At 38.1% G+C, this 72,089-nt stretch overlaps 2 protein-coding genes across 2 annotated transcripts in view; one reads left to right on the top strand and one right to left on the bottom strand.

The window, feature by feature from the left end:
• Positions 1-1,182, bottom strand: part of pcolce2a (procollagen C-endopeptidase enhancer 2a) — a 10,729-nt gene extending 9,547 nt beyond the window's left edge. Inside the window, exons 1-2 of the mRNA XM_042770722.1 lie at positions 359-1,182; positions 1-40 (exon numbers count right to left, since the gene is read on the bottom strand). The exon at positions 1-40 is cut by the window's left edge and continues 69 nt beyond it. Of these exons, the coding sequence (XP_042626656.1) occupies positions 1-40; positions 359-429 (111 nt within the window). The 5' untranslated portion in view covers positions 430-1,182. The remainder of the gene's footprint in view (positions 41-358) is intronic.
• A 17,980-nt stretch (positions 1,183-19,162) lies between these two features.
• On the top strand, positions 19,163-53,784 carry LOC109070644 (ephrin type-B receptor 3). Its single transcript, XM_042770718.1, has 17 exons — positions 19,163-19,705; positions 23,574-23,638; positions 25,154-25,383; positions 25,474-25,513; positions 28,477-28,864; positions 31,997-32,152; positions 32,991-33,326; positions 34,635-34,759; positions 35,146-35,302; positions 35,745-35,853; positions 38,954-39,006; positions 39,883-40,005; positions 41,131-41,378; positions 46,559-46,774; positions 48,172-48,321; positions 49,659-49,852; positions 52,469-53,784. Exons 1-17 carry the CDS (start codon positions 19,642-19,644, stop codon positions 52,575-52,577), a joined length of 2,763 nt encoding a protein of 920 aa, XP_042626652.1. The 5' UTR covers positions 19,163-19,641; the 3' UTR covers positions 52,578-53,784.
• Positions 53,785-72,089: the final 18,305 nt, after the last annotated feature.

Below are 72,089 nucleotides of genomic sequence, written 5' to 3'. Positions count from 1 at the left end.
CGTGTCTCCAGTGAAGTTCCCACCACATGTAAAAACTGGTCTACACCGGGGACAAATGGGAAAGCACATAGTTTAGTTTGGAACTCATCAGGACTTCACAATTCAGTGCTCTTATTAGTCTAATTATGCGAACTATCAGTACTAGTTAATATTAATTAACAACATCACACATGTTTCGGTTTGCTATTGTATTAAATTAGCAAAAAGTATAACAGGAACAATGTAGGTCTATAATTTTACAACAAACCGGATTCAACATATTCATTCGTAAAAAAAACTATGACGTCAGAAATGTAAATGCTTTATGTAGCATAATACAAGCTTCTAAATATGTATTCAGGCATTTATTTCCACCTACCTTTGATGTCGTTGCGTGAAGATGACGCTGAACAGGAAAGCGCTCGCGATGATCCAGATTATAATCCTCATTGTATGAGGTGCGGTTGAACAAATGTGACATTCAGAGAGAAAGAGAAGTAAATTCTCCAGAGATATTTTACTGCTGACTGACTGACTGCTGCCAGTGAATGTGCTGTTTGTTCCGCGGGAGCTGCAGGGAGCAGTTTCCCTAAAACCCTGTAAGTGAAGGCAACTCGTGTCACTCACGTTAAAAGTATTGTGGAGGTACCTTTCTTGTATAAAGAGCCTAAATGCGATTAAACTCCAGAATCCGTTTAGATAATGCAAATATTGCCTATTCCGGGATTTAAGTATGTTTTGCGTAAAATTGTTACTTCATGTAGGCTACTGTATATAATGCGACCTTTTCTCCGTATGCAATACTTAGTTTTAAAATAAACTTTTAGATACTTTAAAGTGTGCTATCCTCTGGTTTTCTTCATTTTACTTCACGTTGAAGACCACTAGATGTCTACCTTGCACAAGATTTTATCAAACGTGATGCATATTTCCTAGTGTTTTAATATGGCCATGGAATAGTTATGGTCATGTGATAATTGTAGGCTACTTTGTATACAGCACCTCGGCTTAGACCAATAAAGTATCCTAAATAATATAGTGGAGACTAGTCAGAAATTTGTTCAAATTTATTTGGACAATAAATGGCCCTGTTGGATACCCCTGGCCTATATTTACATTGTGTGGTGCATTTGCTCTCACTTGTTATGTGGGCAGTTTTTGATTGGTTTCTGACTGGTTATCATAAATGTATTGATTGTTGACGTTTGCATCTTGATTATCATATATCATATGAAGCAAACCTATTGGGTTGGAAATCTGATTACCACTAAAACTCTAAATGCAGTCAAAGGGGTCGGTTTGGATTTCTCTGATAAAAGAAATCTAATGGTGTTACCAGTAGCCAGATGCAATACAACTAAATGCTATTATGTTTTTAGGTTTTATGAGCCAAAGTATTCCCAGAAGAAAACTTTATTGTTCCAAGTTTGCTTTTTCATATCTCAGGAGATGAGTTCTCATTTTTGATTCATTTAGATATTAACTTTAAAATGATTTTATAAGTAATGAAAATATAAGTTAAATGAGACCATCGCTAACACACAGTAGGAATATAAATGTATATCTAATGTAGATCTTGTATCATAGTTTGCAATGTTGGGATCTCTTCTGAAAGCCTATTGGAGTCGCGTGATGTTACTGGGGTCTTTTTCTTAGAAGAAAGAAGTTTCCATTTGCTTTCCAATTAATCTCTTTGTCATCTAGGAAAACCTATTAAGATATTTAAAAAAATGATCTTTATTTTTCTCTCCCATGTGCTCTTTTGATTCTGAACAGATTGAATCACAAGGCACAGCGTGTATCCTTCTCAGAAAGACAACAACCCTTATCAGAGAGCAACATGTGGGAGGAATTCTTGCTTTACTCTGAATATTACATACAGATTTGAGCAATTTCCTGCTGACCAAATGTTTGTTGATTGCCCTCTAGCATTACTTGGCATACCGCAAAATGAGGATAAGTGATTTTTGCGATGCACTTACAAGGCTTTATTTATAGTACTTGTCTCTGAGCCCTGGCACCGCCTTTGAATCGGCCACTGGCACCACAGACAAGGGCTTCCATTTGGGCTGTAGCCATTCTGCGGATTAATATCAGGCTTAATGGAATGAGATGTGGCCATACAGCCAAGTGGGTGACATATAATTCATTAATGCAAACTGTTGGCCCAAGGGAACGCACTGACCTAGTAATATTTACTCAAGTGTAAATTAGCATCTAATGACTCCACTACAGGTATTACGTGCAAAGGGGAATCATCGTCGAAACTGACAGGAATCAGAGCAGGCAGCAGGAACCTTTCGCCATTGCTCTCTACCTTTGAAAGAAGATCAGATTTCAATGTTTTCTGAAGTTTTAGCCAGATGTGGGTTCATTGGCAAGCTCAAAATGGATGTCAGTCTGTCTTTATGGGAAACAACTCTGTAAACAATTTACACGTAAACAATTACAGGCAAATTGAAGGAGCCCACCCCTTTGTCAAGGGGACTAGAGTTTCAAATATGCACATGGAAGTCATGAAGACCATTACATGGTTTGTTTTTGTATGCGATGGTCGAAATATCATATGTCGGCTTGTGCTTCTGCTGGAGTCTGTGTTATGGGGATGCCAGTTTTTATTTCCCTGGATAGTTTGTGAGTGTGTGGCAGTCATATAGAACAGCCTCAGTAAATATTCCCGTGCCCAACCCCCCGGTAAACTGGTTTTCATTCACACTGTTATCTGAGCCCACTCCCAAAAGACACACAGTCAAGCAATGCCAGACCATGCTTAGTGTTTGATCTACAGCTTTAATTGATTGGAAACTTAGATGGTGCCTTTGAGGGAGGCTCGCAAATAAGGCAACGTTAGAATAGGTTCAAGGAAGGAGACACGGATTTGGGTCATTTAGTATTTATAGCAGCTGTTGCCAATTCGGTGAAAAGGTCTCAAAACAATGCAGTCTCACACTGAATAAATAACAAATGGGAACACAGAAAACAAGAAAGCTGATCAAAAACACTAAATCACATCTTAAGTTTAGCACCAACCGTGGTGTCAGTTTTTGAGTTGAACCTGTTCAGTCAGTACTAGGATTTAGTTTAATAAACTGACTGAATGTTTAAATGTTTAAAAAAAAAAAAAAATGAAAAATTGAAAAAGAGAAGGCCTTGTGCAATATAACAGTACTATTTGATTATAATAAAAAAAAAAAATATTATATTAAAATAAAAAAAAAAAACTCAGAAGAAAAAAAAAAAAAAATCAAACATCACAGAACTACAAAAAAAAAAACAACTAAAATGAAAAGGCTGTCTCAGTACTTACTGTTTATAGAAAAACAACAGAAAAAAAACAAACAAAACAAAAACACTAACCAGTCTGAGGGACAGTTATTAGTTCAGAAAGATATTGGTTGGTTAATTTATAATGTTGTCATTGGACAATACAGCGAAACTTTTTACTCAGCTGGAACAACAAATCAAATCTATCAAAAATGAAGCAATTGGTTTTGTGCCACATGAAATTTATCATCTCAATAAGCATGAAACTGCTTTTAAATGTCGGTAGAGATTCAATTGCTTCCATTTTAGTAATTGGTCTAGTACATTCACTATGATTTATTTTGCAGTGTCTCTACCATTCAAAAGTTTGGGGTCTGTAAATTTTTTTTTTTTAAGAAATTAATATTGTTATTCAGCGAGGATGCATTAAACTTATCAAAAGTGACCATAAAGACTATTACAATGATTCACTTGCATTGGATAAAATTTGTGTTTATGTCCAATAAACGTTATCCAAGAAATGTTATAATATGCTTTTTCAGTTTGATGAATAGATAGAAAAATATGGGTTTCCTGTATCAGAGTTTTGCTGACTTTTTATTGTTTTTCTGGTGCCTGGGAGGCTCAAAGTGTAGGTGATATAAGAGCATTTACAGCTATTCTTAATAAACGATTGAGAGAAAAAAGCACATGATGCATGGTATACATCATTTTTAGAAAATAATTTTTATATATATTCACAATACAAATATTTTATTAGTACAAGAGCTACATTATGTCTGTATATAACATGCAACTGGTATGATCATTAATCTTTTATAGATGTTCAAGTCATCATACACTCTCAGAAATAAAGGTACAACAGCTGCCACTGGGGTACTAAGGTACATTTTGGTACCTTAAAGGTACATATTAGTACTTAAAGAGATACTCCATCCCAAAATGAAAATTTTGTCATTATTCACTAACAACTTTATTCAACAATTCCTCTCCTCTGTGTCTTTTCAAATCAGCGTAGCGCCATTTTGGCAATTCTGAGCTGTACGCAGATGGCATACGCTCTTCTGTGTCAGCCGCGCTGCGCCGTTGTTTTCTTTCAAACCAAATCGTAAATTTGATACAGAAGAGCGTATGCCATCTGCGTACAGCTCAGAATTGCCAAAATGGCGCTACGCTGATTTGAAAAGACACAGAGGAGAGGAATTGTTGAATAAAGTTGTTATTTTTGTTTTCTTCGCGTACAAAAAGTATTCTCGTCGCTTCATAACATTACAGTTAAATCACTGATGGCAGATGGAGTATTCTGACGATGCTTTTCATACTTTCCTGGACCTTGACACTTTATTTGGCAGTCTATGGGACAGTCACAAGCCTCCTTGTTTTCATCCAGAATATCTTAAATTGTGTTCCGAAGATGAACAAAGCTTTTACGGGTTTGGAACGACATGGGGGTAAGTGATTAATGCCAAAATTTTGGAAAAGGTACCACCCCAGTTACAGCTTTTGTATCTTTATTTCTGAGAGTGTAGAAACAGGCAGAAGGAGTAATAAACAGTGTCAGAGAGAGACTGTAATTATTGTTAAGTTAACGTAGTATATTTCTGTGAAAGAAGATGAGAAGCATTTCTTGTATGATTGCTCTTTTGCTCTATTTTGGTGATCTTGTTCTTGTTGGTGATGTCTGTATCAATGTGTCAAGTGTTTGTGATCTGAAGTATGCGTGGGGATATGCATTGTATATATACCATGGAATAAAGAAAAGAATATCTGCCATGTTACTGTGATCTGTGATCTTGTGAAACTATGGGCAGAGAGGCCATATATTCCTGAAAATAAAATTGAACATACAATGATACAAAAAATATATTTCAAATAAATGCTGTCCGTTTGAACTTTCTGTTCATCAAAGAATCATATATATATATATATATATATATATATATATAGTTTCCCACAGAAATAATGCAAAAACACCAAATTAACATGAATGATTTCTGAAAGATGTGACACTGAAGACTGGAGTAATGATATATATTATAGGGGTCGTATGATGCGATTTAAATTTTTCCTTTCTCTTTGGAGTGTTACAAGCTCTTGGTGCATAAAGAAGATATGTAAAGTTGCAAAGACTAAAGTCTCAAATCCAAAGAGATATTTTTTTATAAAAGTTAAGACTCGTCTACACCCCCCTAAAACAGTTCGTTCTAACACGCCCCCAAATCTCTATGTCACTATGTGGGAAGATTTGCATAACACTGCCCAGATGTTCACGCAAAGAAAGAAGGCATACCTTTCATTCTCATTGTAGTATCTCATTGTGTTCTCAACATCTATGTCATATAGATGCTGTGAGTTTCACTGTGAAAGTGAAACTACTTTGTTTGGCCTTCCAAAAGAGGACGATATCCGCTTCATCATGCCTGGAGCTGATCCGTGCTGGTCGCAGAGGAAATACATCAACTTTGCCCTGTGGATCACCAAATTGGCTTTCACCTTGGACGAAGAGGGGTCCAGCCCGGGGTCATCACATGTGGTTGCTGCAAGCCCAAGGTACGCTCCTTCGTAGAATCTGCCTGCCACACCGTTCTCAAGCCATCTGCCTCTGCTCACTCAAGCCGGCCTGTCACATGCTTGAGGCATTCGGCCAATCACAACACACTGTACAGCTGGCCAATCAGAGCACACCTCGCTTTTCAGAGCTATAAGCCTTGTAAAAATCTATGCGTTTCAGAAGGCGGGGCATAGAGGAGAAAAACAATAATGTACAGTATGTGGAAAATAATGTGTTTTTTTTTTTTACCTTAAAACCGCATTAAACACATTACATTACAACAAATACACAAAATAATGTTCTTTTTAGCAGCATCATATGACCCCTTTAAAATAATTTACAGATATATAGAGTACTGAGGAGGAGCCAGGGGGATGAAGGAGCCAAAGGGATGAAGGGACGAGGCAAAGCCAGAGGAGTGGAGTCCCGAGGAGCAGGATGGTCGACGCCAGAGAACAAAGTGGAGCCGAATGGAGCGAGGGAGCTTGGTGGAGCTAGTGGACTGCTGGGGGCCACGATGGAGAGGAGGGAGCTAGGAGCCATGGTGGAGCCGACGGGTCCACGGGCCGCTGGAGGATGGCAGTCCCTGCAGAGCTCACACCGCAAAGATATTGGGCTGACGGCGAGCAGAGGGGCTGCAAGACAACAGCAGTGGAGGGGGCAGGAGCGGCTGGGAGGGCGGGCAGTCGTGAGCCTCCAGGCATTCAGGGTTAAACTCTGGATCGGGAGCCCCCTCTAGGCTGAACATGGGAACAGGATGGCGCTCTGGAGGAGCGGACACTTGAGGGCACTTTCGAGGAGTGGGCACTGGAGGGCGCTCTGGACTGGATTCAGGGACTGGAGCCCCTTCCTCTTTGTGTTGGCACTTTTGTGGTGCCATACCCAGCTCACCCCTCAGCCGCGTTGCAGGGGGCAGAGATCCTCTCCACGCTCACATCGTCTGCGGCTTTCTCCCTCATGGCGGTCTCTGTAGCTGGCTCTCGTGCCTGGACTAACATCACGGCCTCAGGCTATGCAGTGATCCTCAGCTCTGTCGCTCTCTCTGACAATGGCTCGTCGATCGCGGCGGGCTCTGGCTTTCGGCAGCGGTGGGCTCGGGCTGATGCTCCGCACTCCGGGGAGATGGTGGGCAGGGCACTGGGTTTGGAGTGGATCTGACGAGATCATCGACGGGGCAGGATGGCGATCCGTTTCTCAAGAGAGTCCACTCCACGAAGGCAGCGAATTCCACTCGAGGACCATCTCGGATGACGGTGCTCTGCATGTAGACCCGGCTAGCATCATAGAACGTGCAGAGTGCGCCGTCCAGGTAACTTGTAAGTTCGGTGAGGGCCAGAAACAGTTTGGCATGGTGCTCAAGAGAGCGCTCCCCCTGCTCCAGCAGGAGGAGGAGGAGGAATTTGGGGTGAAGTAGGGGATCCATAAAACAACTGGATACTATGGAAAGAAAAAACACCAAGTTAAAAATGGAATCAAAAACAAGAGGGAACACATGGAGGTAACTGTATTTTGATGGGTCTTCTGTCACGTTACGCTACCGGAAGGAACATAATCGATAATCGAAAGAGACTTTTAATTGTATCTAACACAGAGGATAAATCCAACACAGGGAACAGGAGGTTTGACACACATACATCACTTGTAGACCCGACAGAGACAAACTGAACAGACTAGGGGTGTATTCACACCTGTCTTGTTTGGTTTGATTGAAACCTGTGGATCACCAAATTGGCTTTCACCTTGGACGAAGAGGGGTCCAGCCCCGTAGTCGTCACATGTGGTTGCTGCAAGCCCAAGGTACGCACCTTCGTAGAATCTGCCTGCCACACCCGTTCTCAAGCCATCTGCCTCTGCTCACTCAAGCCGGCCTGTCACATGCTTGAGGCATTCGGCCAATCACAACACACTGTACAGCTGGCCAATCAGAGCACACCTCGCTTTTCAGAGCTATAAGCCTTGTAAAAATCTATGCGTTTCAGAAGGCGGGGCATAGAGGAGAAACAATAATGTACAGTATGTGGAAAATAATGTGTTTTTTTTTTACCTTAAACCGCATAAACACATTACATTACAACAAATACACAAAATAATGTTCTTTTTAGCAGCATCATATGACCCCTTTAAAATAATTTACAGATATATAGAGTACTGAGGAGGAGCCAGGGGGATGAAGGAGCCAAAGGGATGAAGGGACGAGGCAAAGCCAGAGGAGTGGAGTCCCGAGGAGCAGGATGGTCGACGCCAGAACAAAGTGGAGCCGAATGGACGAGGGAGCTTGGTGGAGCTAGTGGACTGCTGGGGCACGATGGAGAGGAGGGAGCTAGGAGCCATGGTGGAGCCGACGGGTCCACGGGCCGCTGGAGGATGGCAGTCCCGCAGAGCTCACACCGCAAAGATATTGGGCTGACGGCGAGCAGAGGGGCTGCAAGACAACAGCAGTGGAGGAGGCTGGAGCGGGTGGGAGGGCGGGCATTTCTGAGCCTCCAGGCATTCAGGGTTAAACTCTGGATCGGGAACCCCCTCTAGCCTGAACACGTGAACAGGATGGCACTCTGGAGGAGCAGACACTTGAGAGCTCTTTCTAGGAGCGGGCACTGGAGGGCGCTCTGGACTGGATTCAGGGACTGGAGCCCCTTCCTCTTTGTGTTGGCACTTTTGTGGTGCCATACCCAGCTCACCCTCAGCCGCGTTGCAGGGGGCAGAGATCCTCTCCACGCTCACATCGTCTGCGGCTTTCTCCCTCATGGCGGGCTCTGTAGCTGGCTCTCGTGCCTGGACTAACATCACGGCCTCAGGCTATGCAGTGATCCTCAGCTCTGTCGCTCTCTCTGACAATGGCTCGTCGATCGCGGCGGGCTCTGGCTTTCGGTCAGCGGTGGGCTCGGGCTGATGCTCCGCACTCCGGGGAGATGGTGGGCAGGGCACTGGGTTTGGAGTGGATCTGACGAGATCATCGACGGGGCAGGATGGCGATCCGTTTCTCAAGAGAGTCCACTCCACGAAGGCAGCGAATTCCACTCGAGGACCATCTTCGGATGATGGTGCTCTGCATGTAGACCCGGCTAGCATCATAGAACGTGCAGAGTGCGCCGTCCAGGTAACTTGTAAGTTCGGTGAGGGCCAGAAACAGTTTGGCATGGTGCTCAAGAGAGCGCTCCCCCTGCTCCAGCAGGAGGAGGAGGAGGAATTTGGGGTGAAGTAGGGGATCCATAAAACAACTGGATACTATGGAAAGAAAAAACACCAAGTTAAAAATGGAATCAAAAAAAGAGGGAACACATGGAGGTAACTGTATTTTGATGGGTCTTCTGTCACGTTACGCTACCGGAAGGAACATAATCGATAATCGAAAGAGACTTTAATTGTATCTAACACAGAGGATAAATCCAACACAGGGAACAGGAGGTTGACACACATACATCACTTGTAGACCCGACAGAGACAAACTGAACAGACTAGGGGTGTATTCACACCTGTCTTGTTTGGTTTGATTGAAACGAACTCTGGTTCGTTTCCCCCTTTGGTGCGGATCTTTTTGGCAGCTGTGAATACAGCAATCGCACTCTTGTGTGCACCAAACAACCGAACCGAGACCCAGCTGAAGAGGTAGTCTCGGTTCGGTTCCAAATGAACTCTGGTACGGTTCGTTTAAGGCGTGAATATGATCAGACCTCGAGCTGACCCAACTGCAGAAAGCACTGCGCCTTTTGAGGCTCCCGTAGCTCCAGGTTTACGGTTGAGGTCTGCAAGCCAGACGAGTCTATTCGGGAGGGGCTCAGGCTATTTTAAAAAAATTTTTAAAGATCGCACTCGGGCTCATTTAGCTTCTCTCCTTTTATTGTGCCCATATATGCGCAGAGCACACATAGGTTACTGTATGAAATACTGTTATAATGATTATAGGCTATTATAAATATTATAGGCTACATCGCCCATCGCTCCCATCTTCTCATTAGAAGCGCCTTTAAGAAAGGCATCTATACGGATTATGATTATAATAAAACAGTTATTGTTTTCGATATTTTTTATTTCGTTAAGTACTAAGTTAAAGCTTTCTATAGATATATTTATCATGTCTATGAGGCATGTATTCGCTTAGTTTAGTTCATTTTTGTGAAGCGCTCCTATTCAAGACCAGACAGAAGAAAGTGCATCATGTTTGTTTTCTTTATTTAAAGCACAAAGTTTTGTTGATATTGTGAGCGAACAAAAATAAAAGTAGACAATTTACAGTTACGAATGATGAATTACTATTACCTTACAAGCAAAAATGATGGTGTATCCATGGAAAACATGCAAGTGATTACGCTGGCTCCTCTATGTCCTGCAAAGCGCGCATAGCTTCCACTCTCTGCACAAACTATTGGATATAGCACACATTTATCTAGGTTTAACGTTTAAACATTGTTATATGGTTGAACTGTTTAAGTATATCTATAGATTTTAATTCTAGGCAAGTCGTGATGATTTGAGAAGGCAAAAACTTATAAAAAACAAACAAAAAACTCACCAAACACCGCTGGTCGCTTGGTCATTACTTTAAAAAACAAAAACTTACATTTAATGAACAAATAAATGCTCCAGACATTTTTCTAAATTAACTTAATGAAAAAAAAAATGAAACGAAATATAATCACTTTAACATTACATACAAAACGGAACAATTGTTAATAGCTGAAACAGTAGTATAAGCTGTTTTGGGAGAAGGGGAGGGCGCGGATTGGGCTCAAGTCTGATAAGCCGTCGGACACGGGCCAGGCTCAGGCCTAAATTTGAGGCCCGTGCAGGGCTCTAGTTTACGGACGATCGTGCAGTTAGCTGACACTTGCAAAAGCCTGCAATCGCTTTCCTATGCGTGCTGTTATTTAAAGTTTCACTTTCTTTATACCTATTCTGCCAGTGCCATGTCATGATGCCATGGTAGGCGCACATAAGAGCATGCTCCGCCAGAACCGTCTTGCAGCACTTCTTCGTCTTCGCAAAATCCTTGTTACAACATCGATGACATTGTCTCATATAAGTGTCTTCATATTGCGTTTGTAGCTGATAAAAGAAAATCAGTAAATATATTATATTTGCATAAATATAATATAAAATAACAATTGTACTACGAAAACTCTCCATGATTAGCCTGCTTTTCCCTGCTTGAGAATTTCTGTCCAATGAATGGATGAAACGTGTGGTTTTGTGTACAATTTCTGGTTCACTTGCAAAAAGGGCAGTGTGAAAGTGAACCAAATAAAAAAAAAAAAATCAACATTGTATTTGGTCCGGACCAAAGCAAGTGAACTAGCGGACTTTTCTGGTGTGAATATACCCTAGGACTTTTAAACACAAGGCAATAAGGGGAACACAGGTGACATCAATGGAACATAATCAAACTAATTAACAAAACGAGGACAGGAACATGACCAGACAAGGGAACAGAAACAGTGGCAAAACATGAAACAGACAGTCCATGATGACATCAGCTGCAATAATATTTCACAAAATTACTGTTTTTATAAACCAATAAATGCAGCCTTTCTGACTTTCTTTCAACAACATTAAAAAATCTTACACTGTCCCCAAACATTTGAATGGTAATGTCTCTCTAGATGTTTTATTTTCAGTCACTGTATAGTGGAGTTTTAGACAAACCCTGATTATTCACCAAAAAATCCTGCAAATTAAATTTAAATGTGAAGACTGCTCTTAGAAGCCACAGGGATCACAAAACTCAAACCGTAATCTCACCTGAATTAAGCGAAACTTCATTCACATTCCCACACAGGGTAGATTAGTGGAAATACAGTGTAAAAAAAAAGTGTTAAAACCCAAACATAATTTCCTCTCCACAAGGACCTACTTAATCAATGCTACGGACAAGTGCAGACAGGGGGAACACTCTCCAAATGGAAAATGAATTCTGAGTCAGCCCACTAGAGATTAAAAACGGGTAGCAAATGAATAATGGAGGAAGACCATAAAGCAAAAACAGCATGGAAAAAATGTGCTAAATCATCAATATTCCTTATTGTAATTGTCTCCCAATGAAAAAGTACAGCTGAAAAAAAAAATCCTAATGGAAATGTTTTCGCTTCATTTTTGTTGTCTAGTTAAGGAATCCGTTCCTAAGGTAGAAAACTGGGTGATGAAGAGATTCACATAATCTTCCTTGAACTCATTTGTATAAAGTGTCTCAAAGTAAAAGTGCTAAAATAAGATATCCGCCAAATCTCATTCCACAGGAGAGGACCAAAACTAATCCAAAATCACCACCTCTGCCTTGAAACCTGACAACTGTGTACTGGTGTGCAGCTCTCATGACAGTCGACTAAGCCCAGATGACAGAGGCTCCTTGAAACCGAAAAAAAAAAAAAAAAAAAAGAAAAAATCCTTTTGACCGAATATTTGTTTTATGATTGTAAAAGACTTGAAATCTACTAGATGACTTCCTTCCCAGTGAGTAATATAACTCACACAGTCATACAAATTTGCATATTCTAATGAATTTAGTAATGATGCTTTGCAAAAATGTCACATGAGTTGTGAATGGCAGTGAAGTAACACAACTGACGCTGTAAGTCACATGACCATGACAATAAGCCTTTTCAACCCCATCTCATGATTATACAAACTATATTAAGAGATTTGTATAAAAACATATATGTATTTTTTTTTTAATCAATCATTAAGCTCTGACCCTAAGCTCAACCCAAAAATCTAACCATCATTGGGACATATGCAGATCTTACAATAATGTACAAATAGGATTGTACGAAGACATACACATGAAAAGGTATGAATGGATCATACAAATTAACTACAAATTAGCCAAAATATTTACATATTGCCAAGAGATTGTATTGGAAATTTTAACAATCGCGAAGTTCGTTCCTCATCAATCGTAGTACCGACAGTAATCTGTACAACTCCATTTAATGGATTGTGAGAATGATAATGGAAGTGAAATGATAGATGTGTGTATGAAAAAAAAAATTTTGTCCATTTAATGTTGAAATGACTGTCTTGGATTTATACCGACATCTAGTGGTTTGGATACTGATCATGTGATTTCAACATGGTGGACCAAAGGAGGCAATAAAGCAGATTTTATTGGTCTACTGATATGACTGGAATTATCTAAAGTGAGTGGACATTATTTTAAACACTTTAATTAATTGTAATTATTTTTAATGTTTTTTAGGAATCCAAAAAATTATGAGTGCACATTTAAAAAATATGAAAAAAAAGAAAAACATTGAGTGACCGGCCTTCTCTCACTTTCGCAACTGACGTGAGGATTGATTCGATCCGAGCAGGAGACAATCATGCCTACATCGTGTTCAAATCCCACACCAAGCTGAGATAAGTAGTTGTATGTACTGGAGAATGCACAATTTTCTTGGTGTTTAGTCTTAACCCCAGTCCTACCAGAAAGACTCAGGAGGTGATGATAAGACTTGAAAATATTTATTTGACAAAACCAAGACATAAAAATAGAATTTTTAGGCATAGACCCCATCTGTAGCTTGAATCTGTAAGTCTTAGATTCCAGGTATTACTACTGAAGATGAAGGCAGGGGTGGAGCCTACCCCCCTGTGTGGACAGGGCCAACCTGGTGGTGGTGGTGGGAAGGATGGAGGGGAAGAACACATCAGTATCTGCAAATACAAGGAAGGGTGAGTAGAAAGCTTATGTATTCCTCATGTCAAATGACAATTGGCTAGATCTAATTGTAATGTGTGATGTAGCATTAAAGGGGTCATATGATATGATTTTAAATTTTCCTTTCTCTTTGGAGTGTTACAAGCTCTTGATGAATAAAGAAGATCTGTAAAGTTGCAAAGACTAAAGTCTCAAATCCAAAGACTTATTCTTTATAAAAGTTGAGACTCGTCCACGCCCCCCTAAAACGGCTTGTTCTAACACGCCCCCACATCTCTACGTCAGTATGTGGGAAGATTTGCATAATACCACCCAGATTTCTCGTTGTTGTAGTATTATTGTTGCCGCCGCCATGCCGTATAGATGCTGTGTGTTTCACTGTGAAAGTGAAACTACTTTGTTTGGCCTTCCAAAAGAGGATGATATCTGCTTCGTCATGCCTGGGGCTGATCCGTGCTGGTCACTGAGGAAATGCATCAACTTTGCACTGTGGATCGCAGAATGGGCTTTCACTATGGACGAAGCGGGGTCATCACATGTGGTTGCCGCAAGCACAAGGTACGCTCCTTACGTGGAAGTATGCATCCTTTAGATCTATCATGACAAACCAGTGCTCGGACCTGATCTGAGACACGACCTGTTTGAGTGTGTCTTGAACTTCAGTCCCATGACTGAGCGGTTCAGCTGATGCTGATCTAAAATACAGTAGTATGCAACCCCCATCCTTCTTTGGAACTATGAAGGACCGGCTGTAGAACCCAGAATCTCTGTTGTGAGGAGGGACCACCTCGACGGTCTCCTTCCTCAAGAAAGTGTCTACTTCCTGTTCCATTACCAGAGCCTGCTCGGGGCCCACCAGAGTGGGAAGTACCCTGTTGAAGCGAGGCGGAGGAGAACCGAACTGGATTCTGTAGCTTCTTTCTACAGTGTGTAGGACCAATTGAGACTCATTTGGCAGAGGTTTCCATGCTGCCAGATGGTTTACTGAGGGAATCAGTCTCTCAAGACTGACTTCTGGTGTACTTTGGGTGGCTATCTCAGTGCCCTGAAGCGGATGACCAGCACGGATTGACCGAGCTAACTGCACTGATAACCTCCTCAGAGGATGCCAGCCTCCCGGAGCCGCTACATCTCTGGGTGGATACTGAGAGAAGCGCTCGCTGGAGACTGCTGTGCCCTGAACCACCGTAGGTGGCAGGGTTGACAGACCGATCTCCTGAGGGCACTGAGGAGAGACGGGCACTGTGTAATGAGGTGTACACCACTCTTCCCCAGAGGGGCCTGCCCTCAGAAGTCCTGGGACACAAACATCAGGGCTTCTTGTTTGAGGTCTTCTTTGCCAGAAGTACGGTCCTCAGATCCGCCCTTGACTTAGAAGACCCCGACTTAGAGGACCCAGAAGACATCTCTGAGGCTCTCAGTCTAGCTGCGGGGTAGCATGAGAGGCGACACTCTGTTTCTGTTGTTCCCAGTATGAGGAGCTGATACACGAGTGGGGCTGCTCCCGCCCAGAATCCCTTGGCTTGGTATGCTTGTAACCCTCCCATGGTGTGCAAGCATGCACCAGCCTGACCTGCTGCTGTGTACCCTTTGCCTACCAAAACCGAGGCGGTACGCAGCTGCTTAGAGAGCAATGCCACGGCCTTCAGGGATGATGCCGTTGTGGGAGAAAGATATCTCGCAAGCGTCTGCTCAACCCGGGGGATCGCCCTATAACCGTGATCGTTCAGTCCCACCATGTTAGCATAGTGGCTGGAAGAGGGACTGAAGATCCGGGCAGAGAATGTCTTAGCCCACGATCCCGACTCCTCGGTGTGGAGATCAGGGAAGAACGGGAGGCCCCGGCGTGGAGGTAGTGGCCTACTGCACAAAAAGCATTCACCTAATTTGCTTTAGGCTGTTTGGCCTGTTTTTCGGCAGGCCACTCAATGTTTAGCTTGGCCACAGCACGAGTCACTACCTCCAAAAGCTCCTCATACTGGGGAGACTGGGGTGGCAAGGAAGATAGGCAGAGCACGACCACATCAACCTAGGGGGCAGCGCCGAGCCCTCTTCCCGGGGGGGAAGAAACCGCAGTGCGGGCTTCCAATCCCTGAGAGAGAGCACTGGATCTGGTGGGTGAGGAAGAAGAAAGGGACTCGCCCATCTCCATTCACTCCCTCAAATCCAATTGCGATCCAAATGAGCGAAAGATCTGCTCTGCCTCAGCAGAGGAAGGGCCAGCACCATGAGGAATGCTAGCGAAGTCTTCCTCCGCAAAGAGAGCCTTCCGGGAGCAAAGCGTTTGCAGCGAGAGCCGGTCACAATGTGGGCAGTCCCTCAAGAGCTGACTCAGCGTGCATCGCTCCAAAGCAAACAACACATAAACTGTGTGTATCCCCGCCAGTAATGTAGCACGGGCAGGGAGAAACACATAGTCTATAGTGCTGCTTGCTCTCGCACTTATGCTTTGACTTTTCTCGCACTGTAGGCATGATAACGAGGAAAGAGCACCAGTAAATAGGACTGACACAAATAGAGAACTTACTGAATGACAGAAGCTGCTGCTGTATCCACTGAAGGTGCTTTTATACTTCCTGGTGTCTACGTCAACCCGTTTGTGACGTCTCGCCCATCCATTGGACTGATTACACACGTGACTCAGAGCATGGTCACACTGAAGGCATTCCCAAAGCGTTTCGATGAAGCTTGAGTTCCTGAAGGGGAACTATAATTTGCTGCACACAGTGTTGGGAAGGTTATTTTGGAAAAGTAATAGGTCACAGATTACAAGTTAACCTTTTTAAAATGGATTAAGTAGTATAATTGTTAATTTATTAAAGTAATGTAGCTGATTACATTTTATTACTTTGATTACTTTTCTAAATTTCTAATGAATGTATTCAACTCTTAATCATTTTCAAACACTTAACCTTAAGTAACCTTACAGTACTCAACACTGATTTCTGTCTGACTTTCAAAATCCTTCATCACTTGAATTAAGATTATAATAATGTAATTTTAAAGCACAGCCACCACGAAAAACTTCAGCACCTTTTTTGTTTTACCTTTAGATAGTTCTGTGGTTAAATACTGATTTTAATTAGGATTTTAATGATACTGTTTTTGAAGTCAGATCTTTGCATAGCTATGACAGCAAACACTGGTATCTAACAATGACTTGGAAAAAAGTTCATCTTAAAATATAAAGCATAAACATAAACCCAAATAGCAAATTCAAAAGTTATTGAATAAGCATGTGTACTATTCTGTGTCCTAAACTCCTGAAACATTGGTGTGTCATATTTTAGAGCAGTCAATGCAATTTTAATTCTCTCTCTCTCTCTCTCTCTCTCTCTCTCTCTCTCTCTCTCTCTCTCTCTCTCTGTGTGTGTGTGTGTGTGTGTGTGTGAATGTATCTCAGTAGCTTTAAAAGATTAATCTCAATTTCTATTAAAAATAAATAATTATTTTTTTATAAGTAACTGTAATTTAGTTACACATTTATCTCAGTAGCTTTAAAAGATTATGTTTAATTTGTAATTAAATTACATAATTCTGTTACATGTGACTAGTTACTCCCCAACACTGGCTGCACCCATGATGTGTTGCGTGTCAACGTTTGGTTCTTGTCATTGCCTTGCCCATAAATCATAATTTAGATCAGTGAGGCCTTGATGATCTTCACAAAGAAAGAAAAAACCAAGTGTGTTATTGGGTGTTTTAAATGGAGAGGAAGAAGGTCACAGCTATGGTCTGTTGCTTCTGTAATAGCCTAAATAGTCATTATCTGGTCATAGTTTGCCAAGTCCAGAGCTGAAGAGAAGAAAGCAGTGACCTTTCTGATTGCATTTACCAGCTCTACTCCTGGTTTCTGAGAAAGCTCGATATTCCTGTGATTCGCAGGGTCAGCAGTGACAAACTGAAAGCTGTTTTCATCGCCACACCAGTCTATTGCACCCGTGTGGCCAGAGTGGTTCTATATTTCAGCAGTGTCTTGAAAGCGAGCCACACAGGGAGAATGCTTTATCCACCTCTGTCAGCTTACTGTATTGACTCGGCGCCTGGCCCTCTGGCATCCTCCCTCTGTTCTCCTTCATCTTTCTCTCTTCTTCCTGTCTTCTGTTTCCCAGCCAACCTCTGCCAGTGGCTAACTGTCCAAACTATAAAACAAGCTCCTGTTGACATCTGCTGCTTGAAACAGATGTGAGGATGGCCAAGGATTTGAAGTCTTGTGTGTATTACAAGGGTTGAATTTATGTTGCACACTGTTTGATACTTTGATCAATGTCTTTCAGCATTTGCTGGTGAAATCACAACTATATCAGGTGATCAAACATTACCAAATCCCTGAGATTTCTGAGATCTCTGAACCAGGTAATATTTGCATCATCAAAGATTGCCTTACCCGAAGATCGAAGCTGTTTCCCACAAGAGTCTGAGTTGCATTCTGTTTACTGCAAATCTTTGAATGATCTCCCCTAAATTCCCAGGTTCCATGATGCAATGATTAAGATAAAATGCTGTAGTTCTTCTGCTGAGTTTTATTTCAGTGTATGAATCATATATTTTCCCAGAGATTACATCATGTTCTTTGTGGTTGTGATTACTTCAAACTGGAGTGGAATGCATTCGGAACGTGTCTCTTAAAGTTCTTTTATCATCAGCAGCAAGGAAATGAAAACATATTTCAATAAAAAGTGTGAAAACTCATTTAACACTTTTATAGATAATTCCACAATTAAATGTTCAAATTAATCAACACAATTATTTAATCATTAAATAAAAAGACAGCAACTGGAAGAATAAGGCACATAATAGAACGCTGTTCATTAAGCAATAATTTCTCCAAGACACAATAAACTAAAGACAAAATATAAAACAAAAACTATACTACATCTAAAAAGCTTTTTGTAATAGCTTTCTCCACATCTCCAAGTGATTGTGATTACTTGAAATATAATTCATGATAAATTATACATTGTTGTATGGTAAATTATACATAGAAGATTTGGTGAAATTTCATATGCACTTGTTTATTGTTGCAATCCTTGTCTAAAACAGGCTTATTGCCATCACAAAATATTATTTTAACTAGTCCTACTGTTGTTTAATCAAATTTAATTATTTGATGAGTGTTTATTGGTATTTATTACACACTTCAAAATTTGTGATTAGACTTTAACAAAAACATGTAAGTAATGAAAGACATTGTGTTTTGATAGTGTAGTTTAAGAAATATGTTCCTCTATCTATATTTCTCTTTTCAAATCGGTACAAGATTGTGCATGTGAAGCCAAATAAATAAGTTAGACCAAAATTAAATCAATGGTAACCAGACTGAATTTGAATTATATATAATAATAAAAAAAAAAAACTGTTGTGTAATAAGTACCAGAATACATTTCTGAAGTAATATTCAGCACTGTGCATGATATCATTAATGTAAAGCTTTGAAGATTGTTTACAGTATCCCATAACCTTTATGTCAACATGTAGCCCATTATTTAATCAGCAGAAAGCTGGATGATGATTTTTTTATTGGTGTTGGGTGACTGTTACACAAATATCCTATAGTGGTGGCCATTTGCCAAGTCACTCCCTTCATAACTACAGTACACCAATTCCTGCAGTAAACAAACAGTGAGTGGCGCTGTGCATCAAAGAATATCCATACATTAGCAATTCACCACAACTCAGCTTCTTGGGATTCTTATGCTGTTTTGCCTTATAGTGGCATAAAAGAGTAACACGTCGACTTAACACTTGTCTAAAACAAATAATGAAATGCATAAATAAGAGAAAACAGGGGGGAACTTGGTCTATAAGTTATCAGCGATATCCCGCAGGGTTTTGCCTTGAGACCAATAGAGCTTTCGCCCCCAATCCTTTCTCGCAACTGACACTCCTCCGTGCAGTCGCAGGGAATCAACAGCTTCTTTCACACTGAGGATGAGGATGATGCCACACATGTAGAAGAGGATGCTAGACCGTGCTCACGAAAGAGACCGTCCGTGAATTCAGTGCTGCGAACAGTTGTAAATGAAAGAAGTGAAGACAACCATAGGAAGAGGAGCTGTGCATTTTTATTTCCCCAGCCTGAAATTTCTCAAGGCGTGAATTCGTTCCTCCAGTCAATGAATGCTGCGATTTAACGAGACTTTCTGTCCCGGTGACATATAGACAAAAAGCTATTCATGTTGCAACCTCAAGCTTCATGACAATGGATTATTCGCTGTTATTATACAGCCTTTGGGTACCCGTTATTCTCGCTGTTGAGGGTAAGTGTAAAGCTCTTTGTTACGGGGCTACTCTGTATCCAAGCTGCTGTTATATGGTCATCAGTTGGCTATTTCTTTTATGAATTCCACAGAATGTGTAATAACAAAAATAAATAAATAAATAAATCTGTATTTAACTAAAGCTTGTGACTTACAGACAGCGCGAAATGTTCTGGATCGAAAACTTCCCATTTGGCAAAAACTTAAATAGTCAGTGCGATTTTGCCTTTTATTCGTCGGGCAGCAATATAGATGATATGCAAACGGCTGCAAATGTACAATATTTTATGGCGTTTAAAGTGAATAAAGGAAAAGAGAAAAGAGTTTGCGTCCGTTTAGGTGTAGCCTTTACTGGATGACTGTCTGATTTTCATATCATTATCAGGGCTAAATGTGTCCGTTTCTAAATCATCATTGCATTTCTTTGCCCTTATTCTGACTAATTCTAGTTTCCGAAGGTCTGTTTTTTGAGAAATGTCTTATTCTGTGTGGAATCCTGTTCGTGGAAGCTTTACACAGACCGGTGAGGTGTTTGTGTTATGGCATGTCCATGTATTGATACAGACGATGCAGTCTGTCCACATGCTCCGTGCCTTTGTTATTATAACAAACTGTAAAGCCGTTGACTAAACCAAATCTAATAGTAACTGTTGTGTTGAATGAAGATGTTGTTATACATCCAATCCATCAATCTCTTTAATTTGATTGGAAGTGTATCTTGTGAGGTTATAATGACAGCAGTGTTCTGCTTTGATCGTTGCTGTATTAAAAATCACATGTGGTTGTTAGATTTTCAGATGTGCTTTGTGCTGCTTGTGACACATGGTTTAACTGCTGAAAGCCCCCTGTTGCTCTGGTGTGACACATTTCACCCAGATAGTGATAACAGCAGCATCACTTCAGTGTAATTGTCACACATGTCAATTGGCTTGCATGATCACAGTTGTTCAAAGGTGTACTTGGTGAGTCGCTTCAGAGTAACAATGCATTTTGAAATTAAATCCAAGTCAGTTTTTGAAAACAGTGGTGAGGTGAAACGTGCCAATATTGAGCCTAGGTGTGGTTTTCGGAAAAGCTATTGATACCTTTGAGGTTTGTTGACTTCACACTACATTCTTGTTGAGAACCCTAATGAATAGGTTAGTGTCCGCATCATATTTTCTAGCCATTACAAATGTAATTTACAAATGAAAATATATATATTTGTGCATCTGTAAAATCTGTTGTTTGCATATTTAGCAAACAAAAAAATGGATACTATTAGTATATTAGCAATCAGTCTCTTATTCTTCTTGTAATTTAATGCTTGAGAATTATAAATTTCATATTTAAAACAAATTGCTGCTCAGCAAAAACAAGATTGTTCTTTGTTACAAAATTGCAGTCTCAAGGAATGATTTTGTTTGGTATTTTTAGTACAGATCCATGCAGAGCTGACTTCATTATGTACCTCGGTCATGTCCCTAAACTAATAATTATCCATAATCCTTAAATACAGTGAAGCCAGATGCTCTTTCACCTTGGCCATTATTCGATTCTTCATCAGTTTCAGTGTGAGGATCTTAATCGATAGTGTGTGTGTGTGTGTGTGTGTGTGTGTGTGAGTGTGTGTGTGTGTGTGTGTGTGTGTGTGTGTGTGTGTGTGAGATAGAGAGAGAGAGAGAGAGAGACAGTAGGTGTTTGACTCATAGGCCTATTTCCGAGCAGGTTTCTGAACAGACTACATTAGTTACATTCCAATGGAGGTCAAGTGGGCAGAGCACCTCATGACAAGAGGGAAAGTGTAAAGCTGCATCCAGAGTCCCCTGTGTCAAGTCAGTCCATCTGTCAGAAGCCTTCCAGCAGCTATGGTGTCTAAATATAAAACAAACCTTACGTTATTTGGCCCTGTTAGTGGTTATCATTACTGTGGTTTAAAAAAGGTTTTTTATTATTACAGTTTTATTACAAGATAATAACATTTTCTTATGTTTACATGCACAGCCATTGAGCTCCAGTTTTATTTATTTATTTTTATTCGCTTTTCCATTGTTTTTCACAGCAATGGAAGCATGCAGTAGACAGACATGTTTTACTGCTGTGTATTGCATCATGTGCTGAGTTTCGCACGGTACGAATAATCGATACAGACTAGTCACATACCATGCCTGTGTTGTATCCATTGCACATCACTACTGTAAACATACAAAGCGAGTCCAGTTGCAGTCAGATTAATGCGCACACATAATGGATAAAGCCAAGCTACAATCGCATAAATAGGACTATCCCCTAAAGAATTTGCATGTGGAAATCTTTTGTCCTCATGTGAAATTCCAAATCACGTGAAATGACTGGATTTTCAAATGATGTGGGAAAAAATGCTGAACAATGATGAATTTGACCACACCTTTAGTCCAATTTTGCAAAAACTGGATTTGTATGATTTCATTTGGACTAAAGGCCCATTCATATCAAGAACGATAACTATAAAGATTACTGTAACATTAGTTATATATTCACCAATATCAACGCACAGTAATGTTCTGTTTATTCTAATAGCACACATTAGTTATGTCGTCTGCCGATTGAAATGCCCAAGCTCTTTAAAGTCGGGTGAATTCTGTTCAGCTGTTAATGTTTTATTATTCATCAGAAAACCATGTTTCCAACAATATTGTGTCATTACCATTGTGGTGTGAACTTCCTATTCTCATAGACTTTAGATTAATTATTCAAACTTTATAATGTTAGTTATCGTTATAGCCATCATCATCGGTGAGAACGTTCCTTAAAGCATTTCCATGACTGACGCTTTAGTCTGACTGAAATCAATTTTTGCATGTTTACATACTTATTGTAATTAAACAAATAAGCTCTATTCTTATTTTACTTCTTATAACTGGCTCTAAAGGTTATATGTTTTTCTTAGAAACATATATTATATTTTATATTATATTTTGATAATCTTATATTTATATTATATCTTATATTTTGATAATCTAGTGGAGTAACAAAAGATTTCAAAGAATAAGGAGGCGTTTGGTACATCTGCTGACTGTACAAAACAAAGTTAGAAAAAGAACATCCTGTACACTCATTTGTGTGAAATATACAGCGATGAGCTGCTATGTGTAAAAATAAGTGTCATAACGTTTTTCACAATGCAGCCAAATGCACAGATGCAAAGGGCTTTAAGGAAAGACTGAATGCGGTCATGAGGAATTGATCAAAGCATCCCTCCAATTTTATGAATATTTCACACGGCGAGATGCCCTTACGGCTATTTCATCACACAATTTACTCTCTCTGTGATTTACAGCGCTGTAAAAGCGAGGTGTACAATCCACATAAACGGCATGTGTACGTTTGCCATATGTGCATTTGCCGGGGCCTTAATCAGCTAAGTTGATGTTCTGCTCTAAATATTCCACGGATTTACTTGCAGATGTGTGCGTGTCACATTAATTTGAAGCGAGCACTCGGCTTCATCGAACGCTGACTTACAAAGTGAATAAAACATTCACATGTGTGGTTAATTTGCGGAAGTTGGCTCAAGCAGTTTTGCTCCACTGATCGGAGTGTATTTAGAGAACAGCGAGCGTCTGGGATGCAGAACGTCACTGTGCTGCGAGCATCCCTGCAGTACGCAACAGGATCTGTTCTCAGATCAGCCACAGGCCAGAGCTGGAGTGGGTAGATAAATGCAGATCACATTATTAGTGTCCGGAGTGAAAACAGTGATTAGGCCTTCAACTATGCGGGGAATTCAAATGAGTGAAGTGCTTTGATATGTACCCATTTAAATTACAGTTTTTAGCGTGCTGATGCTCTGTTGTGTTTGGAATGGAGGCTGCTGTTGTCAGAGCCTCATTGATTGCCTGTTTTGCAGAGACTCTTATGGACAGCAGGTGGGCTACTACAGAGCTGGCGTGGACCACCTATCCAGAAAGTGGGGTGAGTTACAGCTTTTTCCTGTTTGTAATTGTCCAAAAGTGCAGCTATTAATTTACACACGCATTGACGAGACAAATGAAAGGGGGCCATTAACAAGAACAATTATTCACAACCTCTCTGTTTGCAAGCAGCAGTTTATTTTACACATGTGACTGGTGGAGAAATTAACCACAGTGAGTCTGACCTTAAGCCTGACACCCCCCACCCAAATCCACTCGCTCCCGTAGTATGATTTGTCTTTGGAATGTGTATGCGAAGTCAGTCAATGGAAATGATGGGTTGCCATGGAAACAATCTTAAGCAGCTCAGCCCTTTCCGCAGGCTGGCGCTCGATGTCTGGCATCTCAAAAGCCATGCATCATCATAAGTAATGTGTTCCTTCACACCTGGAGATAAACACATGCTACCCCTCGCTGCGGTGCCTCTTAATTGTGTTGTGAGAAGTTCAGGCAACCCAAATGTCACCTTTGAGAAAGCATTTCTATTTACCCTAACCACCGACATGAATTTAATTGAGCATTTGAGTCGTTCATTATTCCTACTTCCATTTAGTGCTGCTTTGAGGCACAATTTACAGGTATCATTTTAATAATGATCCATAGATCTGGATCATTTTAGGATTTTTAGGTTTTATGTGACACTGTGTCCTAACCAGTAATTTGTCAGTCCATAGTAAACAAGTAAATGTGGCACGATTTCAAAGCCAATCTGAAAATATGTTATTTTTAATAAACAGTCCAATGATGAAGAATGTCTTTTATACCATTTTCAAGAGAAGTTTAAGTGTTATGACTGTAAAATTGGCATGTGCCAAGTAAAAACTAATATTTTCTTTCTTATGTTTATTTGAAAAATCATGATATCATGAAATTAATAATTTATACATACATTCTTTGGTAACAAAAACTCATGACATTCCACAATAAAAAACAATCCCCTATATAAATGAAATTATTCCCCATTTGAGGAGACATACTGACATTGACACACATTCATGAGGGTCCTCTATATGATATAATTTCCTGTTTTATGGGGTTTTTTCCCCTGTATGTTTTGCATGTTGGTTGCATTACATGACTAATGTTTTTTATATTAAAAAGCAGTGAAGCGGTACTTTTTCTTAAGGAATTATAATACAAGATTATGTAAAACAACTTAAGAAGGTTCTCTTTTCAATAATGCATTTATTTATTTAATTGTTATGTCACTGACCCATACAGTTATGTGGAGAAAGATTACAAGATCAAGGACCAATGTGTTACATTCAATAGAAACTATATATAAAGAAATATTCACTAAATAAAGAGAGAGGAAGGTCATAAGTTATAGCATCACTGGGTTCCATGTTTTTCTAGTTTCATTGGAAGTAAGCAACACAATAAGACCTTAAATGATAAATTACATGTAGTCTTTACACAATTCCAAAGGTCTTATCTACCGTCATTATTCAGTTGAACATTGAATTTCAAGAAAGTTCATTGTGCATTCAGTGACAGTATTTTATTTCCTTCTCAGTGGGAAGAAGTGAGTGGATATGACGACCACTTGAGCCCCATCAGGACATACCAGGTCTGTAACGTACTGGAGCCCAATCAGAACAACTGGCTCCGGACAGACTTCATCCCACGCCGGGGAGTTCTTCGAGTTTACGTGGAGCTTAAGTTCTCTGTGCGAGACTGTGGCAGTATTCCCAATATTCCCGGCTCCTGTAAGGAGACCTTTGGAGACGTGGCCACAGCAAGCAGCCGGATGAAGCAGCCCCGCCATGGAGGGAGAACCGTGGTCAGCCACAATCAGGGTTTTCAGCCTGTTACAAAATTGGGCTCGGTGCCCGCCCCGACATGGAGGGAGTACCCTAGTAACCCCTACGTAAATGTTAAATTTCAAAATAATACAAAGAAACAGAATCATGACTTTTTTTATCCTATTTATTCATGAAAAAAACGATCACTGTCAGGCTAGATAGTAAAAGATAAACATCATCGATACATTTATTTGAATTGTCAAAGGTATCACAATTTTGGTGAAAATGATGCAATTGTCAGACACAGATATTACCTGTCAACTATGTCATCTTATTGCAAAAAAAGCTGTGATTTTTTCCACGACTGGCTTTCATAGTTTTGAAAGATAAGGACCTGATAATTATTTTAGTATAATCATTCACTTAAAAAGTTAAAAACCGTAGCGTTAAAAGGTCATGTCTAAAACTGTAGCACACAGCTTGCTTTGTGCTTTGATCTTTTTTTCACTGTGAAACACAAAAATGATTTTATAGTAATTACTACACATGTCATAGGCCTATACATACTGTGGATATTTTTTTTACTAAACACTCTTGCTAAATGGGGGTAAGCCACTTACTTTCTCATTTCAGAGGTGTAAAGAAGTGTCAGTTCAGGGGCAGACCAACTGCTTTAACCATCATATAATTTTTTAGGTCGCGAAATCGATGCGGGACGTTAAGTTTTCAAAGATTTGTCAAACACGCACACACAAAAAACACTTCATAAACTTTTTTTTTTTTTGCGTTTATTTAAAGTTATAATGCTTGTCAAAGTTGTAAAGAAGATAAGGCAACTTTTTTTTTTTTGACATAGACTTAGATATTCTCCGAATACGTGAAACATGGATCGGTCTTCCGATCTTTAGGATCAGTTTTTTTTGGGCGAGGGAGAGAGCAAAGACAGAACTGAAGACGGAGAGTGCGCGCGTCGCGGGGGAGGGGCTTCTCGTTCTCTCCGTCACTCCGTCTGTAGACGCTTTCACAAAACACAATTACAGGGGCTTTGGGGGCAAAAAAATTGTGGCGGCCGCCAAAAAATTTTCAATGTAGCCACTTTGCACCAATCTTTGGTGAATGATGGTGTCAATATTAGGTCAACATACTTAAAGTAAATTTAATCATTTAGAAATTCAATTATAAACAATAAAGACTTTTTTAAGATCCATTAAACACAACATGGGCAAACTCCAGTAATTTTAATAGGAAATAACCATAGACTTAGATCCATAGATCCATGGGCATGGTTAAGTTTTTCATGGGCAAACTGGAAATACTGACTTAGATTGCCATAGATCCCACCTAGGCTTCGAAGAGCGTTTTTGAGGGTGTGGGCAGAGGTGGCCGCCAATCTTGCAGCGGTAACTCACACCGAAAAAAAGGCAGGAGTCCACCCATCTTTCAAATCCACCTGTCACTCAAGTGGCCACGCCCTTAAAGGTGTCATATGATGCAATTTCAATTTTTCCTTTCTCTTTGGAGTGTTACAAGCTCTTGGTGCATAAAAGAAGATCTGTTAAGTTGCAAAGACTAAATTGTCAAATCCAAAGAGATATTCTTTATAAAAGTTAAGACTCCTCCACACCCTCCTAAAACGGCTCGTTCTAACACGGCCCCACATCTCTACGTCACTATGTGGGAAGATTTGCATAATGACACCCAGATGTTCATGCAAAGAAAGAAGGTGTATCTTTTATTCTCGTTGTAGTATTGTTGTTGCCGCCGCCATGTCGTATAGACGCTGTGTGTTTCACTGTGAAAGTGAAACTAATTTGTTTGGCCTTCCAAAAGAGGATGATAACCGCTTTGTCATGCCTGGGGCTGATCCGTGCTGGTCGCTGAGGAAATGCATCAACTTTGCACTGTAGATCGGCAGATCAGCTTTCACCGTGGACGAAGCAGAGTCCAGCCCGGGGTCGTCACATGTGGTTGCTGCAAGCCCGACGGACGCTCCTTCGTAGAATCCGCCGGCTGCGCCGTTCTCAAGCCGTCCGCCTCTGCTCACTCTAGATCGCGGCTCACTCTAGGCCTCCAGCCTCTGCTCACTCAAGGCCTTTGCACTGTGTGTGACGCAGTTTCGTTGAGAAAGCGAAATTACTTTGTTTGGTCTTCCAAAAGAGGACACGTTTATAATGGGTTTTATGTTTATATCTCGTCGCTCCGGCCGGACGGCATCACAATATGTTAAGGGGCGTAACATTTCCATCACACGCTTGAGGTACTCTGCCAATCAAAACGCACTGGATAGCTAGCCAATCAGAGCACACCTCGCTTTTCAGACCTATGAGCTTTGTAAAAATCGACGTGTTTCAGAAGGCGGGGCATAGAGGAGAAATAATAAAGTACATTATGTGGAAAACAATGTGTTTTTTGAATCTTAAACTGCATAAACACATTTCATTACACCAAATACACAAAATAATGTTCTTTTTAGCAGCATCATATGACCCCTTTAAATATGCAGAACTTTAAGGCTTAATATAATTTAAATGGATGAGTTATAAAAAAAAATCACCCCCCTCACAGTTGTCATGAAGGGCGAAATTTGCTATATAGACCAAAATCTTTTCTTGAACCAAGCTGTAAACATGTTTTTTTTGCTGTAAATTTGGACATTTTAACATGGGGAGTCTATGGGATTGACAGTCAGCCTCTAGCCGCCAGTGGACGAATTACAGTTTAAGTCACTTCCGTGTTCTCCCCACCACACAAACATTCAAATTTCCGCATGGAAATAACACAAATAGATATTTCGCAAGAGTGCAAAAGATTTTGTACAGGTTTCACAATAGGTTCAAGTTGATCATATGGTTTTGTTGCTTTGATCAACAAAAAGCTGCTTAGTATAAAAGTGACTTCTGTGGTTCATACATTGCTACACTATTGACAAAAGACAATGGACCCACAACATTTTACCAAAAGTTCGCTAATGTGACCTTTAGAATGATTTGGGCGAGTAAATGATGACAGAATTACAGAGATAAAGGTTTACAGTCCACAAAGTCCACAATGTCCAATTGAATGTCCTTACCTTCTCTATTGTCTTTTGTCCCAGGTGGACACCATAGCCCCCGATGAAAGCTTCTCATTGCTGGAGTCAGGAATCGTCAACACCAAAGTACGGAGCTTCGGTCCTCTTTCCAAAGCTGGTTTCTACCTGGCCTTCCAGGACCTGGGCGCCTGCATGTCCCTCATCTCGGCGAGGGTCTTCTTTAAAAAGTGCTCCACCACCATTGCTAACTTCGCTGTCTTCCCCGAGACGGCCACTGGTGCTGAGGCCACCTCTCTGGTCATCGCCGCCGGAGCCTGTGTGCCAAACGCCATAGAGGAATCTGTCCCTCTGAAGCTGTACTGTAACGGAGATGGAGAATGGATGGTTCCTGTTGGAGCATGCACCTGCATAGCGGGCTTTGAGCCGGCCAAGAAAGATACTCAGTGCCAGGGTAAGTGTTTGGCTTTTTGAATCAGAGGAAAGTGGATTCTGTTTGAAGCTTTTGAGTGTTTGCTGGCAGATGCTACAATACGGATTATAAAATCTGTCTGAAGCAATGCAAAGGTTACTTGCAGGTCAGAGCAGTTTTATATCCTTTTTTTATGCAGTCACTGGTAATGCTAATTTTTACACACACATAACTCACACTGAATAGCATAACTACATTTTTTTCTTGACATTCAAAGCTTTTCTGTTTTTTTTTATTTTTTATAATGTTAACTAAAATCACATCTTTTATGTTAAAAGTGCAATTACATGAAATGAATAGTTCACCCAAAAATGAAAATTAGTTTTCTGTCTTCCATTTCATAAAAGTAAATCAGAATCTTTTTGTGAGTAGTCATATTGACTGCTTTATTAAACTTTTATAGTGCTTTTTTTTTGTTCTCTTTTATTATCCTGTTAGTGTTCCACTGTGTGTTTTAGACGTTTTAGGCAAATTTTACAGGAATGCTAAGAAATTTAATGAATAGTCAACACATTCTGCAGCATTTCTCTATTCGTATTTCACAGAAGAAAAAACGTCATATGGCTTTGACGCAAGTAGTGTTATAAGACTATTATATAATTGGATTTCTCTTTGCATTCTGGGGTTAAAGGCCAAAAGTGTTAATAGGATTTTTAGGTGAATATGAAAAGGCCAGAATTTAGGAGCTCAACAAGGCAAGTATTGCCTGCCATTCCAGAATCTGGAGTTTCGAACAATTAGAACAATGTGTGTACAGATCCACAGTCTCCCTGCAGACCTTATCTGGGCTCAGCACAGAAGAGAGAGAGTCTTAGTAATGGGTGGAGGACTGCAGTGGTGTCATAGAACAGAGCTGCCAACAGCAGCAGAACACAGCTTCCACTGACACATCTGATAGGGTCCTAACAGAGCGATATCCCAGAGCCGGATACATCTGCAGAAGGCAAGACCAATTCTCGAACGCTAGTCTGAGAGAGTAATGGGGAAAATTAAAAGATAGACTACAGAGAGAGTGGCAGAGGAGAGAGAGAGAGTGCGAATGAATGATGAGGTGGGCTCAGAGTAATAAAATGTGAATTGGACAGGCCTCCTGAACTGTTCTCTAGGAAGGAACTGGTGGACAGAGGGGAACTTCCTTTGAGATTGCCCGTATGTGGCGGCTCATTTGTTTCCATCTGGTTGTTCAAGGTTAAGAGCTTGCCTTAAAGGACTGATAAACGACTCTCCCGGGCTATGCTATACAGCCGTGAGATGCACCATGGCCAATGGAGAGTGCGTCTAATTTCCTTTATCACCTTCCAGCTTTAATCCGCAGGCCCACTGACACGCACACACACACGCAGAGAAGGGAAACAGCCAAGCCCAGTTAACATTTATATGGGCATGTTCTCACTCTCTCTCTGTCTCTCAAAGCTCTTCCCATCTCATGCTCGCGCTCGGTCTGAATGTGTAACGCCATGCATGTTAAGACTGAGAGCAGGGGCCACTCGCTCAGATTTTCCACTGTCTTATTACACTAGCCGTGAAGCGATATGTGTCATGGGAGGAATACTGAAGATGATTTTTTTTTTTCTGTATTTGCTATAATTCACCTGCGGTGTCACATGCAGGACACATCTCTCGGCATGGTCCCCATTAACTGCAGTGTTTTGTGAGGAGACACGGGTGTGGTGGATTGTTTACAGGAAAAACAGAAAGCAGCCGATTCCTCAGCCAAAATGTTACATCAGCCATTTTCTTCCAAAAGAAACAGACTGACTTTAGTGCTGTTGGCTTAGGAGGTGCAGTTAGCAAACTAATTTCATCAGAGTTTGGGTGGTTCATTCTTGTTATAAATGTTTTGAATCTTATTCTGAAGTGTGTTCGTGTGTTGTACTTTTAAAGTTTTAGTAGCTACATGTATATACAGCAAAACTACAATGCTTCCAGTAGGCTATTTTACGGAGCTGTCAACACTGGAAACTCTGACGGCATGCAATCAGTTGACGAACACCCTTTTCATATATAAAACTAGGCTATATGTTATTACATTTTATATATTTCATTTTTTTTTTTTATTACAAGTTTCATTTGTGTTTTTCCTGTTTCATTTGTTGCGTCTGTTGCATCTGAAAATGATCTACACTATAGTCTAGAATAGATAATTTAGATCAATCAATATTCAGAAACAGGTGCCAAAAGACACGGCCACCCAAAAAATTGTACATGCCCCCTTACTTTATGTGCTATAGTGCTGACCCTGAGATCAGCTGAATGGATTCGAAAACAGTAAAACTGTTTAACTCTAGGGGAGTTGGAAAAGGAGCCTATTTTCCTAACTGAGGAACTGATTATGTTGATTACTACAAGAAATCATTTTGATTCATCCCTCCATTACTTAAAACAAAAAGCAAAAAGTTATGTGCAACATGCAAAATGGAAGGGAATGGTGGATTTAAAAGCAAGGCAAGTCACCTTAATCTTTTTATACAACACAGATAGTTTCAAAGCAGCTTTACAGTATAATAAAAAGAAAAATAATAGAATCACTGATTCAATCTTCATCAAATACAAGACAAATCCAAATTCTGCTGTAAACAGCTCTAAAAAGACAATAGTGTCATTATTCAGCTCCAATCTGTTCAGTGTTGATTTAAGCAGAAATGTGAAGCTTATAATATAAAAACACATTAATTCTTCTGTTAAAATGGGAGTATTATTATGAGATATAAAGTTGTTCTTGTTATTTTAGGGTTGTTTTAGGGCTTTAGCCGTTATATTTTCATGGCAATGAAGTGTCAGTAAGGCACTTACAGTGGATGTGAACAGGGCCATGGTTGTTTTAGGGTTTTGGATTTAGGATTAGGATTTTTTTTTTTTTTACCTCATAGTACAGTTCTTAAAACAGCATATGATCTGTTTATGTAGCCAAACGTATTTAAGTTGATTCAGTGATGTTAAGTAATATTTTTGACAAAAAAAAAAAAATCAATTTAATTTAATATTTTATATAAGCATGTTTTTAGGTTAACATTTTTTAAGTGTACTCATTTTTTTTAAACATTTAATTAACTGTATATGGTTCATTTTTGAAAATTACATACTGTAACACAACTTTTCCTTTGTCACCTTTAGCATGCACCCCAGGGACCTTCAAATCCAGACAGGGTGAGGGTTCTTGTATGGCGTGCCCTTCCAACAGCCGGGCCAGCTCTAGGGCGTCTAGCATTTGCCCTTGTCAAAGTGGCTACTACCGTGCTGACAGCGACCCCCCTGATGCGGCCTGCACTAGTAAGTGATGATCATCAGTAGCACTTGTCAAATTAACATAGCTCCCACATTGTGCTAATTATATGTTGAAAAGGTCTGTCCTGTGCATTTGGCCCGTTTGATGTGGCGACTAATGACACAGAAAAGCGTATTGATAAAAAGGCCATGATCGCTAATGTAAGCCTGTCGGTTTGCAGCATCTAGCACATAAAGTGTGCGATTATAACTGGTTAGCTTCAGCGCTGCTGAATCTTGACACATGGATTTAATTGGAAATATCACATAAATTCACACATTGATGCAATGTGTTGCAAAATCCCCTGGTTGGAGAGCTTTACTTTTTTTCAGTCTTTTGAAACATTATCAGGAAGCCAGAATGTTGTTTGTAGTTTATGAATTTTAAAAACTGAATTGTGCTGGAGGTATGCACATAAAAAAAGGAAAAAATATGTATTCTTTTTCAGCAATTGTAACCAAAGCTTCCAGTTCCTTAGGCAATTGTGCTTTTGAAAATCCAGCCTTTGGATTTAATTAGTTTACATCATGATTCATTGAGCAAGATTTGTTGGCTAGAGATTTGACCCTGACAAGTTAACTATGGAGTGCATTGTAAATTAGACATTTTTGAAACAAATATGCAAGAATAATTAGATAATTTAGCCAATGACAGCCTGACTTTAAGGCTCCAGATTTTTTTAATTAGTCTTGGATTACTGTGTAATGATTTACAAAATGGTATTTTTTTATTCCTGACTAAACAATATACCATAGGATATGTGCAGAAAATGTTTTGCTTCATATTTGGCCTGTTAAATTATACATGTTCCATGAGTATAACTCTTTACCGTTGTCTTCCTAGCTGTTCCCTCGGCTCCATTAAACGTGATCTCCAGTGTGAACGAGACTTCAGTGTCACTAGAGTGGTCCGAGCCGCGGGATTTGGGCGGGAGAGGTGACGTGGTGTATAACGTGGTGTGTAAGAAGTGCCTGCACAATGGCGGGTCCTGTGCGCGGTGTGACGATAACGTGGAGGTGTCGCCACGCCGACTGGGTCTGGCCGAGAGGCAGGCGGCAGTGAGGAATCTACAGGCACACACCCATTACAGCTTTGAGATCCAGGCTGTCAACGGGGTGTCCCCCAAGAGCCCATCCCCCCCGCAATATGCCACTGTCAATATCACCACCAATCAAGCAGGTGAGAAATTCATTTTCAATTGTCTAATAAACCAGTAAACCACAGGAGACTGTTTAAACCGCACCAAACAGGTAAAATCACAGTAAAGCACAGCCTCCAGTGGCTTATTGTTATTATAAAACACTGGCACAAGTGTCAATGACAAATAAGAGTGTCCTCAGAAAGAAAATTAGAAATCTTTTCAAAATCTAGTTCATCTTTTAAAGTTCTAAGAATTGTACTCTTTGAAATCATGTTGGGTTCATATGGTTTTGAAAAACCTTTTTAAATTTAATGATGTAAAATGATGTACAATGTAAAATGAAATGTGGTAAAAAGTGAAATTTTCACACAAAAAAATCCATATACACTGAATATGTTTTCAGTATTTTCAAGAAGTTGTACAATATATTTTTTGATTGTAAAACATATACATACATATATATATATAAAAAATGAATTATTTATCTACATATCAAGTTTTTGGGGAGTCACACTACATCTGAACTTAGCTTGCCTTGCCATAAAAATGTAATGCCATAAAGATATCATATCATATCATATCATATCATATCATATCATAATATAATATAATATTCATTCATTCATTCATTTTGTATGTATCATCACATGGCTATTTTTTGGTGGCCAAAAATTATTAAAAAAAATAATATAATATTCATTCATTCATTCATTTTGTATGTATCATCACATGGCTATTTTTTGGTGGCCAAAAATTGTTAAATAAATAAATTATTAAAGATCATGTTAGACTACTTTATATTTCGATATTTGAAAAAAAAAAAATCTAATTATCATTTATCAGAGGTGTTCAGTTTGTTGTATATATGAATGTTGTATGTTGTAATCTAAATTTAAATTGTCATTACCATTGACCCACAAGCAATATGATAAAAATATTGATGAATAAATATTTTATTTTTAATTATTCAGTTCATGTGGATACAGTATGTGTGTATTCATAATTCCAGATTTTTCTATGGTTATCGAAGAAACATAGAAAATTGCCACAACAATTTATTACACACAGAAATCAGAATACACTATTCTTATATTGCATAATTTTAGTCATTTACCTAAACCAAGATTGATATGTACATTTTTCTCTTCAGTTTTAAATTCAGATTTTTGTTTTATTTTAGTATTTACATTTCGAATTTTATTTCCCAGCTGTCCGTGGTATCAAAGCAGACTAGAGACCCTTTATGGGTCCCGACCCACCAGTAAAGAGTCACAGCTTTAAATAATCTGATGATATTCTAATAAAGTTATTCTGCTTTTTCTCTCTCCATCTCTGAACACCTCCAGCTCCATCGGCAGTCCCAACCGTCCACTTAATGCGGGCTACAGCTGGCACTCTCAGCCTCTCCTGGCTGCCCCCAGAGCGGCCCAATGGCGTGATCCTGGATTATGAGATCAAGTACCAGGAGAGGGTGAGGAACTGCTGTGCATCTAAATCACCCCTGACTGAAGAACTCTTGAACCCGAGCCAGATGACTTTACACCAGGCACCCAGCATGGGTTTAACTGGCGTGAGCTCAAAGTAACCCTGGCTTGTCTTAGAGTGGAGTACAATAGGACAACAGATGGCCACTGGTCAAAACCCTATGGCTAATTCTAAAAAGAGTGGAGCTTAATTCGTCTATAGGATTAACTTGCGGCCGCATGTTTGGATGACAGTTTTAGCCAGGGATTGTCTTTTCAAATACTTTTGAACCGCTAATTGCAGTGAAAACTGTTAACTAAACATTCACTCTAAGCATTCAATGGCTCAAGAGTCTAGTTTCGGTCCTTCAGTGTGTATGTTTCTGTTTCTCAGGGAGAGTCGTTCTCACACACTGTCACTGCACAGCACACTTCTGCCAAAGTGGAGGGTTTAAAGGCTGGCACGGTGTACGTTGTGCAAGTGCGTGCTCGTACCGTAGCTGGTTACGGACGCTATAGCAGCCCGTTGGACTTCAGTACAAGTCTTTATGGTAAGAACACAGACGTTTCTTTCTTATGCATCTGTTACAAAGATACTGAGTGGCCAAGAGCATTTTTATATGCCAAACCATGTATACCTACCCATAGGAAAAAATTATCACAAATGAGATCTCTGCTGAATTGTTTATCCTAGACAGCGCTAAGGTTAAATCTCTCGCTCCTTAGATATTTCTCCTGAGAAAAAGCCTCCAGAAATGTTGCATGTGTCTAAGTCAGTAATTTTAGTGTGAACTGAAACATTATGTATTAGATTCTTTCCAGCCTATATGATCTGATGCCACCCACTTTTTTTTTTTTTGACTCTTGACCGTGTCAACAGCATTGTCTATTTTTATTGCCCTTGGTTGATTTTAAAAGAAACATCTCATTAAGTGTAGTTTTGTATATTTCAGCATTATTGGTAATCTAAATGCATTTCAATTCATCTGACAGATGACCCAGAGCGGTCAGTACAGGACCTGTTGCCACTCATTGTGGGCTCTGCCTCAGCAGGATTTGTGGTCATCCTTGCCATGGTGGTCATCGCTGTTGTCTGTCTTAGGTAAGTATTATCAATCGCGTGTACATGGGATAAGTCTGTCATCATTTGCCCACACTCATGTTGTTGAAATCTGTATGAATTACTTCCTTTTGGGGATCACAAAACAAGATATTTTGGAATAGTTTGTTGTCAACATAAATCCATTTTACTTTCAAAATGTGGCTTATTTCTGAAACAGAGTATTTAATCAGGAAACATGTAAGGAAAGGTGCATAGTGAAGCAAAAATTCGATAAATGTTTAAAACCTTTTTTTATTAAATTTTTTTTTTTTTTTGGAGTTGCATACACTGATGAATTATGCATAATTTAGGTACAGTTATATATACAGTTTTTTTTATTATGACATTTATAACACTATACTTCAGTGTTAATTTTTTCACTGATGATTTGGAAAGAGATCCAGTCAGAACTAATTTCCTGCGTGGTTAGGAGGTTAGGTGCAAACATTTGAACTGTAACAGCCTACTGATATATCCAGTGGGACATAACATAAGCTAGCATACACTTGCTGCACATCTCAAAAAACGTTCGAATTTCTAAAATGTCAATATCTGAGAGTAAGAGAAAAGCAGACATGTGGATGAATTTGAAAAGCATGATGTATTCAGTTCACAAGTAGCTACTGAATTCAGCCTAATTTAGTTGCTGTTTGTATGTGTCATTAATGTTAATCAAGCAACAAAAGAAAGAGAGAGAAAATCACTCACTGCTCTTGACTGAATTACTTTAGTAACCTTAATAAGGATTAATCTAAATTTATTTTGCATATTGCATGATAAATCCTTAATATTAAACCTATATAATGAGTTTTTTAGAGAAATGCTTAATAAGTGCATTACACTAACTAAACCCATTAGATTTTAGCTGACTAAATGTACTGTAGATTTAGACAACTAACATTTTATGATATTTAGTCAACTAAAACAAGTCGGATGACTAAAATATGACTAAAACTAAATGGCATTTTAGTCAAAAGACTATGACTAAGACTAAATTAAAATGTGCTGCCAAAATTAACACTGCTATCATTTGTATTCCCTTGCCATTAAATTACAGAAAACTAGTTAACGCTAATGCGTAAGTGTTTCTAATAAAGGAGCTAAGGGAGTGATGGCAAATTTGAAATTGCTCTATTCTGACCAATGTAATCACTTTCCCAGTATTTTTTTTTCTCTCTCTCTCTCTTGTAAAGCCATAGAAATGCTATAGACTGCATTAGTGCCTGCTACTTTTTCAGCAGTGCTGGCTCCAGAAGTTTTTAGGGTTTTTTTTTTCCATACATTTTTTTCCCAAAAGATTTTTTGAAAACTTTTCTTTAAAGCACTGTAAGTCATGAACCAAGCCAACCAGCTATGAGGTGAATAACAACATTGCAAATGTTTAGTTGATGTTAATGTAGTTTTTCACCAAGAATTCTGCTATTAAATAAGATTATTTTAAGTTATAATTATTTAAATTGAATTCATGCAAACAGATGGCTTCAACAAAAGCATATATAATTGAAGAACAGCCTCAGAGCTCACAACAGGTTTGTCTTTATAGTTTTATCTGTTATTGTTAAAATAATGGGGGTTTTACATCCAGAACCTGCCTGTGCTCTATTGTGGAATTTTTTATTTTTTTTTTTAGAACAAATGGGAATGCAAAAATTATATTTCCATTTACCACTATGAAAGTTTCCCCACCTATGACAATTTATGCTTCTGAGAACCTTCTGTGAAAAGGGTTCACTCCAGCAGGAATCCTTGCGATCAGTAATCTGCATGAGAGTGAAAGATTTCCCCATGCAGATTTCGCAACATATTCAAGTCGGTCACTAGACTTACCAGCCAAAGGCTGCTTGATTTGAAAGTCAGCATACATTGCTACAATGCTGACAATAGACAACGGACCTTTTTTTGCCTGCAAAATTTCCTAATGTGACTGTGCCTTTAGACCTGGAACTTGTAGTACGAAAGTAAACAGAATCCATTTAGATTTCATGTTGATTTAGCAAAGAGCTAGTTGTATTGTTTATCATTTGAATGCCCTGTGTCCAGAAAACTTAACAGCACAACAGCAAAATGAGATCAGATAGGGACTGCAAAACAGACTTCAAAGTGCGTCTGACTTCGGATATTTATGAGACTCACAAGATGCTCATTTGAGGCCACTTCGCCCAGATCTGTGCGCAGACTGGGACATTGCCAATCACTCCAGAGACGACAGACTGCCACTGTGTCTATTTGACACATTCTTCTTGACTGTGACCGCCTTGTTGTGCCAAAGCGTCTCCTCCTCTCCGCTTCAAGCTCTTTCTTCTCTCTCATTCATGCCCTCTGCGCTACTATCCTAATGTGTTCTTTGTGTGTGCGCTGAAGCATCATTCTTTTCCTTCTGACATTTAAATTGGAGATGAGATGCTAATTAGCAGCAGGCGTCATTGTTAGCACAGGTTAAGAGACAAAAGGAATCCCACAGATGGTGAATTCCAATAGGCCCTTTTGCTCCCGTTCTCTTTCAAAAACGCTACTTATGCAGAGTTAGTGAAACAAAGAGATCTTAATGAGAAGGCCTAGATTTAAATACACTGTTCACTGTCTTCAGATACTTGATACAGGCATGAACCAAGCTCAGATTAGCATGTATGTTCTGGGCCTGGTTATTTGTTCCCCGGTTAAGATTCAACCTATGATTTGGTGTTAATTGACTTACTGTTTTTGGAGTATAACCTACATTTTGGCTCATCTGAACCGTGTAATGGAGCAGTTCTGGTTTGAAGAGATGACAAGACAGTCTTGATGGTTGATCTTTCGTGTTGCATGTTGTGGTGACCCAGCCTTTAAATCCTGCATGTACCGTATTGCAATTAGGCGGAATGGCGAGAAATCGCTCAGATGGCCTTGATCGTAGTCATTTAGAAAGTGAATCATCAAATCAAGTTTAGATTTATAAAACTAGCTTTTCGTGCAATTTGAGGGACATAACCGATGATTGAAGCATATGAAATACCTAAATGTTCTCTTTCACAAAGTGCCCCAGTTAAATTTTTTTGTGTGCCTGTACTGTAGAAATCCAGTCTTAAGCCAGACTCTCAGTGTGTATATAATCTGGTTACAGACGGCAGCGTACTGGCTCTGAGCTGGAGTATACTGAAAAACTGCAGCAGTACGGTGAGTATAACTGCACCAAAAACATATTACTTGCTGTTCATATTTATGTATAGCTTGTGAAAATGATGCAATATTAAAACTAATAATAAATAAAATGATACAGTCATGTTATAAAATGAATAAGTTATGTTGATAATTTTAATAGGATACGAGAAAATGTTATAGTAAAAAAATGTTAATTTGTAAAATGTAAGTATATACAGTAGGGAAAAATAGAGTTAAAGGTGCTGTATGTAGGATTGACACAGAGTGGTTGAACTTAAATTGCAGTCCAAATTCAAAATATTGGAGAGGGTTTTTTTCACATGGCCCCTCCTCCTCAGACTTGACGCACACGCAGGTTGCCAGATTGACAACACCATCAAGAACACTTGACGATAAATGAAATTAAATATGCTGTGTTTTCCGCCAAATGGCAATCCGGGGTGCTGAAATATAATTGGGGTAAACTGGCAGTGGGCGGGTTTAACAAACCAAAACAGAGACTGACATTCCGACCCGGAAAGCACATTTTCAAAGGAGAATAACTGACTGTAGCATTGTTTTTCTGATAAACAATTATGTTAACTTAGCATGTTTCTAAAATATCTGCAAACATATTATGGTATTTTTATGCTTTAGTTGAGTCAAAAACTTACATACAGCACCTTTAATTGGACATAATTTTACTGTAAAATTTATGGCTTTGGATGTAAAAAAAAAAAGTATGTATTACCATATAAATGTCATATACATCTGTGCTCAACAAGAATACAGCAGAAAAGTACAATGTAAAGTTTTTTTACACAGTACTTAACCTATTTAAAGTAATACATAATAATAAAAATTATTAAAAAAATAAAAAACTGAAAAACATTCTTCTTCTTTTGGTTTTAGTATCCCCCGGTGTAAAAGTTTACATTGACCCTTTTACATATGAGGACCCGAACGAGGCTGTTCATGAGTTCGCCCGAGAGATTGACATCTCGTGTGTGAAGATAGAGGAAGTCATTGGAGCAGGTAAACCACATCTCTCAGTATTAAACAAACCAGGCCTTTCTGATTAATGGTCATTATGAAGAATATACTAACACCTGATATCTAAATTGACATAAACCTATAACATATAAAAAGTTTTTGTGGAATTCTCTAACTGTGCTTTCCAGCTGGCATTTAAGCAGTGAGTTTAAACTGATTTTTCTTGAGGACTCATATTAAACCAAACATTGCATTCATTACATTTATGAATATTACCATGAACTGCATAGGTCTAACATTATGAAAAATCATACACCACCATTCATTAGTTTGGGATAGGTAAGAATCATCAAGGCTACATTTATTTGATCAAAAATAAAGTAAAAATAGGCCTACTAATATTGTGAAATATTGTTACAATTTAAAAGGACAATTTTCTGTTTTAATATATTTAAAAATGTAATTTATTCCTGTGATGCATAGCTGACATTTCAGCAGCCTTCACTGTCAGATGTTTTCTGTTGGACCATTCTAATATGCTGATTTGCTGCTCAAGGAACATTTGTTGAAAACAGCTGCTTAATAACTGTATAATTAGTTGCACTGTAGAATTTACATTCAGTGTTTTTGTCCATAACCCCTGTAAGAACAGATGTGCAACCTACCACTGCCTTGGAGGAAATATTTAAAAATATTAATTTATAACAATAGCTATTTTTTTTTATATAATACGCCATATTCATGGGAAATAACGTAGAGAGTTTATACTATAACTAACTTTATACATGATGCTTTGTATTATTATTTATTTATCCCTCTGCTTGTTCTTGGTCACTCTCATGTTTTACGCTCTGAATCAATTCCCTTTCACATCCAGAGTCCAGGCCCAAAACTCCCACAACCCTTAAAATCCTGTCTCCTCTCTCTCCACAGCCTGTCCCTAAACTCCTTTCTCACCCTCTCTCTCCATCCATCCACTGCCTATTCAAACCCTAAACTGTTGCCATCCATTTTTTCTCTCGTTTGCACCTTCCATGGTTCTTCTGCAGTACATAATTTCTTCCCTTGAATGATTTTTTGATCCTGAGCTCAAACCGATAATCCTCCCTCTCCCTCACGCCCCCACCCCCACTCCCTCTCTCCTCTTCCTCTGTTCCATTCATTCAGGAGAGTTCGGGGAGGTGTGTCGAGGTCGACTCAAGCAGCCTGGCCGAAAGGAAACAACCGTGGCCATCAAGACACTGAAGGCGGGCTACACAGAGCGCCAAAGGCGGGACTTCCTTAGCGAGGCCAGCATCATGGGCCAGTTTGACCATCCCAATGTCATCCACTTGGAGGGAGTTCTGACTAGGAGCTGCCCGGTGCTTATTGTCACGGAGTTCATGGAGAATGGAGCACTCGACTCCTTCCTTAGAGTAAGACTGAGATCATATTTAATGCAAAACTGCTTTATTTTCATTAGCCTTATATATTTGCTTTCTCAGTGAACAGCATCAGGAGCTGAGCCCATGGGCATTTTAGAGATCATTAGTGTGACCCAGCTAAGTTATCCAGGTTAACGCGTTTCTAACCCTGTTAAATTTGCTCACTGGTACATTTGACAAAAATATTGGCTAATTCTTAAAAAGGTTGTCGTTGTTGTCCAATCATTCATCATAATGCATAACACAATGAAGCTGAAGCTAATAAAGTCCACAATTAAATTTTTAATAACTAAAACTGGGATAAAACACAAGCAAACATATGGAATATATTCATTTCATTCTCTAGAGGCCTTTACAGCACATGCATACTAAACTGGTTGTAGTAACAATAACAGTAAATAAAATAAAAACTATGAAATATAAATATTAATAAAAGAAGCCATCTAAGCAAACAAGTTTATCATATAATAAGAAACTTTAAAGCTTGTTTTAAACCATGTAAAACATGAAAGTGAAAGTGAAAGTGATGTGACATGGCCAAGTATGGTGTTCCATACTCAGAATTTGTGCTCTGCCTTTTTCCCATCCAAGTGCACACACAGTAGTGAGTAGGGAACACACATACACACACACAAACACACACACACCATGAACACTAGGGGTGTGACTGTTCAAATTACTCACGGTTCAGTTTGTATCACTGTTTTAGAGTCATGGTTTTGGTACGGATCAGTATGTGCTATTTTAGGGAAAAAAGGACTATATTGGCAAATAAAAATAAAGAAAATAATCAAATAATCAAACAAATAATCTAACTACAAGCAACAGCACAAATAAATATAACAGAACAAAGATAAAAAATAAAATAAACAGTGCTTTTAGGTTTTTTAGGTTGGTCTAATATTATTTTTTTGTTTGGTACAGAAGTGATCAAATGTAAAATAGCATTGCATATTTGACTGTATAAATTAAAGATTAATCCTTATTGAAGTTACAAAAGTTATTCAATCAAGAGCAGTGAGTGATTTCCTTGTCTTTTGTTGTCTGATTAACATTAAAAACACCGACAGCAGGTATTTTAGCCTACTGTCACTTTAAGACAATGCACGGATCCAGTAAACTGATATTGTACGTTCAGACACATGTCTGTTATGATAATCACCAAGACGGGCATGTTGACATAATTTTTGTGTGAATGTGTCCGTTCAAGCATAAGACTTAAAAGAGAATTCAATATTTGGGATTGCACACTTCGGATGAGCGCACACACAAATCTTCTCACTGCGGGCGAGTTCTCATTTACGTCTTCTGGCTAGGCAAGGCTTAAATTAACAGCACCGTGCACACGCATACTATTAACACCCCGGTGATGACGGCATAAATGACAAGGTCATATTCCAACGTACGGAACTCGCATTAAACAAAGTTTACAACGACTAATTGGTTTGTCCATGTGTTGTTGTTTAATTTTGTTTTTTAATTGCTGTTGTTGTAATGTTTTGGGAAGCCAGAATGCATTTCCATTGGCAGAAACATACATTAGCTGAACTCTCTCTTTTATGCATTGTTATTTTTAACAAACCATATTAAAGATGTAATGTCAGATTTAAGGTGAACCACAAGTGCGTGCCGAACCCTGGGTGGAGCATGATAGGGTTTGGTTTTTTTACTGTGAACCGTTACACCCCATTAAAGTGCTGGTCATTCACAATTCCCGCCGGTGATGAGACTCAAACCCACAACCTTTGGGTTCCAAGTCCAACTCTTTAACCATTAGGCCACAAGTGTTATGTAAAAACTATGTTACTAAATTATGTTATGTTATGTTAACTATTTATGTTAAATTTCTGGGTATGATCATTATTTTTGTTTTGTAACTGGATTCAATTCAGAGTAATAACAATAACAAAGAAAATTAATAAAAAAATACTAAAAAATTACTATTAAAAAAAAAAATATTAAAAAGGATAGGGATGCACCGATACCACTTTTTACAGTACTCGGCCGATAAAGATACTTTTATTTTGGTACCTGCCGATACAGAGTACCGATACTGGTATTTTCATTGTATTTGTAATTTTTCTTATAATGTAATTGTATGCTTAAGGTTGAAAATAAATGTTGTTTATAGTGAATGCCCCTATAAATGTTGTCTTATATTTACGATTTAGTTTTAATCCAAATGATGCGTGTGCTAAGTGAGCAGACATCGATAAAGATCACACAACAGAAGTGCACTTTCGCTGCCTCTCTCTCTCCCTACCGTTAAGTAACTTGTGCATTGTTTTACTTGTTTTTGACATATCCGACCGAACTACGAAACTTTCCAGTGATGTCTGTGAGAAAGGGATATTAACTCAACAATCGCATGCTCAACCCACCCTGTGTGCTTTGCTTATCAGCTCGCGCACATGAGCTATACAGCTATAATACTGAATGCTTAACATTTTATTCATTACATACATATACTTCGTAGACATCCTTAATCTCTAATAACTCCATTCTGCTGTTTCTTTGTCTGAATATGGCACTTATCACATGCTGTGTGGTATCGGTGTTTGGTATCGGGGCATTTTAACGAGTACGAGTACAGGAGCTCAGTATTGGGCCTGACACCAGTATCGGTATCGGTGCATCCCTGTGAAAAATGAAACAAACAAAAAATCTGGTAAAAACAGTAAATCTTTTTTATGTGAATATTAACAGTATTTTAAATATTTAATTTAATTTGATTTAAAATTTATTTATTTGTGTGCTTTCCTGAAGCTAAAACAGTAAAGGATAGCACTAACAATGCCAAGATTAATTCTCGGCAAAATTCACATACAGGAAGTGATTGTTGAAAACTAGCATTTGAGAAACATAATAACAATTTATTTTTATTTTTTTGTGCACCTGACTTTAACCATGAAATTTGTGGTCCAAACCGATCCGTTAACATGACATTCATAATAGAAATTTTGTATGCATGTTCCACAACACCTCAGAGTGTTGAAACTTTGTAGACATGTTCATGACCCTAAATGAGAAATACACAATTTCAAGGGGAAAATAATCCTAGGTTTACAAGTGTTTCTCAAAAAAGTGTTTAGGGACATAATAAAAGGATTAATGACACACCTGCATCTCAGTCAATCTCATAATGCATCATGTCAAATATTCAGCTCTTGGATACTTAGAAACAATTGTGAAAATCACTTTTATCCCTCAAATCTTTCCTTGTACCTGTCCATGACGCCATTATTCCTGTGAGTGACTCGATAGGAGAAATTTCACTGGGAACAGTTGTGTCAGTTTCTGCTGAAAAGCACAAGTGGCCAGTGCTGTGCAAAACACATGCCACTTTAGCTGTGGCATTCAGTTAAAAATTAAAACGTTTATCTTTCTTGCTGTAGCTAAACATAGAAATTACGATGAAATGTATATATGTACAGAATTATTATTTTTTTCTGACCTCAAACCTTCCAAAAACTCTGGGTCTTTGAGAACGTTCTATACAAATTTGTTTAAAATGACACCCCATTTATACTGCTAGCGACATAATGTGACAAAATAGAACACTCCCATTATAATCAAAGAAACTGTTGAGTCATATTGCATGGCTCGCTTGTGGTCTAGATGGGGAGTTAAAATACATCAATCGCATATTAAATCAAATGCCACTGCAATAAAAACTTCTGCAGTGCATACATTAAAGAGAAATGAAAGAAAAAGACCCAGCGTTTTCAAAAATAACATATGCAGCTTTTGAAAAATATTCAGTGCTACGCCTTTCCTTATCCTGATGCTAAAAAAAAAAAAAATGTTTGGCTTCATGATCTTTCATCAAAATGTAATAAATCAATTGCTAATGGACAAATTCAAGTTTCACAGAATATTCTGTTTCAATATGAAGCATTACTTTACATAACTAAGATAGCAAAAATTCCCTTGGCCAGAACTTCTTTTGCGCTGACAGGAGAATTTGATAACCCCTCAGCATTAAACAGTTATTCATGGTGCTTTAGACAGAACCTTGCTTCACCTTTAACTTGTGTCAACATCTGGCATTTCAAAACCTTACAAATACCATAATAATCTCTGGAAATTCTTGTGTGACCTTATATAATCCCTCAGTTTCTACAGTAACACTTGATAAACAGTTTGCACTCCAGAACCTTAACCAACCCATGCAGACAGTCAATGCAGAACACCGAAAGCTTAGACATCCAGAGATGGGATGTTCTCTCTCTGTTTGACCAACAAGCAGAATACACAACTTAAAGCCCTCCCAACCGGTCCCTCATCCCCCAACATCTTCCTACAGCACAGCTTGTACTCACAGTCCAGCCAGGACTGTGTTACACACAAACACGCTTCTAAAAATATCCATAAGAACAAGCTTTGGCATGATTCATCTTCAACTTTAGAAGAAAAAAAAAAGCATCATTATCAAAATCTCGTACCAGAATGTTTATCGTCACTGGAGCCAAACCAAGTGAGAATGGCTACAGACGTGATCATGTCCTTTTGCTTGGAGGCTTAGCTTGAACCATGTGCTATTTGTGAACAGTAGACTTGTGAATTTGCCCTTAGAGGTTTCTTTAACACCAGAACTTGGGCTGTAGCATTACATTTTTGTATTGGACAAAAAACTTAGAATGAAGAATGCTTTCTATTATAATATATTTTAATATAATCGTTATGTGTGTGTGTGTGTGTGTGTGTGTGTGTGTGTGTATCTGTTAAACACTGTACGATAATATGGTCATTTGCATTTTATTATTAGAGTTTATTATTGTTTTATTCCCACTGTTCGTGATCCTATCAGAACAGACTTGCACCCCACCAGAGAACCACTGCTTCAATTGTCCCTATTCAGAATATGAAAATGAAAACATGTGGCTTTGATATTCTATGTGAAGTGTGTAATTAAATTACGCTTTCAAATATTCAGTGCTATTGCAAATGATATTCCTCCATAAGGATTAGCTTTTGTGGAGTTCTGTAGAGACACTTCTTCATAGCTTTGGCATCCTGATACTCTGAAGAAGATTACGGGCTGCTGCGAGTAGAGTTAGTCCAGCGGCTCTGTCACAGTCAGGCTGATTAGAACGAGTGGAACTGGTGTAGTGTCATGTTTACATCTGTTAATGTCACTCTCCCTCTTCTATTGTACTGTTCCCGCTCAGCTGAACGATGGCAGGTTTACTGTAACGCAGCTGGTTGGCATGTTGAGGGGAATCGCAGCCGGCATGAAGTATCTGTCCGACATGAACTACGTCCACCGTGACCTGGCTGCCCGCAATGTGCTCGTCAACAGCAACCTGGTGTGCAAAGTGTCCGATTTTGGCCTCTCTCGCTTTCTGGATGATAACTCATCGGACCCCACCTACACCAGCTCATTGGTGAGTTTGGTTAAGATCATGCATGTTTGCTCTTTTTATGTAATAATACAAAAAACATTGAAATATCCTTGTTCCAATAAATCCCACAATCCCCACTAAGCCATTATTGTAGCTTATCTTTAAGTACTTTGTCTGTACAAATATACAAGTTAGTAGCCAGTACACTTAGTACAGACAGTTCTTTATAAATAATTAAATAATTAATTATGTAATATGTAATTTAAAATGTTAAAATTAATTTAATTTAATTTAAAAAATAAAAAGGACATAACTTTGGCCATTCCAGGCGATGTAAATTATAAAATAAGAAAGAGTTCATTACTATTATTACAACTATGTTAGCTGTTTATGTTTGCATAGATGATGGTGCTTGTATTCTATACAATACCTGTGGCTTGTATTTTAATGGGTAATCTGCATAGATGATGGTGCTTGTATTATAATGGGTAATCATCATGAGGTATTTTAACAAAAACAAAGAAATTTAATATTCAAATATTAAATTACAATGATTATATATTAAGGTACCGTGGAATTTACAATAGAATACTATGATACCTTACGTATGCTGTTGTATTTATGGATTTGATACATCTCCAAAACCATGTTAGTATGGTGCTGCCTGGTATTTTTTTGTTACTTTATTAACCCATGAAATCATTTTTTTGTGGATTTTCATCCATGTCTCTTAGCTTTGTGGGATGTTTCAGAGAATATTTTATCGAAATCCAGGTGCCAAACAGAAATGTAGCGATATCTGTGCTTTACAGATACAGTGTGCATTAAGAATTGATAAGAACAGCCTTGACCATCAGAATCGGGAGTACAGATGGCATACTTGATATGTGGAAGAAGCCTGTCTCAATCTCTGTCTGTTGGAAACATATGGATGTAGTCAGCACAGTACGTGATGGCTTGTTCAGTGTGTCCGACATGATAAGCTACGGATAAGGGAACTGAATGACTAGAATCCCATATAAATCATTTCATTTTATTTTTAGCATCTATATCAACTCTTTTGGCTAAAAATGTTGAGTAAACATTTATGTCGTTACCGGGCATGCTTGTAGTCAGTGAAGATTTAGCACGAGCATGCTCGTTAAGCTCGTACTCTGCTTGGATTAGTGTATTGATTAGTCTTCCCATTTACGTTGTCTGTTTGAGGATTGGATCAAACCGTTATGTTTATAGTTAGATTCTTGATATAGTTTGATTTTTTCGACTGGTTTTCATCTCAGATTAATGAACCCAGCCGGATGCCCCGTGGGGAGGAAGCTGTGAGTAGGGGCCGAGTCTTAGCGCTAATTAGGCAGCTGAAGACTCAAGCCATGTCGTTGGTTTTAAAGTCTGTGTTTGAATTTAATGGCATCTCTGTGTGTATGTGTGTAACTGTGTAGGGGGGAAAGATCCCAATCCGCTGGACCGCCCCCGAGGCCATCGCCTTCAGAAAGTTCACCTCGGCGAGTGACGTGTGGAGCTACGGGATCGTGATGTGGGAGGTTATGTCATTCGGGGAGCGGCCATACTGGGACATGAGCAATCAAGATGTAAGTCAACTTTTTGAGTGAATCTCATGAAATCTCATGTTTAGGTCACATTTCAGTCCAAACTGACAAGTAAGAAATTGGATTTTGCATGAAAGGAAAGTTGATGTTTAAAATATTTTAAATTGTGACTATTTTTATGACAATTAGTGACATTTACCCTGAAATTCTGTTATATATATATATCTGGCTGTTTTACTTTTGATTTTTTTTTTGTAATTCCCATAACTCTCAGTGGTGTTTTCATATTTATGCAGAATATTTTTTTTTAATAATTGTGTTACAATAATAAAAAAACAAAAAAACAGCAATATCATTCATATTCATATTATTATTAATCATCATAAACAAAAAAAAAATCAAAAATCAATAAATATATCATATATTAAAAAATTAACTATACTATTTCATATTTAAATGATATATTAATTGTTTGCAATACAGCAATGAGAATTATATTTATTGCATGCATTTATTATATATTTATATAATAAATATTTTATATTAATATAAATTTATATAACTATAATAAAAATAATTTTTATTTTCAATAATATCAAATAAAAAATAATTAAATAAATAACAAATAATTAAAAATTTATTTTATTTATTTACAATAAAGAGCACATCTTTGGCCACACAGTGCAATTTTATTCAATAAAAACGAGGGAAATAAGAATTAAGAATTCTCCACAGTTATTCTCATATGTATGCTGATTTAAATCATTTTAATTAAAATCACTATATAATGACTTTTATTATTTTATATGTTGTACTATCTTTTATTTTATTAAATCAATGGTAATACAACATACACTACAACTATGCTAAATACAAAATACTTCACATTTTGAATAATATAATATAATTTGAAAATTTGAAAATAAGTTTGTATAAAAAGAATATATATATATATATAATATATATATATATATATATATATATACTTATTATTATATATATATGGTACTTCTTTTTTAATTGGACCTTTTTTGCTTAAGCAAAATAAAATATTATTTATTATATTCCTTTAATTTGATTATGTGGTGAAATACAGTATGACCCTGAATTATTTCATGAGATCCATCCTTTCACATTTAATACTAATCTCTTTTATCAAAATGTTTATTATCTCTGATCAGTTCTATGTTGTTTTGTCTACAGTATATTGCAAGCACAGTGCTATATGTTTTATTCTGAGATGCTCTATTAGTCTTTATTACGGTTTAACGATTGTAACATTTCGGTCATATACTATATGCTTAATAAAACTCTGCACACTGCCGAGTTTGTCCTAATGCAAAAGGACATTGTAATTGCTCTGTCTGTTGATGCTGTAGGTAATGAATGCAGTGGAGCAGGACTACAGGCTGCCTCCTCCCATGGACTGCCCCGCAGTGCTGCACCAGCTCATGCTGGAGTGCTGGGTGAAGGAGCGGAACATGAGGCCGCGCTTTGGACAGATCGTCAGCACACTTGACAAGCTCCTCCGCAACGCTGCAAGCCTTAAAGTACTTACCAGCACACACTCAGGGTGAGCAGAAAACAGGCCAGATTAGACACAGGTCAATTATAGCTTTGACTTACAGGAAAAGATGGATCTTTCTTCTGAAATATAGTTTATGAAATCACAATTGACAGAGTATATGGCAAATAGTATGCTGTTACTGCTACTTTTACTGCTATGCACGAAAAATTTTCATATCGACTTTGTGATATTTTAAATGTACTGTAGATCCTATTATAGCATTTTTTCAGCAGAGAAGAAGATTGTATTGCTTAGAGGTTGCTTTTTCATGACTCAGAGTCAGGAATCATAGTTTTGAGTTATATGTCATCTAAGTATCAACTTGTCTCTGATATCTGAAAGCCTGTTTCTGAGTTACCAAAGGTAACTGTCACATAAAAATGTATAAAAATAAAAATAAGTCCATTAAAAATTTAAGTATAAAAAAATATAAATTAAAAATCTCTCTGCGATATATAAAGCCACACTGTGAGATATACAGTACTGTGAGAAATAAACCTAATTTGTCAGAAACAAAGTTGCAGTTGCAATATGTAGTCACTTTGAGAAGTGTAAAGTTGAAAATACAAGAAATAAAGATGCAACTGCAATAATTAAAGTCACATTATTAGACATAAAATCGCAATTACAAGAAACAATAAGTTGCAGTTGACATTCACTTTGCGCAATATAACGTTTAAATTACAAAAGATACATTCACAATTGAGATCGCATTGTGGGATGTAAAGTCAATTACAAGAAACAAACTCATTTGCAAGACAAAGTCACATTGTGAGATTTAAAATGACAGTTACAAGAATCATGATGTAATGGGACTGATAGTAAAGTCAAGTTTTGGGATAAAAAGTCACAATTATGAGAAACAAAAAATCAGTTGCAAGACAAAGTTGGATTGTGAGATTTAAAATGACAGTTACAAGATATAGACACAACTGTAACATGTAACATTGCGGGATATAAAGTCGCAATTATGAGAAACAAAATCCCATTTGCAAGAGTCACATTGAGGAAAAAAACACATTGTGAGATTTTAATTGAAAGCTATTTTTGTGCAATATAAGATTTCATTTACAAGAACGTCACATTTTGAGATTTAAAATACTGTTGCTTTAAATAAAATTGCAATTGTGAGATATAAAGTTACAATTACCTTTGTTTTACTAGCAGAAACAGAAACTGTGGCATATTGTGAGGATATAGAGTTAAAAATTAAAAGCACAGTTTGTGACATTACTGAGATCTCTATGTAAAGGGATGTGAGATTACTAGAGAGAAACATCTGAGAAACAGGAGACTTTGCTCTTTATTCCATCTCATTACAGTCTAGGAGAAACAATGGCGATATTAAAAATAGATCTATCTTTCCTACGGGTAAAGCACAAGCTGAATTTTTAAACTGAACATGTGCAGCAAAATACCTCACCAGTAATCATGATAAGCTTACCCCTCGCCGCGCCTCACCATGCAAATCATTGTTTACGGTGTAGGGCTTTTTCCCCCCCACCCAACTCCTCACGATAAGCAGTTTCAACCACATTAATTATCCAGCAAATAAATGCAATCCATAACACTGCTGAGTCTGACTTAGTCAAAATAAGCACACTCATTTCACTTGCGTTTGTAAACGCACTGCTCTCGCCTCGAGCGCTTTAAAACCACACCGTCCTGGGAACGGAGTAACGGCTGACTTACACACAGTGCAGTGCCCTTTCCTCTTCACTGGCTGCTGTGTCTGCTCGCTGGGGAAGTTAGTTCGGTTCAGACTAGGGCTGGTGGAGGTGGTGGAGAGAGCTTAATAAGGGAGATGGAGGAGATGCTAAAAGAGAGCAATGACTTTAATTAGTCGGCTAATGAGCTTTTTAATGTGCTGGCAGTGGAGCCCCGTGCCTGACGGTGGATTGTGTATGGGTACGTGTGCAGGAGCGTCATGCCTCCGCGTGACGGTGCATACTGATGGCCTGTGTATGATTCATATATGTTTGCATCTGTATGCACGAGCATCCCTGGCCAGGCTGTTGACATGCCATGATCCAATCTCCAGAGACAGCTGTGTGTCTGAGTGTGTGATTACTGTTCTCATTTGAATGAGAGTGTACACATTTGGCCTTTTTTATTGGAAATTGAAGGAATAGATTACTCCTAAATGAAAATACCGTCGTCATTCTCTCTCATGTTGTTCCAAACCTATATGTGCTGTTATAAATTTCTGGGAAATTTTAAAGAATCTTTACAGAGCTCTTTCTGCACCAGAGTTGTGTCACCCAGAACTGAATTGAGAATTGCTCCAATTCAGTTTCGAATTTCAAATGAAGAAGCAAACAGAACTGAAATTAGAATGTTGATGTTACTTAAATTAGAATTTTATAGTATTTTAAATTAAATTAAATTAAAAGGCAAGACAAACTTGGATGGATGGATGAATGGATGTATGTATGGATGGAGAGAATTATATAGAGGGATGGATAGATGTATGGACATATGGATGCATATATAGGTGATGGATGGATGATGGATGGAAAGATAAATATATAGACAGTGGATAGATGAAAATCTTCAGTGCTGTCATATGTCAGTGTTTCCTGCAAATGCTGATTTTTGTATTTTGCATTTCCCTCTCTGTAGTGATCTCTGTCGAGTTGGCGGGACCCTGCCGGGCCACCAAAGGAAGAGTATAGGAGATGCACAAGACATGAAACAACAAATGAGCCAAACTCTGCCCATACGGGTTTGACTGATTAAAAAAAAACACCTGCTGAGCCTCCAGGCTAGCAACAAATTGCCATTTGAAGAGTAAACCTGACTGGGACAATCCATAAAAAGCCAATGGAAAATTACTAGAGCCAACTATTGCTTGAAGAGCCAATGGAAAACCTGTATACAATTTGGGACAGTGTCGCACCCCTCCCAAGGAGCCTGTGGAAAACTACGGCATATCCAATGGAAAACTGTATGGTCCTGATGGGCCGCCTGTGTTTGGGGCACCTGGGGAGTGCTGGGAAAACACAGCACATGTTAATTGGAATTCTGTATGATGGCGCCTCAGGCAATCATCTTTGTTCTTTCCTTCCCTTTTGTCATGACTTTCTCATGTTTACACTGAATTTTCATCACATGGATTAAATTGACAATGTTTCTACTTCTCAGGTTCAGTTTGCATGTGTGCATGTGTTTCTCTAATGGCAAAAAGCAATCACTCTCTTCCGTAACTCCAATCCCTTCCATTCTTCCTCTCATTTGCCGAGGCCACAAACGATGAGACAGACTCGAGACTTATAAGCTAACTGTAATAATGTTTAAAAATGTATTAAATGTAAGCCCGGGCTGTTTGATGTTGGCTTGAGGATATTTTGCCGCTCTTTTTTCCTCAAAGACTTGTTTCTTCTGATCTTTTCTTCATATTGAAGAAAGGAAGAGAGGAGTGGAACACATGAAAGTTTCAAACTAGCCAGGATTGACTCAAACTGAAACTTTCAGAAAGAGAAGAGGACATTTTCAAAGAATGGAAAGTCCTTTAAGGGCAAGCTGACTTTAAAAAAGCGGACTGTTACGATTCAAGAAAAGTGTTTTATTTACCTCTATTGTATTTTGTCTTCCATGAAATGCTCATGAGAGATTTCTCCACGTGGAGGACTTTGGACTGTGATTTAAGAACTCCCATTTCCCCTGCCTGTGAGCGAGGGGAATTGTGCTCTGTGTATGTATGCGTGTGTGTGTGTGTGTGTGTGTGTGTGTGTATGTGTATAGTATGCTCATGTGTGCTTGAGAGAGCCAGTCGAGCTCTGCAGCTTTACATGCATGCCATATTCAAAACTCAAACCTATCTGAGAGGTGAGACGACGACAGTTTGACTCAAGAGCTGTTGTTTGATGAATATTCCACTTATTTTAATTCAGTCTGTTTAAATATGCATAACTGTGTAAATAAATGCCTCATAAGAACTGAAGAGTCATTGACATGATTATAATGGCTGATTTACGTGACCAGTGACACCCACATGAAATATTCCAAAATACTTTATTCAGTGCATACTGCAACAAAACGCTACATTGCTGGTTTTTGTTTCACATTCTATTGTACATGCAGTCATAAGCAATAATCAAATTAAAATTTACCTTAAAATATTTACCCTCTCATATGAAGCATTAGGAAGTCCAGTTCATAGTGAATCGTTTTGTTCAGCTAATTCATATGATTGAAAATGATTTATCAAATCATATGACTCTCTGCACAGATGTTTTTAGCTCTATAAAATAATATTATGATATTTAAAAATATGCATTTAAATATTTATTACTATTAATATGAATTTATATGAAATATTAATGAAAAATATATGTAAAATAATTATTATAATATATATTAATAAAATTATATATATATATAGATGATTTATTTAATACATATATTGTATATAATTATAATTTTTATAATATTATCATTGAAATTATGATATATTAATTTTCAATTAATATTCAACATTTGAATACATTAACTTATGAGTTTGATAAGCTAATTTCCAGATTCCGCAATACTGCCAATTTAACACCATTGCATGTGTGCATCGACCTCCAACATCCAATTATCCACAAGTTTGCCTGATATATAATAAAGTATAATCTCCCTGAATTGCCAGCGCTTATTTCTTTACGAGCAGACTTGGAAGGCGGTTTGTCAGTCTGATCAGAGCTTCTCTATCTCTTGTGTATCTCCCTGATTTCCCAAGTCAGATCTCCCTCTGAGCCAAAGCTCTGCATTCCCCATGCTGCACAAAACCACGTTTGATCTTTCCAATTACGCCGGCCGCTCTGTGCAAGCCTGCAGATCGGAGAGAACAGCTTGGCAGCAGAATTGGTTGCACATCAGGCTCTTTAACTGGCGGAGTTATTCACCCAGAGGTTCAGATCCACGTATCTGCCTTTGCTGCTGCCTCATCAGGAGAAAGGGACAGTTTGGGCCAAAAGTGCAGTAATAATCACAACGTGTGAACTCTCATTAAGATGGTGGAGTGTTGTGTGTGTGGGAGGTTGTGTGTTTTTGTTTGTGTATATGTGTGTGTATCTGTGAAAGACGAAGGGAGAGTGTTAGTGTGGGTGGTGGAAATACAGTAGCTTTGTTCCAAAACCTAGTGAGCTGCCTTACTATCTACTTCCTACATAAGCATCTTGACGCAAATGAAACCTCATGAGTGACCACTGCAGATCACTCTACATAGGCAGCATCTGTACATATGCTACAGACAAATAGCATTCCATGTAGGAGCCTCAGTTTTCCTGATTTTAATGGTTTTCTGATATTCTTTACAACTCAGGCAGCCACTCTATATATGCTAAAAACAAATAGCATTCCACACAGGAGGCTCAATTTTTCTCATATTTTAATGCTTACATGTTAAAATTGCTAAGCTTAATAGTGTGAAAGACACAACCTTAGACGTCACAGCTACTACAAAGACAGCAACTCTATAATATATATAATATATAATATACTGTAGGTTGCAAATAAATAGCCCACCACGCAGAAGCCTAAATTTTAATCTAATTTTAATGGTTGTTTGTTAGTATGTTGCTAAGGTAAACACCCTGAAAATAATACCCTTATGGAAGAAAAATATATGGGAATATACAGCAAAATATTTGATAAATTACATTATACATTTCCATATGAGGGAAACCAGTGCTTATATTTTTCAGTATACTGCAGTATATCCATTGGTCATGTATGGCTGTATATTGATACATACAGTATAAAAATATTTAGAAATGAAGACAATAACAGGATTACGTACATGTAATATTCATAAAGTTTGATCCTTTTTTGTGCCCATATATTACACATACATTTTCCCATATAAATGTGAATGTAATGTATGTACACACATGTATAAACACAATCACAGAATGAGTTGCAGCAGATTTATAGTTCCCAGCATGCTTTGCTTCTGGCTGTTAAAGGAGAGTAAATCTTAAAATTAAGTGTTATTTCATCTGTTTTGCCAAAGATTATTACAGGGGGAGATCTGCAAGTGTTTAATGTTCTATTATTTTGGAATTTAAAGTATTTGGGTTACCACTGTGCTGAAGAGTAGAGCCTGCGGTTAGGTTGATGTCTGGCCTTACACCAATAAGAGTATACATTAGTGTTGTAGTACTTGAGACTGGTCTTGGTCGGTCTAAAGACCATATTTGAAGGTCTTGGTATTGTATCAGTCTCGACCGCAATTGTGCTCTGCAATACCATGACCTCAGACTTAAATTAAACACTATTAAATATCAAGACAGGTCAAGAATGCAACTGTAAGAATTTCACTAAATTGTCAGTGCATTTTCTGATTTATTTGTTAAGATGATTACTGTGATTGGATGTGAAACTTCCTGCTTCAAATGCAATCAATTATTTTAATGGTTGCATGTTAGCTTGTTGCTAAGCTAAACACCCTGAAAGTCATAACCTCCCAAGTGAACTTTACAATACGCTCTACATAGGCAGCAACAAAAAACAGCATTCCACAAAGGAGTCTCGGGTTTTCTCTGATTTTAGTGGTTTTATGTTAGCATGTTGCTAAGCTAAAAAGTCGTAACCTCACAAGTGACCTATTTTTTCATCGTAACCTCTGTTTGTTCCGCATGATGCATGTAATTTTAAATTATTCTGATATTTTATTAAATGCTTTTCAGTATTGACAATCTACGGTTCTCATTTCATCGACATTTTTGGTGTTATTTTTCACAATGCTTGTTGAAGTGCATTCTGGGATTGCCATCTCTGTGGAGAATACATGTGATGCTGCTTTAGAATTTGGCCTGAATTAGATATCTAATGAGGCATCATAATTAAGATTAGAATTAAGGTTTGGAACAGCCTTCACATCAGGAGTTTGCCCATCATGCCTTAGAATGCTGCCTCCATAGTTTTGGAACAGTGCGTGTGAGTTTGTGTGAGGACAAGGAAGACGCAGACAGACGGCCCAAGAGTGTGTTAGCATCTGTGTTGTATGAGAGAAAGATAACAAACAAGAGTGAATGGTGGAGTGTAACTGCGCGCTGAAGACTCAGGGGGTTGTCAGAGACACATCACGGCATGCTGCAGAAGTTGCGTCGAATGTATAACTACCGTTCTCTCGGTGCGTCTTTAAGTGGAAGCTGTCAAGACATGCTTGTTGACTGTCGATTCAGGCTCGAAATTCCAATTAGATGGACATGGCAGATTCGGAATGTATACGGGATGGAAAACAGCTCACAGTACGGTTATCACTACAGATGTGCTGACCTCTTTCAATTTCCATGGGTTTTACACTGATGACAACTAGATTTTTTTGATTTTCTGAAGAAAATGTGTTTGGTGCCTGCAGTGCAAAAAAAAAAAAAAAAACAAGCTGCCATGATGCTAAAGTATTCTGGGTGATGTTGCTATGCAGTTTTTAAGATGTTCTGAGTCATTGTCATTATGTTGAGAACAAACCTCATGAATTGGGGCATAATTCATCTTTAACACAAAGAGTGTGGAATGAGTTATACAATGAACATGCCTATATGTAATAACAGTAATGGCTTTACCCTAGCAAGTACCCCTAATTACAATTCTGTGCACTGCTTCAGTGGTGCTGCGTAATTTTCTGTATCATCACAGCTCTTCATGGATTAGATGATCTTTCTTAGAGACTGTTCTGCCCCATTGATTTCCTCCCAAATACACACAGGAGCATCACTGTGACACCATCACAGCATCTACTGACATTCATGCTCCTTCACAAGTGTTTATTCAGCGTCTACATGACAAGAGAGTGCAGAAACAGGCGGCGGTGTAGATATGAATGCACTATTGGTTTGTTCTTGTTTATTTAATAACCAGACACAAGAATTACATGGTTGTTACCTGCCCCCCATGTAAAGGAGACTACATATACCGCTTTTCCACCGGGGCTGGTGCCAGAACCGGAGCCCAAGTGGGAACCGAGCTGCGCTTTTCCACTCAAAAAATACTGGTCCAAAAATACTGAATGAGTGGGAAAGGGAGCAAAAGTAAAGGATGCAAATAATAACTGTGATTTGCAACAACATAGTGAAGTTTGAAGCCGTTGTTTTGGTGCCCTTTCTCAAAACACTTTCCATAATGCTTACATGTTAGTTCAGTGGGCAGTGAGTGGGAAGTCTTTTGTGGCTGTTCAAACACATTTCACCACATGAACGTCCACACTATGAAGGCAATCCTTTTGAATTTTTGAATGAATCTATTTTGAAAGTAGTCAAATTTCCAATATTTAGCATTGTCCACTTGTAATTGGATTGGTGAAAACACATCTTAATACCTATAAACAGGGACCTTTTTAAGTTGCCATGTTTGTAGCCAGCCACCAAGTCTCTAGAAAAAGGTTTACAAGGTTAAGGACAATATGAAATGGCTTTTCAACCCATTTACTTCCATAATGTGATGTATTTCTATCTGATACAGAATATTAAATGAGAAAAGAATTTAGGCCAGGACTTGCTTTTATCCATCAAGAATTTATTTGAATGTAAAAAGTCGAAACTCACATATAGTCAAATCTGACTGTGAGTTCATAATCGATTGTGGGGGAAAACACTCCTCTTGAAACTGGCACCCACATTTGAGGAAGATTTTTGTTTAGGTTCACCCTCAAGAACATCCTGACATTTATCAATGCTACCTATCATTGTTTCTTAAAAATTGTTATTTGGTAATATTACTGTAACAGCATTAACATTAACAGTCATTAAATTAATGCACAACATTTTAGAAAAGGCTTTTTTAAATTACAACACTAATCACAAATAATTCCTCAATAGCTTTTTGGCTATTTCAGTTTGGCCATTGGTTAACATTATTTTCCCTGCCCACATGACCTTGATGACATCATCTATAAATGAAAATGGTTTGAGAAGCGGAGCCTCCAATCTGATGAAAGAATACAAAGACTAACTATTGTTTTTCTTTAGAATTACATGTACAAAGAATCATAAGAATAAGACTATTAATGTGTGTGAAGAATATAAATAGCATACATTTTGATTCCACGTGACTTGAAGCATTCCATAACATTTCAGTAAAGCTCTGATAACCCTCTTAATGAAGCCCAGCCTGTGCAATCCCCACGTGAGGTCTCAAGCTTTCGTCAAACACTCCTCTGACTATTAGTGTGAACGTCAAGCTCACCTAAACCTGCAATGTTTGAGTCTTCAGGGCACAGGGGGAGCTGACCTGAGACCAGCCTTTAAAGGCACATTTAATGCCTTTCATTTATATTTATAGGGCACTTTGACTTAAACACCAAGTGAAGCGCTGCAGCCTTTCACTGCCCGCCCGAATGACTGAGTGACTTTCACCTTAGAAGGGCGACATCCCTCAGTATGGACTTTTAAGTGCTATAGCAGAGGGGCTTCAGGGGCAAGATAAAGACTCTCTTACCACACTACAGCTCAGTCGAATTTTGGAAAGCATTAAGCACAGATTAGAGTCCCTCTGTTTGCCGATGGGATTGCGGAGGTTCGGGACCCCCCAATGGTGTTCCTGCCAGCAAAGCCAGATTGTAAATCAGAGGAGAGAGGCAAAGAGAAGCAGGAATAAAGAACCAGTTGGAAGCTCATACATTATCCTTGACGTCAACATACAGTAAGGATACAGGCCTGTAGAAAGCACAGAGGGTTCTTTTCAGTGGCCTAATAGGCACAGCAGGTCTCAGGGACCACCCTGTTTAATTCGTATCAACTTTAAGAAAGTGGCCCTCAGTGCATCGGTGGAAACCCTGAGAAAATCTGCACCACATCCCTTCGAGTTTCCCTCCTCCGCCCGCTGCATTTTTTCCTCCTCATTTCTCTTGTTCCTTTTTGTTTCCATCCGAGCTGCAACTGACACTTGCCACCTGATTCATCCAGCCCGAGATGGACCAGATACTCCCTTTCGATAAAGTCATGCCAATGACCCTTGTCCCTCCCCCACCTTCCATTTGTGCTCCTATCCTCGCCTTCAGCAGAGATATAAATAGCAGCGGCTCCTGCCTTAGTTTGTTTTCTGGCAGTTGGCAAGAATGGTCTATAATACAGTACGCTGTGATATATGAATGCTGCATATAGGCTCCGTTCCAAAACCTTTGGGCTGCCCTTATAGGCAGCATCCTGAACGTCATGGAACCTCATAAGTGACTCATTTAGAAAACTCTATATAGACAGCAACACAAATATTGCTCAACATGAAAGATGTGATTAGTTATTTAAATAGAATTTGACATTAGAATGTTGCTCAGCTAATGCTGTGATTCCTTAATAAGCACAAAAATACTTATATTATTGAGTAAAAAAATAATAATAATAATAATAATTATGTTACTTTTAATTGATACCTTTTGGTATATACACATATTTATTCTCTGCATTTTTCACTGAGTTTGTTGAAATGCATTCTACCAATATTTGTGGGAACAATTTCTTTGTGGCCATGATATCGTTTTTTTATTCTTCTTCTTTTTTTTCACACATATCATGTGTGGGGCACTAAGACAGTCTTCTTGTCAGGAAGTATACTTCAGTTTTTTGAACACAGCCTTTCAAAGTATACTTCTATTATTAATTATAAAATTCCATCCTTGTCCCATGTCTGCTCCATTTATGTCTCAAAATTGCGAGCAATAAAAATGTCTTTGTACTTGTTTAAAATACAGTTGTGTGAATCTCTTGGTGAGATTGTCTATTCTTGTTGCGGTCTCTTGTTTTTGTCAGTCATATCCTTTCTTTTTTTCACATACTCTGCTGACAACAAAATTTGAGTCTCATGCACCATACGCACATCCTAGCGTACATGTAAAAACTGAGGTATTCGACCAATGAATTTCCCCATAATGGATTCTAACTTCAGATGAATTGTTCTATTCTGGTCTCCACAGGAACAAATGTTAATACTGAGTAAAAAAGCAACTGAATTAACTAAACAAAAACTTTTTGAATAATACTAAGAATAAAACTGAGCTCAGGGTCAAGGTGTGTTGTAAAAAAAAAAAAGCTGAAGGAATTGCTGCAAACGTATTTTGGGCACCAGCAAGCCCTAAAAGAATGGTTGTGTTGTTTGAATTGCATTCTATGCCAAAGACCGATGAGAGAAAATGATCATTGCTTGCAGTACTTGTTAAAATACTCCCCATAGAAGTATAAGTGCTGTTATGATTTTGTGGACAAAAAGTCCTCCAAACTTCGCAGTGATCCGGAGCTGTATGTAGAATATGAACACCCACCTGTTATCTATGTAGTTAACCTCAGGCCTCTATATGTCATCTACCCACTTATTAAACTTTGACAGACGAGGCAATGCCAAAATACCATCATTGTGAAAATGTAAAATGTCAGCGCTAACGAAAATAGTCTTTTTTAGCCATTTTCATAGGTTTTACATTACGCTTTAACTACAAACACCAGAGACTGGAAATGTAAAACAGTTTTCCGGTAAGAGTCAGACTTTCACATTAAGGGAAAAGTGGATGTTTTGGGTTTTAAAATGCTGCCTCCATAGGCAGCTCACTAGGTTTTGAACAGGCCACCTTTAATAGCAGCATTATGCACTTGTGCTCTCTAGATTCATGTACGTATAATGTAGATCGGGTCTTTATAAAATTGCAGTGAAATTCCACTAAAATATAATCAAGAACGTTGGATATTTTAAAGGGCTCTGGTATACAGCAAAGATGGTGTTAAAATGAATCAGTGGCTCAAATGAGTAGAGTCGACCCTAACCCAGGGTTAAATGTTTTTGAGGATGATCCAAAAAGCAATTAAGAAGCATGCGAGAGGAATGCGATGATTGATTGTTCTCCGAGGGCCGTGTTTTACAATGCTCCTGTCCTTGTCGAATGGTTGCTATAGCAACAGGAAAAAGGAGGTGGACTTCAGGAGAGGATGACAGATCAGTTTTGGAGAGTATTGACCCTCTGTTCTTTTCGACTTGTCTTCCATTTGAGGCTGTAGCTCGGAATACTGCATTTTAATCACCCGATTTAAAATGGGATTCATGAAACAGCCCCAGCAACTGCTGAGTCACAGGTTTCATAAGACAAATGAGCTTTCATATGTGAGTGGTGAATGATATATGCATCGGTTCTGAGCATGCAAGGCACCTGAGCTCTCTGAGATGGATTTACGTGCCATTCGTGAGTCTGTTTAATGCCATTCGACCTCTCAGGGAAGCAACGTGCGTTCATGCGAGTTGATGCAATGATGACGGCCTTGACATGCTTCTAAGTACATTAAAGTCAATTAACGTGTCTACCGCGCTGACATGGAAGCAGGCAGCGGTATGTAGATTTAAAACAATTATAGACGCAGTTAACCTTTAAAAAAGGGAATAAAGGCACTCAAATCTCCAGAGATGTCAGCGTACATATTACCTAATCTTTTTCTTGAAGTAATCAAAACCAATTATTTGAATTGTAGCATTTTTAAAGAACATTGTGGCAATGATCAGTTTAGCACTTGACCTTATTTGTCTTAATTGGACAAGTAAATTCCGAGTGCCTGTCTGTTTGTTTGTTTGTTTGTTTGCTTACTGGCTTTTTAGGCGTGAGGAGGAAGTGTACTTCAATCCCATCAGGGACGACCACCCAAACAGCAGCTGTGCTTTCTACCACCCTGAAACTGCCAAAACCATCTTCAAAGCAAAGGGACAGATGTGCCCCGAGACTAGTTTTTGGCAGACGCAGTGCGTCTGTTCGGGGCGGCTGATCACACAAGGTTGAGTACGCGTATTCAGATATGAACTTGTTTTCAAGGACCAGGTGCGTGATTACAACAAATAAACTGACTGCAAATTAATTCCTATTGTCCACAAGCTGCGTCTGGCTATAACACCCAATTACATGAACTGTGTGTGTCGCCAAGAACAAAGGAGGGAGAGTGAAGGAGAGGGAGATTTGATCAGAATGGAATATTAGCCTGCTTTTTACTGCACAGAATATGCACTATACTGTACCTACTCTTAAAACAGTATGTGAAACAGTGTGCATTATGGATTAATAAATATACATTACACTGTTGTCACATGACCTTACAGGGCACAACAGTAAAATTCCCATTCATTAGAGCTACGATTAAATGGTCATGAATAAAGAAACGAGGTTTTTGCTTGAATAACTGTGTCGTTACTTCATCAAAGGCATTGCATTGTGGGACAGAAAACCTAGTGCAATGTGCTTCTCTGCATACTGCACATTTGGGTATATGTAATAGGCCATTTGGTAATTCATACAGAAAACATGCATACCATGTACATATATGCTATTCTGACCAAGAAATGTCAAAATAGAAAAAAGTATGAGGGGAAAAAATCGGTGGGTGAATAAAATGGGGAAGATGCATGTGATGCTTGAAATGCTGGATTTAGCGGCAGCTATTGTAGCAATTTTGTGGTAGGCCTCAGTCGTGACCAGGGGAGAAATTTATGGAGTTATGACAGTGGAAGATATAGATGTTTATGTCAACCTCCTAGAACTCACTTTTTAAGGTTAAGGTTAAATTCTATAGACAAAATGTCATAGCAATTTTCAAAAATAATAATAATTCATTCCTTAGTTTGGAAAAGCAAACATAAGTCATATGTACTGTTATGCACTTACTTACATTGGAATATTATGGAGTGATCGCACAATCAGCAAATGTTTCAAAATTACAGTACGGATATGCAATATTTCAGGAACATATCCGTTATCATTCGATATGGTGATTTTTTTTATGTATCATATCAGTCAATATCATTTATTAAGTTGTGCATCCTAATTTCCAGAATTTTTGATTACCTTTGTAAGTCATCTAGCACTCACTTTTAAGTTTTTTTTTTTTTTTTTTTTTTTTTAACAATTATTGTTAAATGTTCTTTAGCAAATCTCAAAATGAATATACATTTTCATACTGAACATTCTAATGTTGTTTTATGTAAAATAATTGAAAGCATTTAAAGTGACTGGTTTTAGTCTATAATGTTTTGTTATTTAAAATGTAAGTAGGCCAAATTTTAGTATAGTCCATGATGTGAAATAATTATCAGCCTATTGCTATCAGCAAGAACGTTAATATCAGTGCATTCTTTGGTGATGCATAACCACATGTTCATCCACCAAAAAAAAAAAAAAAAAAGGTATTCCAGCTCAAAAAAGAACAATTTAGAGCAAATACTAGGCAATTTTACTGAATTATTCATGTAAGTGCTTTAAATAAAAATACTGGCTTCACATTTCTGCTTTTAAACCCTCTGGCCATTACTTTAAACAAGATGTTTTGTTTGTTTTATAAAGGAATGAGTCAAAGTTATTTTCAATGGTAATTGACAGCATACCACAGATACTGTTGCTAGAGGTTGAGTATTTAACCCAGAATATTCTTTTAAACAAATCACAGGGGACAGCGTGAAGTCATTAGGCCCTCGAGAGGGGGACTTTGACGCCCCTCAAACGTCAGTACTATCAGCATTATATTACAAACCATTTAGAGCAACCTACTGTGGACCAACTGTGGAGTTGTACCCCCCTGAATTCATAAAAACATGTCCTTGAAGAGTTTTTCCCAAGAAAGGAGGCCCTCTTACTTACAGTTAGCATTAACAGACTGTGAAAGAGACACTGCAGTGGGGCTAAATTGAATTGATTATATGATTAATGGTGACACGGAGGTTAGCTGGAATTTTCCTTTGCTCCTGCAGTGACACTGTCATCAAAGCTCTGGCATGTAGACAAGACTGAGGTCCCTTTAATCAGATTTGCTAAAGTGAAAACTCTCCTGCACACAAAGGCACCATTGATACGTGGTGGGTGTCAACAAAGGAAGAGCTTCGACAAGGGGTACGGGGGGTAACTGGAGAAAAGAGTGGACTCGGAATGGGGGGAGGGTCCGAATGAATGGGTGCATCTCATTGTAAAGATAACATGTGCATGGGCCAGACGAATCTGCCAGAGGACTGCTGAGGAGCACAGCTGTCACTCAAGCACTGACATGTCAGCAGTATCTAAAACTGCTTCAAAACATAACGCTGAAGTTACATGGCTTTAAGAACTTAACATGAGACCTCTGAGCGACAGTTGTTTTGTGAATGTGGATTTGACACTTGTTAATAAATTACATTAGGTTTCAAAAATCTAATATTTTTGTTTACAGAGAGGAATTTTCTTTCTTAAACAAACAATAGGTTATGATCTACTATTCGGGAAGAAATGTTTAAGATTGCATACTATTTTTAAGCAAATTTGTAATTTTTTGTACAGATGGTCAGATGTTCTTCCACTGAAGGTCAAGATGCTTTTTGGATTGTTCTCAAATAATGATGGAGAACATGATTATCAGATTTTACACAAACTTGAAGAGTTCACACAGGTCAAATGCTGCTGTCATTACAATGAATTTTTCAAAGTTGCAAATAAAAAAGATTATTGAAGTGCATTTTACAAGAAAATACTATTTCTACATTTTTAATGCATATTGCTACTTCAAAAGAGTGAATATTATTTATCCACTTTTTTCATTATGACATTAATTTAGATTTAGATTTAGAAAACTGAATGCAATAAAAGATGTAGACAATACATTTTCAGTTTTTAAAACTGTCAAATCATGTAGGCCTATAGTTCATAAAATGCATTCATTAACTTTCCTTTGTACATAATCTTCACTGTTAAGAGAAATCAAAGTTGTGAATAAAACAGAATTTTGGAGTATGTTTTAGAAGAAAATACTATTTCATGTTTAATTCAATGTGTTACTTGCCGTTTCTTTGTACTAACTGTGTAATTTATCAGGAGTTTCTGAGTGAAAATTGTTTCTACACCAATTTTCTTCAGTTATGCATAATTGTGTTTGGGTTTGGTTAAGTAAATTAGCAAAATGCATTTGTGCTACACTAAACTGTTTGGAGCTCAATCTGCTGTCATAAATGGGTGGTTTATAGAGAAGCTCATTAAATACAAGTTCACCTACGTGCTCTGGATTCAAGTGCTGAAAACATTGCATTTGCCAGTTTTCAACATAAACAGCATGTCTCGCATTATATTCCGATCAGCTGAGGACTAGCATTCAGCACCATGGGGACTTTAATCCAATTCAGGAAGTTTCAATTCATTGCTTATATTTCGGCCGCTGTCTCTGTCACGGTATTATGCGTGGTGGCAGGGCGCACACAAGCTGCCCTTTCACAGAGAAAAATCACACAAGGCTTTGGAAATGAAGTTACCATTAGGGGGACAGCAGATTCAATTCGGGACAAAGCCCTGGACAACAGTGACCTTCCACTGGCCTGTTTCTCCTACACTGTATTCCAGTTGGGTTGAATTCAGTGGGAAATATCCTTAACTTACTGTAAGTGATATCAGATGATCTGTAGCCCAGTTCTTGCTCCAAAAAAACTTTGCTGGATGCGTGAGATTTGGATTATTATGAGTTCATTTTGGAATAAGTAGAGAAATTTTCCAGATATTAATATCAAAAATGTAATGTTTCTTTAATGATGAGGTCTGGACATGTCTATCGTACGCAGATTTTGCAGGAAAGCGTGCAAAAAATCCTGGCTACGCATAAATGAGTTTTCTCAAACAATACCTGGAACGTCTACCACAAAAATACAGGCCCGCTTTGAACAAAATAAAAGGCTTTCAAAAAACGGATATGAAAGATTTTCATCAAATTCGATTTTCAAGGTGTGCGAGCGTCTCAGAGACGCCAACCCTAAAGAAATGTAATTTCCACACTTGCATATTTAAAAGACTCGCTGGAGTGAAGAAAGAAAAGGAAGGAGAAGCTTAAAATCATGTGGATCCGAAACAAATAGATGTCTATATTGTTGATGCGCAGCGTGGCTGGGACGACAAAGCCGCCTGCACTTCAGGTTCAGTCTTAGTGCCAAGAGGACAGCTGGAGGGCTGCCATGTTTGTGTTAAGGGAGAAATGGTGATACACAATGGCAAATTGGACTGAAGCCCCCCAGCTGAGCCATTGTGTCTCCCGCTGAGTGCCGAATGAGAGATTCCTGAGAAAATAGCCACAAACGTACGCACAAGCTTGTGTGGAAAGAGGATCAGCGAGGTGTGTGTATAATAAATCCAACACAAAACCAGACTTGCAGTGGCTTAGACATACAGATCCACCCCACCTCATCTCAGCACCATAACCTAAACCTGTCCTCTATCAAAAAAAAACACACATAACTGTAGTAGAGTGCATTATTGCCTGACCAGTTTTTCAGCATCGTTTCAATAGCATTCATCAGAATATTTTATTCATAATTCATAATTCAAGTCAACTAGTGTTCAGGTGAATTACAACATATACATTTTTATTTAAAGAAAAATGTATTTTAAAATCGCACAAAAAGACAAAGGTATCTAATTTCATTAATAGCTTTAGTGAAGGGAAAGAACTGCAATAGGGCTGCAACAAATGATTAGTTTGATAATTGATTAATCTAACGGTTATTAGACCGATTAGTCGACTAATCATCGATTATTTAACTGATTAATCATTTACTGATTATTCAGCTTTTGCAATTAGTTAAAATATACATATTCTAACAAACAGTCCTGAGCTAGATCAAACCAAACTAAATCTTTAATAAAAAACATTTTCCCACTAAGATTTTATCATTAGCTAGCTCCACACTGGAGATCTGTTTTATAGCAGAAAATCAAGTTGTAATTCTAACTAAAAGCGACACTGACTCTGGTTTTTCATGTTTAATACTGTAAAGCTGCTTAATTTAAGGCTATCTATTGCGTTGTACTGTTATATAAATAAACGTGACGTGACTGGACTTTACTTTACTGGAACGCCGAACTTCAGAGTTCGTGCAAACATCCACACCGCTGTAATCAAATTTGTTCTTAAGTGCTGCTTTCACACCACGGTCAGTTTTTGCTGTGTTTATTTTGTTATTGAGGAAAGCAAGCAGTATATATTTACATAATCATCCAAACGCCGCTCAGCAGCCTCAGGTTCGGATCTGCTCCGTTTGCTCTAAACTGAAGCGCTGTCTTCTTCTCTTGAATTGGGTCAGGAGAGCTGAATTACAGTCTTGTGCTATAGCGCCACACTGGTCAAACCGCATTAATGCAGGCTCTTACATTAGGTCATATGAGAACAAACGACTACTCCACAACAAAAATATTTGTCGACAATTTTTTATTGTCGATGTTGTCGATAATGTATCGTTTCAGCCCTAAACTACAGTCCCATGAAGCACTGCCAATGACATAATCAAATTAAAAATGCTTATTGAAATATATACAGTGCTGTACAGCATCATGGAAAAAAAAAGAGCTAAAATAATGTGAGCAGGTGACATCAACCTTGGAGTTCACAGCAAGTCTGTCTTCAAAGGTTTATAAATTATTGTTTAAACAAATCTATTTCCCTATGGAGAAAATTAATGGAGTTACTTCCTGAACCCAACTGTCATGCTCTATGGTTGATTGAGAAATATCACCAAGACCCTATGATTGTATTATTCGGGGGCAATCGTATACTTCAGAAGTGGACAAATGGAATCTTTGTTTTAAACAGCTTCTGGACAGCTTTCAAAAGCAGATTATGTACATTTTTTAAAGTTTACCCCCTTTGGGCTGAGACGTAGCCGGTCGCTAACTGCAATCTTTGTTAATGCTGAGCAGCACACAGACTGGCTATTGTGTGGCAAAAGATAGGATTTGCATGCATGTTAGACAGGATTACACACTCCAGAGTCTGGGTTGGGAAGCTGGACCTCATCAACCGACCATCAGTGAGCTTCTCCAATGTCCCATTGTAGACATATATTGAACCAAAGAGGCAAACAGCCTCAAAATGAAGCAAAAATTACAAGTCTGAGTCTAAAACAGCAAAGAAAATTGCCGGTCAGTCCATAACCCAGATCTAATCCCACAACCTTGTTTCTGCAGACTTGTTGATTCATGTTGTTACGGGCAGGACAGGACTAATCCATTAATCCCCGCTGGCTGATATACATATCAGCTGCAGTCGGGGCTGAACATTCAACCTCCTGCATAATCCATTTGATTTCACGTCTGCGGTTAGCACATACACGGCCCATATATATGTCCTTTTAGAGGCGACAGGATTGCTTTGACTGAGTCTCCTGGTGGTAGGTGTGAATTTGCCAGAATGCAGCTATTGCTTGCACACTTCACAGTGACCTGCGGCTTTAAATATAAATGACTTTTGAATAATACATTGATACACAGTGGTGAGATATTTTATGCTGTGCTGCTATCTGTATGGGGCCGAGGTGATTAGTGAAGGTGTCAGCATAGCCATTAACTAAAAGTAACAAGTGGATTTGTCATGTGAAGTATTACTTAAGATGAATGCAGAGGAGGAATTATGCAAAGCTGGACTCTTGCAAATGCACAGGAACAAAATGGATTACTTTAAAGGAATATTCTGGGTTCAGTACGAGAACACATTTGTGGCATAATATTGATAACCACAAAGATTTATTTATGCTAGTCCCTGCTCTTATTAGTATTAGTAGTAATAATAATAATAACAAACAAACAAACCATAAATAAATAAATAAATTCCATTATACTACTATATTATGTAGTTTTAACATAAACTAATAAACTTAATCTGATGGATATTTCTGATGTAATATTTTTTGTAATAGTACTAATAAACTGAATGTGTTTTAAATACACAATAACCAGGGTTATATATTGAATAAATCCAATTTCTTTCAATCTCATACATTTTAACATTTAACATTTTCATTTTAAGTGAGTGTTGCTAGCCATATTTTAACCATATACATTTATGAACTAAATTTTCAAATTGTTAATGTGTCAGGATTAATATTGCTCAAAATATTGCTCAATATTAATAATAGTAATAATTGAATGAAATCAAATTGATGCAAAATATCTTTTTTGAGTGCAGAAATCAAAAATCTCACTCAATAATCACAACAACAAAATATACAACACAATAATAAAACAGTGTAAATATTAAATATTCAGTGAGGCACTAGAAATCAGTACCGTGAGGTACTGACAATAGAAATAAATGGGCCAATCAATAAACATTAAAATACTGATTCAGTAATATTGCCACAAGACGTAAAGAACAAGTTTGTTGACAAGTTTGTATATTCAGTTCTAAACTTTGTTGCCATGACAACAAGATGCTGTAAATCCTAAAACCCCCCAAATTACCATGAAAATTATGTCTTAAATAGCTCTTCAGCCCAAATAACTGAGAAGAACAGAATAATTAATGTTTTTATAAAATTCTAAGCCTCACATTTCTGCCTTTATATTCCACACAAACTGGCCCCATTCACTTTGAATGTGCCTTATAGTAACCTTGATTTGTGCTTCTTTTTTAAAGAAAACGAGGGATAAGAAAAAAAATGTGTTGCACCTACATTGCAATAAATATATATATATATACATATTATATATATATATATATATATATATATATATATATATATATATATATATATATGTCAATTGATGACTTCTGAATATTGTAAAATATGTGTTTGGCAACTTTATATTACAAGGAGGGTCTGTTGGTCAGTCTTTTTAATATCATCCCACTATATGTATTTTCATGATAACATTCGGCGAAAGGAACCGTCTTACTGGTTGACTGGCTCATATTGTCATAATGACTTATCTAGGGTGGATGAAGTCCTGGGCACAAGCCCCGGCAACATGGCTTCTTGGCTCGCAATATGGCAGCAGGGATTATTAAAACTAATAGATTACCTGCCAAACAGAATGAAGACAAATGGAGGCGGCTGCATCACTTCAAGGTTGATTTTTTTTGTACCGTTTTTCAACTGATGCTGCATGAGTGAGCTAATGAAAGGTATTTTTCTCACATGTGAGCACAGGTAATGTGGTTTAGGATCTCGTGAAGGACAGCCCTTGTTTTTCAAGCTATGGGTGTTTGTGTGTATGTGCATCTTCTGTGCCCTTCAAGATGACGACCATAATGCAATTAGTCATCGATCTCTTGTTGACCTCCCATGGAGTCCTTATCAATTTGTAATAACTTCCATGTGCACTTCTAATGCAATCAAGAGGCTGACTGTGAAAAGCACAGCACAGGAACGTCCATCTCAGGTCCCACAGAAACCAATCACAGCTAATCAGTAAGAAAAACAATGCTGATGACAATTTAGACACAAAAATCTTGGTTTTCGCTCCAGCTGACTCATCCGTTGGAGGGGCGAGAGGACGCCACAGAGCTGGACATGAAAATCAAGGATGCTTGCTTAGAAAACACCCTAGAACAGCAAAACCAACCATTGAATTTTGCAGTGAAAGTCATTTCAAAATTCTTAGTATAAAGTGTAAGGCCTTGAAGGTGTAAGGTAAAAAGCAGTACACTTAACTGTATTGAATGTGCACTTGTAGTGCACTTCAAATCATAAAAGTCTATGAAAGGAATGTAGAGGTATCATTTTGTTTTATTTAGTAATTTATTTCTTTGGCAATTCTTGAAAGTGCACTCATTTTGATGTACTGACACATGTAACTTATTTGATTATAATTTCATCCATTAAATAGCAACTTTATCATCATTACAAATAGATTTAGATACATGACAAGTTTCAATAAATCAATGACATTAAAGATTATTTTAGTACATTTGTCAGTACACTTTTACCATATTTCAAGACAATAGTAATTATGAAATTATATATGTGTGTGTGTGTGTGTGTGTGTGTGTGTGTGTGTGTGTGTGTGTGTGTGTGTGTGTGTGTGTGTGTGTGTGTAAAGTATGCACTTACAGTAAGTCCTCCTTAAGTGGGTCAGAACATTAAAATTCACTTAATTATACATAAATAATTGCATTTAAAATATATTTATAATACATTTTCATTTACACAATTTATTATGTTGAATGCATTTGTTCAAGCCTGTTACCCAATTTATTGTAAGAAAAAAAAACAGACACACAGCTGTTTTCTCCAGCTTCTGCAGGGAATCAGGCTTTAAACTTTGACACACACATATATTGCAAATTGTGCATATAAAATACATAAAAAAAATACATAAAACATCATTAAACTTTTTTTTTTTAAGTTCATCTGAGTTCAAAAAAAATCTGACAAAATCAAACATCTCAGTTTTATGGATTTTACAGCTAATCCAACCAATTCTTAATGTTTCGTGCTAGCATCTTTTGTGCTTTTGGGATGAAGGCTGTGTCTGTTTTGAGGTGAGAAGGAAGAAAAGTCTTGGTTTGGAGGGGGTTATGAGTGT

This window comes from Cyprinus carpio, chromosome A2 (genome assembly GCF_018340385.1).
Source record: "Cyprinus carpio isolate SPL01 chromosome A2, ASM1834038v1, whole genome shotgun sequence".
Taxonomy (NCBI): domain Eukaryota; kingdom Metazoa; phylum Chordata; class Actinopteri; order Cypriniformes; family Cyprinidae; genus Cyprinus; species Cyprinus carpio.
The sequence above is the reverse complement of the archived record's forward strand: the minus strand, read 5'-3'. Positions and strand labels throughout refer to the sequence as shown.

Excerpts from the sequence above, each read along its gene's own strand:
- LOC109070644 (XM_042770718.1), top strand. The coding sequence starts at position 19,642 with ATGACAATGGATTATTCGCTGTTATTATACAGCCTTTGGGTACCCGTT. Across the intron at positions 32,153-32,990 it reads CCCTGATGCGGCCTGCACTA|CTGTTCCCTCGGCTCCATTA; the intron begins GTAAGTGATGAT and ends TTGTCTTCCTAG. Across the intron at positions 33,327-34,634 it reads TATCACCACCAATCAAGCAG|CTCCATCGGCAGTCCCAACC; the intron begins GTGAGAAATTCA and ends GAACACCTCCAG.